Source organism: Peromyscus maniculatus, chromosome 8 (assembly GCF_049852395.1).
Source record: "Peromyscus maniculatus bairdii isolate BWxNUB_F1_BW_parent chromosome 8, HU_Pman_BW_mat_3.1, whole genome shotgun sequence".
Lineage (NCBI taxonomy): Eukaryota > Metazoa > Chordata > Mammalia > Rodentia > Cricetidae > Peromyscus > Peromyscus maniculatus.
The window spans coordinates 109,021,415-109,090,926 of record NC_134859.1 but is presented as its reverse complement, the minus strand read 5'-3'; the positions used below and the strand labels follow the sequence as shown (position 1 = coordinate 109,090,926).

At 47.9% G+C, this 69,512-nt stretch overlaps 2 protein-coding genes and 2 long non-coding RNA genes across 11 annotated transcripts in view; 2 read left to right on the top strand and 2 right to left on the bottom strand.

Annotated features, from left to right (window-relative positions):
* The window catches only part of LOC121831548 (uncharacterized), a 13,258-nt gene extending 5,811 nt beyond the window's left edge, over nt 1–7,447 (top strand). The window contains exons 3-5 of one of the 2 annotated variants that reach the window (XR_006075075.2): nt 2,795–2,943; nt 5,518–5,670; nt 5,948–7,447. This is a non-coding gene — a long non-coding RNA (uncharacterized LOC121831548). The remainder of the gene's footprint in view (nt 1–2,794; nt 2,944–5,517; nt 5,671–5,947) is intronic. The other variant, XR_006075074.2, reaches the window with a different exon arrangement.
* Nucleotides 7,448–18,017: 10,570 nt separating this feature from the next.
* Nucleotides 18,018–21,884, bottom strand: LOC107402538 (uncharacterized). Its single transcript, XR_013042012.1, has 2 exons — nt 21,510–21,884; nt 18,018–18,252 (listed from the first exon to the last, which is right to left on the bottom strand). It is a non-coding gene; the product is annotated as an uncharacterized LOC107402538 (long non-coding RNA).
* Nucleotides 21,885–22,674: 790 nt separating this feature from the next.
* Csnk1d (casein kinase 1 delta) lies at nt 22,675–59,627 on the top strand. Of its 5 annotated transcripts, none has more exons than XM_076543949.1 (10): nt 22,691–23,090; nt 31,631–31,741; nt 42,950–43,098; nt 43,811–44,039; nt 44,472–44,642; nt 45,310–45,458; nt 47,173–47,344; nt 48,669–48,808; nt 52,602–52,664; nt 53,761–55,807. In XM_076543949.1, the coding sequence occupies exons 1-9, from the start codon at nt 23,015–23,017 to the stop codon at nt 52,632–52,634; spliced, it is 1,230 nt and encodes a 409-aa protein (XP_076400064.1). In that variant the 5' UTR covers nt 22,691–23,014; the 3' UTR covers nt 52,635–52,664; nt 53,761–55,807. The 5 variants fall into 5 exon arrangements, 3 of the variants coding, with proteins under 3 accessions (XP_076400062.1, XP_076400063.1, XP_076400064.1); XR_013042010.1 differs by lacking the exons at nt 52,602–52,664; nt 53,761–55,807 and adding exons at nt 58,541–58,693; nt 59,488–59,627 and having other exon boundaries at nt 22,693–23,090; XR_013042011.1 differs by lacking the exons at nt 52,602–52,664; nt 53,761–55,807 and adding exons at nt 58,541–58,693; nt 59,014–59,627 and having other exon boundaries at nt 22,705–23,090.
* Nucleotides 59,073–68,899, bottom strand: Slc16a3 (solute carrier family 16 member 3). Of its 3 annotated transcripts, none has more exons than XM_006987644.4 (6): nt 68,799–68,899; nt 63,453–63,536; nt 62,234–62,483; nt 61,719–61,862; nt 60,588–61,355; nt 59,073–59,941 (listed from the first exon to the last, which is right to left on the bottom strand). In XM_006987644.4, exons 3-6 carry the CDS (start codon nt 62,454–62,456, stop codon nt 59,670–59,672), a joined length of 1,407 nt encoding a protein of 468 aa, XP_006987706.1. In that variant the 5' UTR covers nt 62,457–62,483; nt 63,453–63,536; nt 68,799–68,899; the 3' UTR covers nt 59,073–59,669. The 3 variants fall into 3 exon arrangements, with proteins under 3 accessions (XP_006987706.1, XP_015861657.1, XP_006987707.1); XM_016006171.3 differs by having other exon boundaries at nt 63,488–63,536; nt 68,799–68,877; XM_006987645.4 differs by lacking the exon at nt 63,453–63,536 and having other exon boundaries at nt 68,799–68,890.
* Between the last annotated feature and the right edge of the window lie 613 nt (nt 68,900–69,512).

Below are 69,512 nucleotides of genomic sequence, written 5' to 3'. Positions count from 1 at the left end.
AAATCACAGAGATCTTCAGCCTCTGCCTCCAGAACGCTGGGATTAAAGGTGTGCGTAACCATGTGCAGCATACAAGCAAATATTCTATAATGGTGTACATGCTCAAGTATTCAGGGTAAAGCTGTAGGCATCCGTATTTTTTTTTTTTTTTTTTTTTTTTGGTTTTTCGAGACAGGGTTTCTCTGTGTAGTTTTGCGCCTTTCCTGGAACTCACTTGGTAGCCCAGGCTGGCCTCGAACTCACAGAGATCCGCCTGCCTCTGCCTCCCGAGTGCTGGGATTAAAGGCGTGCGCCACCACCGCCCGGCGGCATCCGTATTTTAATGCTGTAACAATCTACCCTAAATGTATCACAGACAGCAGGTGGTTTGGAGTCTGCCACTGTCTGGGCAGGTAAAGGTTTGACAGATGAGGGTCTCCGTAGGCCCAGCCCTTCCTCTCCTCTTCGGGGGCAGCATCGGTCTGCAAGACTGCAAAGATTCAGGGTCCTTAGGCCTTCTCAGCAGCACTCAGCAAAGCCTTCTGCATGGTGCCTATGGTGCCTATCCTTTTCTCCAAGAACAGGAGTGAACATGAGTGTCCTGAGGAAATACTAGGAGCCTAGAAACTTCCATCCAGTCAAAGATCCCTGTCACATGAGGCCTGGTCAAAAATTGTGAATGATGTCAGCTCTGATATCCGCACTGATTTCCAGTTCCCAAAATTTCTCCAGGCTTGTGGGCCTGAATCCTGACTTGGAGGAACCCAAGCAATGGGTGACTCCAGTTGCCAGTCACAGAAAGTTGAAGTGTGTGGCCCTGGACAACCAACTGAGGGTACTCTAACCACTAGACCCCAGAGACACAGGATCTCAGCCCAGAGACAACCCCGGTGGACTGCTGGAACCCTTATAGACACAGGAATCAGAAGGCAGGTGAATATGACCAGAAAGAACACAGGTTGCCGGGGGCACATCAGACAGATCTGTTATGCCGCAATGCACGACCACAAAGCATGCATGTTTACCATGAGTCTCAGGGCTGTGCAGCTCACGCTCCTGCCAAATTGTGTTTTCATGCCTCAGGGGAAAACCCTATTATTAGCAGTCACTCCATCCTTCTCTGGTCCTAGAATCCACTACAGGTTCATCTATATCACAGAGACTATACTAAGCATATATTGCTTATTTGAAGCACAAATTCATCTAGACTTCCATGTTTTTATTTATTAAAGCTGGCCACCTCTATGTAAGTGTCCAGGGACCTCATTTGGGAAGGTGACCTGAGCCTGGGACTATCTGCCCATGAAATGTCTTCTCTTATAGTGTCACCTCTCACTTACAAATTTCCAAGAAAACAGCCTCAAGAAAGCAGGCAGCACCTGAGTCCATCCTAGGCTGTATGACTGCTCTGAACGTCCTAGATATAGCTCTCCACAGAAAGTCCAGGTCCAGACACAGTGCTAGATAGGCAGTCAGTGAGTGTGATTTTCAGGTTTAGTAGGACCTAAAGATTTTTTATGAATATATCATTGCCTGAACTTCTGTTCCTCTACTTCTAGTTCTTTTTATATATTTAAGAGTAAAGTTCAATGTGGTGGTGCATGCTTAAATCTCAGCACTCTAGAAGTGGAGGCAAGGAGAACCAAGAGTTGAAAGTCGTCTTTGGCTACTTAGTGAGCTTAAAGCCAGCCTGGGCTACATGAGACTCTATCTCAATGTTCCCTTGTTCACACACATACACACACACACACACACACACACACACACACACACACACACACACACACGCAGAGCAGTTCTATTTTTATTTCTTTTGTTGTTTGAGACAGGCATGGTGCCACAGCGGGCCCACTAGCTTCTGGCAGCACAGCCACCTTCCTTCCTTCTGCTGATGGAACAACTTCAACAATCCCAGTAACATAATCCAGGTCCTAAGCACCAGGACTAGCTTCCTGTACTCACACCCACACAGCCACTCCTTGCCCTCATCCTCTGACCTGCGGGCAGCTTCCCTGTGTTTTAGTTGCCCGTGTCTTTATCATCTCAAGAGATACCAAATGGAAATATCTATCCTTGCTGAAACCATTGGAGCCAGATGCAGTATGGTAACCACGTATTCCCAGCATTCTGAGGCTGAGGCAGGAAGAACATTTTGAAACTAGCCTGGGCAGCAAAACAGACCCTCACTTCACAAAATACAATATATTACCATTCTGGAACCTAAAATAATTTTAAAAATTTTCTGTATCAGTATTTATTTTAGACTAGTAGAATTCCCACATAGTCCATGTTTCCCACTGTGAACACCCTCGGTAACGTGGTGCTTTGTGGGCTTGTTCTGTTTCATTGCTGTACATTAACCGTGGGTTTCATGATGCCATTTTCACAGCGTGGTGCATCCGTTATCCCTGTGAGGCCAGTATTGGGACATGGAAGTCCCACTTCAGGCACTGGTGCTGCAGTTCAATGTTACAGTACTTTCCTGGAGTGTTCAATACCCTAGGTTCAGTTCCCAGCACTGTATAAAAACCAGTATGGAGGCACCCTTATAATCTAGTACTTAAGAGGTGAAGGCAAGAGCATCAAAATTTTAAGGTCACCCTTGGCTACATAGCAAGCTGGAGGCCAGCCTGGGGAACATGAGATTGTCTCAAAAAAAAAAAAAAGAAATCACACCTCAATCCCTTCTTATTTCCTCAAAGTTACTCAGGCTGTCTCTTCTGTCCGGGATCCCATGCATCATTTACAGTCTGTCTCCTTAGGCTTCTCCTTGCTGAGAGTAACTCAGATTTTTTTCTTTTCCTTCGTATACCAGGCTGGCTGGGAACTCACGATGTAGCCCAGGTTGGCCTGCAGCTATCCTCCTGCCTCAGGCTCTCAAATGCTGAGAAGACAGGTCAGCATGCCTGACTAGAGACTTCTTTTCTCTGTGACAGTCTCTGGGTGGTTAGGAGCACGGGACAGGTAAGTTGCAAACTGTTGCTCTGCCAGCATTTGTCACATGTTTTTCCTTATGATGACAAGACAGGGGCTTGGGGACAGGAAACTCAACCAGATGAAGGGCCTGTGATGGCTTAAATAGAAACTGCCCCCCATAGTCTGTGGCATTTGGATGGTTGGTCCCCAGCACTGTTTGAGAAGGTTAGCAGCCGTGGCCTTGTCACTGGAGGTGGGCTTTGAGGTTTCAAAGCCTCTCAGCATTCCCAGTTAGCGCTCTCTACTTCCTGCTTGCAGTTTAAGATGTGAACCCTTAGCTTGCTGCCCAGTCACCATGCCTGCCTGCTACTGTGCTTCCTGCCATGACGGTGATGGACGCTTCATTGTTGTTTTTATTTGTTTTCTGTTGTTTTGTTTTTGTTTTTTGCTGTTTTTTTTGTTTTGTTTTGTTTTCTGGGTAACCCTGGCTGTCCTGGAACTCACTCTGTAGACCAGGCTGGCCTCAAACTCACAGAAATTGCCTGCCTCTGCCTCTCGAGTTCTGGGATTAAAAGCATGGGCCACCACTTTGCAGCTTGGTGATAGACTCTTATCCCTCTGATATCTTAAGCCCAAATAAAGCCTTTCTTCTATCAATTGCCATAGCAGGACGTTCTATTCTATCATAGCAGTAGAAGAGTAATATAATGCCCCTCTTGTCATGTTGTCTCAGGGCCTTGTTATCACCGTATCTCACCATTACACTACTCGGTTGTTATCCTCTCTTTTCACGCTGTGTCCTGTGGAAAAGGGTCACTGTATTTGGATGGGAGTGTGCTACTTTGCTTTCCATTGCTATGATATAACACTCTGACCAAAAGCAATTTGGGGAGGAAAGGGTTTATTTGGTTTACATTTCTAGGTCACAGCCCATCATTTAGGGAAATCAGGGCAGGAACATAGAGCAACACTGTTTGCTGGTTCAATCACTCCCAGGCTTATGCTAGTTTCTTTCTTTCTTTCTCTCTCTGTTTTTTTACCTCCTTCCCCACCTCCCCGGAGCTGAGGACCAAACCCAGGCCTTGAGCTTGCTAGGCAAGCGCTCTACCACTGAGCTAAATCCCCAAGCCCTCTTTTTTTTTTTTTTTTTTTTTTTTTTAAGATTTACTTATTTATTATGTATACAGTGTTCTGTCTGCACACCAGAAGAGGGCACCAGAGCTCATTATAAATGGTGTGTTTGCTGGGAATTGAACTCAAGACCTCTGGAGGTGCTCTTAACCTCTGAGCCATCTCTCCAGCCCCCTTATACAGATGGTTTCTTATACAGCCCAGGACTACCTGCCTAAGGATGGTGCCGCCCACAATGGACTAGGTCCTCCTGCAATAACAATCAAGACAATCCTCCACAGACATGCCCACAGGCCAATGTGAACTATGGAATTCCTCATAGAGATTTTCCTCCCAGATAACTCTAGGCTGTGTCAAGTAGACAAAGCTGACTAGGACAGGGGAGTGAGGCTCCTCTTCCTGAATCTACTATACGGAATGTTCTACTTGGGACATTCTTTCCCCCAGTTACGTATTCAGTCATTCTTCATTTACATGTGTGAGAACCCACGTGGACTTGCTTATATTTGGCCCATAGCCCAGCATTATGTCACTGATTTTACTGTTTAGAATCTAGATCACTCCAGCGTCAGCCATTAGGAACACCTTCCGCTGTGTCTCTGGTCTAATCCCACGGTGGAGGGTCGCTTGTTTTGCTGATGCTTTTTTCACTTCCTGAGTGTATTAATCTGCTTGAGTTGCCATAACTAAGCACCACAAAGTAGTTTAAAGAACAGACACTCCTTTCTTCAGTTCTGGAGCTGGACATCTGCAGTCAGGATGCCTGCAGGGCTGGTTCACCTGAGGCTTCTCTCTTAAGCCTGCAGATGTTCCCTTCTCCCCATGACTTCACCTGGCTTTCTCTGTGTGCTCCAGGAGTCTCTTCCTCTTACATGGGAACCATCCATGAGACGAGGGACCCATCCCCCATGATCCCATTTAACTGTAATTACCTCATTAAAGAATTTGGCTCCAAACACAATCACATTGGAGCTTCAGTATATGATTGGAGGGGAACACAATTTGGTCCATAACAGTAGCTCTAAAAGATACTCCAGGAACATGGATGTTTCCTGAGGCTAGTCCATCATCCTCTGTGTCTCCAGGTGCTGTGGGTTCTTTATTAAAAAATGATGTTAGAAGCCAGGATCTGGGTGATATCTGTGTTCCCTGCAGTGTCTTTGCTGCTTCTACCAAAAGTAGAAACATACGTGTGCTGCACTCTGCACATACATATGTGTAATGTATGTATCCACGACCAGCCATATTAGGAAGGAGCTCAACTGATGTCTCCAATCCTAATTTACCTGGATTATTCAAGCCCAGTCTCTGGTTGTTCTGTGATAGAACTCTCACCGCACACTGAGACACCTAGCCTTGCTACCTGGCCTCCGTCTACCTTGCTCTGTGGTTCCAAGAGCTTGGACAGACGCTTCAGAATCCTTTGCCAATCAACTTTACCAAACAGAGATAAGCATCTATGTGCAGTTCTTTCTGCCTTTCGTCTTTCAGAGTTCACTCGCTTCTAAAATTACCGAGGTCAGCGCCAAGCCCTCTCCAGCAATGCCATCTGCTGTATTTGTGATACAGTCACAGTCCTCCTCACATCTGAATTCCATCCTGGGACTCCCCACCTCCTAAATGACTAAATTCACATACATTAAGGTAGAGTTTCAGGTGTCTACAATTACAAAATAGTTCAACTGTCTTGAAAATCCCTTGTGCTCTACCTATCATCCCTTCTTCCTCCCCTCCCAGCCCAACTCCTTGATTTTCCCAGAGTATCTGCCTAGCCTTTTTGAATGGCTTCTTCCACTTAGTCTGAGCACTGTGACTCATCCCTGTTTCCACATGCCTGGGCAACATATTCCTTCTTTCTGTAATTGAATGTATGTAATGGTTTATTTATTGCTATCATTTGAATATGACTCCTCTTTCACAGGCATGCACTGGGGCATATGGTAGCCAGCTGAGGACTTTGGAACTGTGACTGGACCCTGAGAGCTCTGACCTCATTGTGAATTAATCCCTCGATGGAGTCATAATATGATGACATTATTGAGGTGGTAAAAAGTAGAAGATGGGGCCTGGTCTAAGGAAGTAAGTCATCCTGGAAAGACAGTCTTGTGCCCTGCTTCCTCTCCTATCTGTGTCTGCTTCAGTCCACCATGAGGTAAAGCTACTTGGTTCTACTACGCCCCACCCTCGTGAAGGTCTGCCTTACCTCAGGCCCAGACAACAGGTGGCTAAGGGACTGTGCGCTAAAACCTTTGAGACTGTGAACCAAAGTGAATCACCCCTTAATTCGGTTTTCCTTGGCTATCGCACTTACCTATTCACCTACTGAAGGAAGTCTTGCTTGTTCAGTTTGGGACAAGTATGAGGAAAGATGCTACAAATCTTTCCCTCTTACTCCCACCAAGATGTGCAGAGGCAGAAGCTTGCGCTCATTCAAGATCCGGCTTCTCGCATAACCCACAGCACAACCTTTGCAGAGGAAGCATTGCCGCTGAAGGTGTAGTAGATGCTTACCACTTTACAAGAGGTGCTGAAGGCTACCCTCATCCATGATGGACTAGTCTGTGGAAGCTGGAGTGACTGCCAAAACCTCCGATGAGAGCCAAGGCCCTCTCTGTGTGCTGGTATCCAATTGTGAGGAGCCTCTGTACGTCAAGGGCCTCAAGGTGGAGGCCCTTTGAGCCGAGCACCAAGCAACCTAATTAAGGTTGATAACAATAAGAAACTAGGGGAGATTCATTAGCCTCCGTAAAACTGATCGTGAGGGGAACCACACCAAGTGGTTGATGGCAGTTGTGCAGTAGTTAAGGACTGTGGCCTCAGGCCAGCATGTCACCAAAGAATACTTCAAATAAAAGAAATAAACAAAATTTGGCTCATTTTAAAAAATGCTACAAATATTCATATGAACTTTTTTTTAAATTAAATATCTATTTATTTATTATGTATACAGTGTTCTGTCTGCATACATTCCCGCAGCCAGAAGAGGGCACCAGATCTCATATAGATGGCTGTGAGCCACTAGGTGGTGGCTGGAAATTGAACCTCTGGAAGAATAGCCAGTACTCTTAACCTCTGAGCCATCTTTTCAGCCCCTTACATGAACTTTTTTTTTTTTTTTTTTTTTCTTCGAGACAGGGTTTCTCTATGTAGCTTTGCGCCTTTCCTGGAACTCACTTGGTAGCCCAGGCTGGCCTCGAACTCACAGAGATCCACCTGCCTCTGCCTCCCGAGAGCTGGGATTAAAGGCGTGTGCCACCTTTTTTATGAGAAACAAAAGTGAAAGCCACACCTATAATCCCAGTACTTTGGAAAATGAAGTTGTAAATTCAAAGCCAGCACTTCATAGTGAGTTCAAGGCTTGAACTATATAGCGAGACCTTTTCTCAAACACAAAAAAGAAAATAAAGAGCAAAAGGTTTGTGTTGAGGCTAGTTTTCTTTTTTTTTTTTTTTTTTTTTTTTTTTGGTTTTTTGAGACAGGGTTTCTCTGTGTAGCTTTGCGCCTTTCCTTTGCGCCTTTCCTGGAACTCACTTGGTAGCCCAGGCTGGCCTCGAACTCACAAAGATCCGCCTGGCTCTGCCTCCCGAGTGCTGGGATTAAAGGCGTGCGCCACCACCGCCCGGCTAGTTTTCTTTTTTTAAATAAATTTTAATATTATTATGTGTATGTGTGTGTGTGATTTATGTGAGTACACATGCCCATGACCCATGCAGGAGACCACCTTACATAGGTTCCAGGGATGGAACTCAAGTTGCCAGGCTTACACAGCAAACATCTTTGCTAGCTGAGTCATTGTTTAGCTGAACACAAGTTTTCAATTCAGTTGGGCATCCGGAAGGTTGACTGCTGGATTGTTTTGTCTCAGAGGCTGTGTGCAGGAGGACCCTCCTTGGGCCTCTTGGTGTGTCCATGGTCTTGACCACTGACATTTTTCTATTACACATACTCCACTACTGTAATATATATATTTGTTATTGTATATTTTACTATTATATGTACATATTGATTGCAGTAGACATGGGAATGTCTCATTTCTATTGCACTAAGAGCTCTTTAATTATGAACAAAGGAGACAAAGTCTACCTTATCCCATCAAATAATTTCTGTGTCTGTTGAGTTAATGACAGGAATTGTCTCATTCATCTCCTTAAGGGTGGGTTGTGTTGACATTGTCTGATAACTAAGCCAGAGAAACCTAGACCATACAGTCCATTTGTCATGTACAATTGGATACAGTTCCTAATACTGTATTACACTATATTTTTATTTTATTTTATTTATTTATTTATTTATTTTGGTTTTTTGAGACAGGGTTTCTTTGTGTAGCTTTGGTGCCAGTCCTGGAGCTCGTTCTGTAGACCAGGCTGGCCTTGAACTCACAGAGATCCACCTCCCAAGTGCTGGGATTAAAGGCATGCGCCACCACCGCCCAGCTGCATTTTATTTTTTTAAGTAATTTTATTTATTTAATTCTTATGTGTGTTGGCATTTGGCCTGTGTGCATGTCTGTGTGAGGGTGTCAGATTCACCAGAACATGAGTTACAGGCAGTTGTGAGCTGCCATGTAGGTGCTGGGAATTAAACCCAGGTCCTTTGGAAGAGCAGCCAGTACTCTTAACCGCTGATCCATCTCTCCAGACCCTGTATTTTATTTTTAAATTTGTATGTGTTATATTTGTTTTTTTATTTTTACTTGGGGGGAGTGCCTTGCTACAGCGTGTGTGTGGAGGCCAGAGGACAAAAAGCAGGAGCATATTGTCTTCTTTCACCATGTGGGTCCCAGGGACTGACTCGGGTCGTCAGGCTCGGTGTACCCACTGAGCCATCTTGACAGAACCCCGCTGCTATTTATTTGTTGGTTGGTTGGTTTGCACTTAAAACTCCTAGTGGAGTGGACACTCACACCATCCTTTTTTAAAAGTAACTTATTGTCATGTGTGTTGGTTTTTGCCTGCATATATGTCTGTGTGAGAGTGCTGGACCCGGGAGTTACAGATAGTTGTGAGCTGCCATATAGATGCTGGGAATTGAACCCGGGTCCTCTGAAAAAGCAGTCAGTGCTCTTAACTGCTGAGCCATCTCTCCAGCTCCTCACCCGATCCTTTGTTTGTCCTTTCTGGTTTGGTTTCCAAACAGTCCTGACCTTGTAAAATGAGCTGCTGCCTCCCTCTTTCACCTCTGGAACATCTTATCCAAAGCAAGAATTTGCTGGTCCCTGGAAGCGGGGTGGAGCGGCCCCCTCTGAGCTGTAGACAGGAAGGCTCCACTTTGAAGTCTTTCTGGTGGTGGTTTCTTCTTTTGTGTTTTGTTGTTGTTTTGTTTGTTTGTAGTGTTTTGTTTTTGTTGTTCTGTTTTTGTTGTTGTTGTTTACAGTTCTGGGACATTTGTCTTCATTTAGACTTTCATCTTTATTGGGTATTGGCGTTCCTAACCCTGGTCTTCTAATCTTTGCCTCTGTGTGTCCGTTCGCTAACATGCTTTCCTGGCATCGTTCCTGTGGGGAGCTTGCCTGCTGGTGTTCTTCCAAGAATTAGCTTTCAGTTTTTTGATCCTTGTTCTACCTTTTCCTGCTGACTTCTTTCTTTTTCCTGGTTTCTTTAGTTTGTTCTCAATTGATTGATTATAGTTCTAGAACTGAAGCTTAGCTGGGGAAGAGCTGGTCTTGTATCCACTATCTCTGGTACCCACCCCTTCCCTAGTGATTATTCATTCTCTTGTGCATGTGTGTGTGGGAGCACCTATGTGGTGGTGTGCGTTCCCATGTATGCACATGTGGGGGGGAGCAGAGGTTAACCTTGGGTATCATTCCTCAGACACCATTTACCTTTTGTTTTTAACTTTATTTTTATGAATGTTTTGCCTGCATGTGCATTATGTGTGTGTCTAGTGCCCAAGGAAACCAGAAGAAGGTGTCAGATCTCCTGGAACTGGAGTTATAGATGGTTGTGAGCCACTATATGGGTGCTGGGAATGGAACCTGGGTCCTTGGCAAGAGCAGCAAGTGCTCTTAATAGCTGAGCTATTTCTCCATCCCTGACACCTTGTTTTTTGTGGTTTTTTTTATTTTTTATTAATATTTATTTATTATGTATACAGTGTTGTGTTTGCATGTGTCCCTGAAGGCCAGAAGAGGGTACCAGATATCATTACAGATGGTTGTGAGCCACCATGTGGTTGCTGGGAATTGAACTCAGGACCTTTGGAAGAACAGTCTGTGCTCTTAACCACTGAGCCATCTCTCCAGCCCCGACACCTTGTTTTTTTGAGAAAAGGTATCTCACTGAGTAGGCTACGTTGATGTTGCTAAATTTCCTTCCCAGAGGGATACATAGGCAATATCTACCCACCTCTCCTAAATCCTAGTGGCAAACCCAGGCATGATTTTGCCAAAGCTCACTCTGGAAAACCAGCAAGTTTCCTTACAGAGCATTGGTGAGGGCTTACTTAGAGGGGTGTGGGTGCTATTCCCCACAAGCCAAACCCGGAAAACTTTTACCCAGGAGGAATGAGGGCTTTCCAACATCTCCATAGATTGAGTCTCCTCTTCTAGTCCCCATCCTCCTATATACTCTAGCCCAGTGGTTCCTCAACCTGTGGGTCTCAACCCCTTTGAGGGTCAAATGACCCTTTCACAGGGGTCACCTAAGACCATAGGAAAACACAGATATTTACATTCCAATTCATAACAGTAACAAAATTACAGTTATAGAGTAGCAATGAAAATAATTTTATGGTTGGGATCACTACAATATAGGAATTGTAATAAAGGTCATGGCATTAGAAAGGTTGAGAACCACTTCTCTATTCCCTACCCTAGGCCATTTGCAATTAAGGCTGAGTTGTACGCATATAACAGGTGGTCAGGAGCTGATACTCAAGTGAGGGTCTCATGACCCTTCCTAACCCTCCATGAAGGAATGTAAACAGCCAACAATCCCAGACGGGACAATCCTTTTGCAAGAGGGTACAGCTAAACTCAAGATGGCAGTTGCTTAATTCAGAGGACAATAACAACAGCTGGCTAATCACTGTCTCTATCTTTTGAGAACCAAGATTGGATGCAGGCTACCATAACTGTTATTTTGTTATTTGTTTGCTTGTTTTTGACAGTATCTCTAAGTAGCCCTGGATGTCCTGGAACTCTACATATACTAGGCCAGCCTCTGCCTACTGAGTGTTGGGATTGAAGGCGTGTGCTACTGTGCCTGGCATGTCTGTTTTTGTTTTGTTTTGTTTTAAACTTGGGCTCTTGGGATCAAATTCAGGTCCTTATGCTTGTACAGCAAGCGCCTTGCTTATTAAACCATCTCCCCAATGTTGTTTTGTTTGTTTGTTTGTTTGTTTGTTAGTTTTGAGACAGGATCTGATGTACTCTACTCTTTCCTCAAATAATTCACTATGTAGTCAAGGATGACCTTGAGTACCTGATCCTCTTTCCTCTATCTTCTGAATGCTGGGATTACAGGCTTGTGCCACCTTGCCTGGTCCCAGCAATTATTTCATGACAGTTATACCTTCACCAGCACCTGTGTGTGGCCCTCTTCCCAGTCCCATATGTCCCCTCTGTCCTCCCAATCAGGGCTCTCGAGCCCCCTTTGAGAGTTTACTAATCTTACTCAGACTTCACTCAAACTCCCTCAGCATTAGGGCACACTTCCTTTGGCCTCCAATGAGCATGCTCAGGGTTAGACAGGGCCACACTTGGTCATCTGGCCTAAAGAGCTTTGCCAGCTGAGCTGGCTGTGATGTTGTGCCTGGAGGATGGGCGCTGGAGGAGGATGGAGGATCAGAGGCTGCAGTGCCCACCCCTTCAGTGCTCCACTGGGACCCAAGCCTGCTGGGGTGGGTAGGCCTCAGGGAGGAGGTGCTGAGGATGTTCCCATGACTGGCAGCTCATTGGGTGCTCACCTTAAGGAACCGAGAGAAACTAGGCTGGTGACTCACTGCCCAGTCAGTGCCCTGCAAGATTGAGATGCAGATAAGCAGCGATAATGGGGGCGTCTGAACTCACAAGTCAGTGTCTGGGCATCAGCTCTCATGCTGGTCTGGCTGGTGCCCCGACACACTGGGATACCAGATGCGCCTCTCAGCTGCCTCCATGCCCACAAGAAGGGAGCCAGACCCCAGGCCAGAGGCAGGCATGACCTTCCTAGCCTTGCAGCTATGGCCCCAGGAAGAGGGACTGAGGCACAGCCTGAGTAGGGAGGGAGCATGTGGAGACTGTGATTTCCTTCAGACCAGGCCAGTGTTCCCCATCGCTGCTCTGCCCAATGGTGTCAGGAGCTCGGGTCACCTACCAAGGCTGTGAAAGGGGTTTACTGAGGGGCAGGAAAGCCTAGGAATCAGGGTAGGAGAGGATGTAAGGAAGGGTGGTTAAGAGGAGCCCAAAGCTACACAGGTAGCTCTAGAAGGGTAGGCCCAGAGCTGCTGCAATACACCACACACACACACACACACACACACACACACACACACACACATACACACACACATACACACATACACACACATATACACACACACATACACACACATATACACACACATATATATACACACATATACACACACATATATACACACACATACATACACACACACACACACACACACACCCCTGTGTCTGAGTGATATTGGACAGGAACTAGAAGATTAAGAGGCTCAGCCTGAGTCCTGGCTTGCTTAGAACAGTGTTACTCAACCCTGAGCTTTGACTCCTAAGTGTGGAACTCAGTGGTACCGATTGCAAAGCTCTGCTGTGAGGATTGACCGCAGTGCCTATGCCCAGCCAGGAGTGCACTCAGGGTCCAACTTGTCTCCCAAGTCCCAGGAAGGTGACCATCACCAAACTTCCATGAATCATGTACCTAGCAGCTGTTTTTCTACATTTATTCAGTCTACTTAAGTAGCCACATGTGTCTGATGCCTTCCACATGGAACCCCTGGGGCTGACTCTCCATGGTCCTGGCTTCTGTCAGGCCTTGCCCCTTGGGGCTGAGTTGAGGGAGCTGGAGGCACAAACTCACTTCCATTCTCTCTGGTGTGGGTCAGGGATTTCCACCTCTGCCTGATTGGTCATCAGGACGGGCGCAGACCTTCTGAGGACCTGAAGGGCTGCTTTCCTCTCAGCTCTATGGGTGCCCGTATCTCACCTGAGTGCAACAAGCCTAGCTTGGTCCAACACACGTACACCTGTGTGTGCGTGCACACTGCTGGCCACTCATGCAGTAACCCCCATGGTCCACTATGGATCCTCTACAGGGCTGTTCTTCTTCAAGTCAAGGTTACTTCCCATCCTTCAGACCTAAGGGCCCACCAATGGTCAATGTGATGGCTATTCATGGTTGTCAACTTGACTACATCTGGAATTAACTATAACCCAAGTGGCTGGGTACACCTGTGGGATTTTTTTCTTAATTAAATCACTTGAAGTGGGAAGAGCCACTTTTTTTCTTTATTTATTCATGTATTTATTTTACATTCGAGCTATAGTCCACACCCACACCCCCATCTTCCCTCCCAGTCCCTCTCCTCCACTTCCCCTCCCACTCCTTCAATCCCCTCCTCTGGGCAGACCCACTTTTAATTCAGTTGTTTTGAGGTTAGGAAGATAAACCTTTAATCTGAGCCACATTTTCTGTTGGCAGCCTATATAAAGGACATGGAAAAGGGAAGCTTTTGCTTTTTGCCTGCTTGTTCTCATTCTTGCTGGCAAATCCATTCCTTCACTGGCATTGGAGCCTACTCTTTCGGGATTCCAGCATATACTGAAGACCAGCTGAGCGATCCAGCCTTGTAGACTGAACAACTACTGGACCTTCTGCTGGTAGACAGCCATTGTTGGACTAGCTGGACCACAGCCTGTAAGCCATTCTAATAAATACCGTGCGTGCGTGCGTGCGTGCGTGCGTGCGTGCGTGCGTGTGTGTGTGTGTGTGTGTTCATTCTATCAGTTCTGTTCCTCCAGAGAGCACTGATTAACATAATCATCCACCCCAGGCACTGCCAGGGCTGCACACTGCAGCCAGGGAAGCCCTGTGTTGCAGGATGCTTTCATGAGATCTTACAACTTTCGTTAACTTGGCAACTTCTGTTCATTTGTGATTTGGTTTATCAGTCTTTCGGCACCCCACCAGCAACGACAGGCTTGTACTACCTTGGGCAAAGTGCATCAACATCCCTGTGGCTCTGCAGGGATAGTAGGAGCTGCAAAAAGGGGACCCCTGACCTTGGACCTTTGCTAATCATCAGGGAGCCGGGTGGTGTGACCTGAACTGATGGCCTTCTCTCCAAGTACAAAGCCTTTTCAGTGACCCCAAGAGCCGCATGGACTAGCACAGTGGAAACCAGAAGTGGCCAGTTTGTGTGAATGGTCCAGTACCTCCTAACTGCCTTCAAGGTGACAGTATGGGGTTAGCCAGAGATCTGTGACCTATGACCTGATGCAAAAAGGAAATGGCTAAATGCCAGGTATCATCTCTTAACAAGCAGAATGGATTGGCTGTTGGGACCAGAAAAGCTGTTATGAGCAGAAACCTCTAGAAGTCAGAGCAGTCCACTGACAAATGAAGAAAAAGAGTCAAGTGGCCAGGGAGTATTGTGGAATATTAGTTTAAGATGTGTTACATTTGTTTGTGTGGAATTTGTTATGTGGAATATATGTTTAATGATGCAAAGACTCTTTGATGCTGCATTTCTTTAACTCTGTAAAGTTGTGTTACTTTGCCTGTCTAAAACACCTGATTGGTTTAATAAAGAGCTGAACAGCTAATAGCTAGGCAGGAGAGAGGGCCCCAAAAGAGTAAATAAAATAAAATAAACCCAACAACATTCTGGCATTCTAACATGAGGCTGGAATTTCCATAGGGCCTAAGAAAGCTTAAAAAACAAACAACAAAAATGGACACGGCTCCTTTAGGAAATTCTGCCGTACAGCAAAGGACTTAAACAGCCTTTTTCACACTAAGTAGAAGCAAAAAACTGAGTAAAAAATGTCTACCACGGTGCAGGCACTGGCATTCCAGATCTGGGGGGTGGGGGAGGGTTTTGAATGCAGTTATTGGTCACCTACCTCCAACTGGGCTAGGAGGTTTAGGCTTGACTTTCATGGACCCAAGAAGCAGAGTGGCACTAGCCGCCAAAGCTGTGGCAGAGGTCTTAGCCATGCCACTTAGCAGTTTAAAGGCTCATGCAATCAGCAAAGGATAGAGATATGCAGTAAGGACAGATCCAGAAGAAAGAAACCTTTAAACAGGTTCCAATGTGTTTAAAAATATGTAGTGGGTACCTGTTCCACCCATGACCTTGAGGTACCAGCCCCTAGGGCGTAGCCTCTGAGCTAGCTTAAGCCCTGAGGGGTATATACACAGCTCCTTCTCTTTCCCTCATGGGTGGATGGTGGGGACTGACTCAGGCAGCAGAAGTAGCCTGGGACTGGCCATCAGCCTTCCAGGACTCTGTGACAGATTTGCCTTATCCTGATTAGTGAGTTTTCTCCTTAATATATATATTTTTTCCGAGACTGTGTAGTTTTGGTGCCTGTTCTGGAACTCACTCTGTAGACCAGGCTGGCCTCAAACTCACAGAGATCTGCCTGCCTCTGTCTCCCAGATGCTCAGATGAAGGCATGCACCACCACTGACCGGCTATAATTTTTTAATAAGTAGGGTTTTTTTTTAAAATAAATAGTTTCTTTATCAGTAATCTGTGGATTATTTGCAATATGCATAGGCTTAAGAAAGAAAAGAGGGGGCTGGAGAGATGGCTCAATGATTAAGAGCATTGGCTGCTCTTCCAAAGGACCCAGGTTCAATTCCCAGCTCCCATGTGGTAGCTCACAATTGTTTGTAACTCCAGTTCTAGTGGATCTGATTCCCTCACACAGATATTCACACTGGCCAAATACTAATACACATAAACATTAAATAAATAAATGTGAATAAATTAATAATTATTATTCTAATTAAAAAAGAAAGAAAAGAGAAAGGATATAGAGTTATAAAAAAGTAAGTAGCTTAAAAATAGTAAAGTCTTTAAAGAGAGAAGTAATATTTTAAAAAAAGAATAAGCCATGTAGAGTAGAGAAATACACAGGGAGTCTGGATCCTATATAGTATTGTGTTGATTTTTAATTTTTTGATTGCTGATAAGCAAACAACAGCTGCTAAGAGACATGGGATTGTGAACAAGACTACTAAATTGAACCAACCTAGATATTTTATGAATGCCTTAACTTTAAAATGGAATTCAAAAAAATGCATTGCTTTGGAGAAGGATTTTGTTTTTATTTCCACAGGAAATGAGAAGCTGTAGATTCCTTTAGAGTTGATATGGATCAGGTTTGATTGTGGGAGACCTCCTGAATCTTGACAGGTGATATATATCAACAAAGGCTACTGCTGGTCTTTGCAGGACTTGGCCATTATCTCAATTTTTTCAGGAACCCCTAAAGATGCCTTCACCCACAGACAATAGGAAGCAGTCTGGAGAGCATGATGCCCATATTCCCAAGAGATGGGGTGGGTGATTGTTTGTTATTTGGTGGGTTATAGGTATTTGTTATCATTTAGGGGAATATAAGAATATAGGATAAAAAGGCAACTATTAATCTCACATATTTTGCATTGACATGGATTTTGGTATACTGATACAAATTTAAAGTTATTTTTGTTAAATTGTGTATATGTTTCTATTCTTGTTTGGAGTATTATTTGTGCTTATGCAGCTCATTTAAAAAGTACAATGTATAATTGAGAAGTGAGGCTTGTAGTCTGTTGATGTAACCAACCGTCTTATTAAATAAGAAACACAGAAACAATGTAAAAGAGAAAGCCAAGAGGTCAGAGGTCAGATCTAAAATCTCACCCTTCCTCCTGAGGTGTCCCAGCTTCCCGAAAGAGAGCTGTTTTCCTGTGTGTAAGTCGTTTCATAGTCATTCTGCCTTCTCATTGGTTGTAAACCCAAACACATGACTGCCTCGTCACTGCCTGTATGTACAGCCCCCTAGGTCTTAAAGGCATATGTCTCCAATGCTGGCTGTATCCCTGAACATACAGAGATCTATGGGATTAAAGGCGTGCACCACCACCACCACCACCACCACCACCACCACCTCCTCCTAGCCAACAGTGATTTTCAAATACTTCAAAGACCTATAGTGCAGTGAGCAGCAAGAATATATTATAGAGATTCAGCTGTATATAATAAGCTATACCTTGATTGACCAAAGTGTCCTTCAAGAGGAAGCCATTTAGTGTTATTTAGCTTTTTATATATCAGCTGTCTTCTGCTATGAAATTCTTGTGCACCCATATACTACTAGGCCATATTGGCAAACAGCTAAGCTTCTCAGACCTACTGGTGATCCACTAGGTAACTAACACCCCTGCAGGGCCTAGGAGACAGGCAGGCTGTAGATGCATAGCTTTGTTTCTTGTGCAAATGAAGCTCAGACCATCCCTTGGCTTCAGGCCTAGTAGCACTGCAGAGCTATTGACTCAGGACAATAGGGCTTTTTGCATAACCAGGTGCAGTAAGGATTGGAGCAGAATTCCTAGGACAAGCAGAGTTGTGTGGCCAGAGAGAAGAGAACAAGGAGAATTTCTGCAGATGGTGAACAGAGCTGTGTGGCTGGAGAGAAGAGAAGAAGAGCCAGGGGTAAGGAGCTAGGAAGGAAAGATGGAAGATGAAGGAACAGAGGATGAAGATGAGGTTGCAAGCACAGGAGCTTACTAAAACTATGAGGAACTGAGTGTCATGATGGAACTGAAGCTGTGTAGATAAAAGTTTGTTAGAGAAATAAACGAATGTAAGAGCATGGTGTACATAGATTCTTTTCCCTCAGATAACCCCACGCCTGACATAGAGTCTTCCTCAGGACTCTGAGAGGAATCTTCTCAGGGCAGGCCCCTGGGAAAATTCCGTTACTATAGAATATGGCGTTTAAGATGTTTAATACTCCAAGGTTTTTCATGACAACAAGACAGATCTGCTCCTGATAGCACCAATTTACTTTATAAAAGGATGTTGGGCACTGAAGAAACTCCATTTGGAGTTTGTTTTCACTGTGGCAAGGATAGCCATTTGGGCAAGAAACCGCTCTTGCTTTGACTGCTGATTGTGCTGTACAGACAGGACAAGTGGGGCACAGGAGAACAACTGTGGAACTCTGTCAAGGCAGGGGGGTCCTTCGGCATTCCCACTTCACAGAAGAGTCTGCCAGATATTCTGTAGGACACAGAGAAAAGTAACTGACAAACTTTGCCAATACAAGGTGGAAAAGTTTTTCAAATTTCCTGCTTCACTGAAAAGTCCGCCAGATATTCTAGGCTGAAGATGGGTGCCCCAGTGTTGCAGAGGAACCTTGGGTGACTCTCCAGGCAACCAGATGTCTCTGTTGCTAGGTAATATTACATCTTTCTGTGGCCTCTGATGGAGCTAAAGACTAAATAGTTATAGTTTTCTTTAGTTATGATAGAAAGTAAATGAAGTATAAAACTTTGGAATCACAAGATGGAGAAAATGGAGTATTTTCTCTGAATTTACTAAATACAAATGGACTGCATATTGTAAATGTAATTCTTACTTGATAACTGGTTGTTTATAGTTTTACTATGTTAAAGTTAAAATCTTTCATTTTATTTAGACAAAAAGGGGGAATGTGGAATATTAGTTTAAAATGTGTTACATTTGTTTATGCTGTGGAATATTTAATGATGCAAAGATGTGTTGCATTTTTTTTTTTTTTTTTTTTTTGATTTTTCAAGACAGGGTTTCTCTGTGTAGTTTTGGTGCCTGTCCTAGATCTATGTAGACCAGCCTGGCCTCGAACTCACAGAGATCTGCCTGCCTCTGCCTCCCAAGTGCTGAGATTAAAGGCGTGCACCACCACTGTCTGGCATGTTGGATTTGTTTAACTCTGTACTTTGCCTGTCTAAAACACCTGATTGGTCTTTTAGTAGCCAGTAGCTAGGCAGGAGAGGGGGGGTAGGCAGGGCTGCCAGGCAGAGAGAATAAATAAAGAGAGAAAAGAAGAGGAGGGAATAGTGAAAAATCGAGGAGAGAGGATGCCAGGGGCCAGCCACAGAGTAAGAAGGACAGAAGTGTATGTAGAATAAAGAAAGGTAAAAGCCCAGAGGCAAAAGGTAAATGGAATAATTTAAGAAAAGCTGGCTAGAAACAAGCCAAGCTAAATCCTGGCATTCATAAGAAATAATGTCTCCCTGTATTTATTGGGGAGCTGGCCCCTCAAAGAGCAATGAGTAAAAAAAAAAACCAACTACAAGGAAGAGTGGGGCCACTGTGAGAGAGACCTGTAGGGGAACCCCCAGAGCGGCTCTCATTCTGTGTCCAGCCCAGGTCAGGTCTTCACCGTCTTTCCTAGGACACGTGCACACAGCACATACAGCACCCTCCTTGATTCTGGAAATAGGGTTATGTGTCTACCACTTGCCTGACACTGGCACCATGAGATTGGGTGGAGAATGGAAGTATGTGCTCTTTGGGTCATCATTTTGAGTTCTGATGGCTACACAGGAAATATAAACTCTGAACCCCCAGAGCCCAAGCCCTGTCTCTGTTTACTCCTGAGGCGTGGGTGATACTGTGACTTTTGGCTTCTTTGTGGGGAGTATAAAGAGGTGAAATCTGGGGGCTGGAGATATGATAGCTCAGTGGTTCTATTGCAGAGGAGCAGATTTGATTCCCATTACCCACATGGTGGTCCACAACCATCTGTAACTACAGTTCTAGGGGATCTGATGCCTTCTTCTGACCTTCAAGGGCACTAAACATAGACATGGTACACAGACATACATGCAGTCAAAACACTCACACATAAAATAAATCCAAAAAAATTTGAATAAAAAGTGGCAAAATCTGTGGAGGCCTGGTGGTGTACCTCTGAGGATATGGATGGGAAGTCCTCTGTTGAGGACTTGCATAATTTAAATGCGTGAGCTGCATGGAAGGTGAACTCTGTTTAAATAAGGTTATACACACTCATACAGGCTGCTCAACAGGAGACATCCTCCATACTACCAGGAGGAAGAACATGGTCATTCTGTTCTCTCATTTTCTTTTCTGATGGCACAGGATGAAGGTCAGGCTGGATTTCTACTCACCTCAGAACTTGGGATTGGAAAAGGGAACCTCACCCTGTGCCTGCAAGAAATTTGGACTGAAGACAAGTGATCTTGTGTGTATCTGGAAGCTCACAGCTGGGAGTGGGGGATCTGCAGACACATACGACCTTCACAGTGAAGCCGGTTGGATGGAGGTAAGGCTGTGCTCAGCAAGGCCACGATGGAAGCTATGCTCCAAGTTCTGTGGGGCAGCCAGGAAGTTCTCTAGCTCCCCAACCCCAACAGGGGCCACACAAACCTTCCTGAGGAAATTAAGCTTCTGTTGAGGTTTGGGGTTAAAATAGATTTTGTCTGGGCAGGGGTGTCCAGTCTAGAACATACCTAGGAAATCCAGGTATGAGTTTTGAAGGAGGAGAGAGCCCAGATCAGCACCCTTGTTGGTAAGTGAGGCTAAGAGGGGGGTAGCCCAGTACCCCACAGAGGCTACTCCAGGTCCTCAAGGTAGTTTCTGTACCTTGCTGTCTTGCTTTGAGCTGACCTGACCTTACACCCCACACTGAGCTGAGCATCTATTCAGGGGTCATTCATGAAGCTGAATAGTGAATGCTTAGTGTGGTGTATCACTTAGGGTCACTGTGAGCCAAGAAGCGAACAAAGCCATTTCCAAACAAACCCAGCATGTTTGCTAAGGACCTACGTGGGCCTTTGTGTAGGCACCGTCATTGTATGAGAGGGGTCTGTAGGTCTGATACTTGGCCCCTTCTCAAGAGTATACGCATTAATAGCAGAGTAGGAGAGGGTGGTGCATGAAAGGTACAGAAAGGACTTGCGCTTCAGAGGAGCAGGTGGTGGACACTTGTCATGAGCTCAGCCTTTGCAATCCCTGGAAAGCCCAGGATTTGGCATCATGGTAATGTGATGGGAAACCAAGAATCCCAGCACAGGCCACTTGTAAATGACCTTGATCCCACCTGAGGCCCTTTCCATGCTTTGCCTCCTTTTGACCATCAAGTAAAATATAGCAAGAACTTTGATCACTTTACCACTGACTGTCCTGACTTAAGACAGGAGAGTCAGGCAGAACCCTAGGCATACAGCAGCTCACACCCTCAGTTTCCTACCAGACAGAACAGGTGCCTCAAGAGGGAGGGTTACTAGCCTAAGATCAGGCCAGGATCAGCCCAAGGCTGTTAAGAGAGAGGTTGGTCCAGCTACCAGGTCTGTTCTGTTTCCAGTTCAACATATGGGTTTCTCTGATGGGGAAGCTAGGTGTTGTTTATATGTTTCTAATTTTTCATTAGAAAAATCATAAGTGAATTCTGTCAGTGAGATTATTACTAGTTTGGGCAAGTCTGGCTCTGACTCCTGGACTGAGAAGCTGGACAGTTCCCAACTACCTACCACTCAGTAGCTGTTGTGTTTGTCTTCTGGTGTCTTCGGTCTCCAGCCATGCTGTATAATACTCCCCAACCTGACTGCCAGCTATGTGCAGGCAGGCGCGGCCGCACCACCTTCCGAAAGGAAGGTGGTGGAGCCAGGAGACTAGAAGAGAAGAGATATGAGCTCCACGTGCTCCTGCAGGGCAATTGCGGGACTGCTTTTCTTGCCCACGAGTCAGGAGTTGCTCTGAGGTGTCACGCAGCTCTATACCCTGTGCACAGAGTGGTATGGGTGCTAGCTGTCCAAATAAAAGCATTAGACTGATCTATGGCTCTGTTTCTAGCTGGGTGGGGTGGGCGTAGAGAAGCATCTACGTGAAAGGCTGTAATCTAGTTAGGGTGCACCTCTTTGTGTGGTGGCTCCTCCGAAGGTCCTCCCTAGTGGTTAGATGGACAGCCAAGTCATGGAAGCTGACCATCAGCTGGACTTCAGAATTCATGTTTGTATTTTCCAGGAAGAACATTCAGATCCAATACAGACCAGAAAACAAAACAAAGCAAAACATTGACTTGGTCTCCAGGCAGATGGCGCTGGAGAGAGACCCGGGTTTGGGATATCCCTCTACACCATCAGTGAATTCAACATTTACCTTCCTGCCCACTGTGGGTCCCAGGAAGACCACTCTTCTTCCATCCTTTATGTGCAACAAGGTGGCAGGCGGCAGCAGGCCACAGCTACACGTTTTGCAGCATTCAAAGCCCAGGACTGGTGATTCCTACAAAACAAACTGTCTACCTGTGACCCCAGAGCCGGGACTGGAGCCTCCTCTCTGCCCCGTTCCCCCATCTGCAAAGGGCAGAACTTTAGGGCCTTTCCCAGGCTTTGCAAAAGGAACTGCTCTTTGGCTTCTCCAACATGTTATTTTGGTATATGTGGTGTGTTTAGAGGCAGGGTCTCTGTAGCCCAGGCTGGTCTCGAACTCATGATCCTCCTAAGAGCCAGTGGGACCACCACTCACGTCTTAGTTTCCTCAGATTTCTGCTGGAGACAAGTGGAAAGCCCAAAGTGACCAGCTGTCGCCCTGCGGGAGCGGTGGATAGTGGGACGGAGGAGAAACAGGTCCGGTTGCGACTGCGCAATCCATCAAGTAGCCAAACCCCGCCCCCGAGCGCCGTGGCCCCGCCCCTCTGAGTTGCTAGGGGAAGTGACGTCACAGCGCGATGGCGGCGGCTCCTTTAGGCAGCTGAAGGGGGATTTAGGCCCGGAAGATCCGAGTCCATCCGCGGCGGGGAGAGGGTGAGCGGGGCCGGCAGGGGCCGGAGCAGCGGCGGCGGCGCTCGGACTGTCCCATCCGCCCCGTATTGAGGCGCTGAGAGCGACGGGGCAACCAGAAAGCGATGGTGAAAGCGGGGCCGTGAGGGGGGCGGAGCCGGACCGGACCCGCAGTAGCGGCAGCAGCGGCGCCGCCTCCCGGAGCGCAGACCCAGGAAGCGGCCGGGCGGGCAGTAGCGAGCCGCACCGCCGCCATGGAGCTGAGGGTCGGGAACAGGTACCGGCTGGGCCGCAAGATCGGCAGCGGCTCCTTCGGAGACATCTATCTCGGTGAGGCCCGGCGCCATCGAGCACCCAGGAGCCGTGCGGGCCGGCGGGCGGGGTCCCCGGCAGGCCGAGGCCTGCGCCGGGCCCCAGTGGACACTCGGCCGCCCGGCATCCCCGCAGTCCGAGGACCCGGGCCACCGGCCAACGCCAACGGCCGCCGTGCGAGCGCGGCCGGGGGGCTGGGCGCGGCGGGCTGGAGGGGGGGCGGGGAAGGGCTGGGGGCCGAGTGAAGGGGACAGCTGGGCTTGGACTGCGGGGCCGTGGGGGTAGAGCTCGGAGAGAGCCCGGGGAGTGGTCGGGGGCCCGAGGGACGGGGGCAGCGGGCCTCGGAGAGACGTGGGGGGGCGTCGGAGGGCGTGGGAAAAGGACGGCGGGCCTGGGCGGGGGGCTGTGTTGGCGCCCAGCCAGGGGGCAGCGGGGCGGGGGAGGGGAAAGCGGGGCGGGGAGGGCAGCGGGCGGGGGGTGGGGCCCCAAGGGGGCAGGGCCTGGGCTGCAGGGCCGGCGTCGGCATCCTCCCCCACCTAAGGTCACCGCAGTAAACAAAGGCCATGCCCTACTCCTCAGAGGGTCTGGTGCTGCCCCCCACCCCTTGAGGGTAAGCCTGGATGTTTTGATGTGTGGGGAGAAATGTCAAAACAATCTGAATGTAGTGTGGAGGTGGGGAGTGTCCCAGCCAGAAACGGGGAAATGACGGGCTGATTTCTAAGGGTTCTTGTGGCTGTCTGGGCCTGCCCTTTTCCACAGTGATGTCTCCGGTTAGCTGACCTGCTGAAGGCATCATCCACACTCTCGTGGCTGTCACCTTACTCCCAAACAGGACAGAAAATGTTCCTTTTGAGCTAGGTCCCTTCCTGGCCCTTTGGCCTCGGGTTGGTTGGGGTCTTAAGTATATGCTGAACATCTTAAGTTGACTACTGGACACCCGGAAATCAACAGGAATGACATTTGGATTAGTGCAGGCACAATCGGTGTGAAAAGGTTGGCCGACTAGAGGGGAGGGAAACAGTGTGCAAGTTCTCAGGACTTGACTCTGAGAATTCTCAGGGTAGACTTGAGAATCCTAGACTTAGGATTAGACTGTCCTGGGTTATGTCAGACTTAACAGTGAGAGAATATGCACATATATACATGTAATTACAGGTTTTCCTTAACCCCGCTTGTTGGGAATTTTAAAATGAAGATTTCCCCCTGCATTTCTTAGTGGAATTGTAAACCATTCCAAAACCCTTGAACTTGAGATCTTCCAGCCTTCTGGTGATGAGCATCCTGAAGATGGTTGCCTGTTAGAGGCAAACATGCTCTGTTGAGTAGCCCATCTTCTGCAGTTGTTTGTCTGTTGTACCTGTAATGAAGAGTCAGGAAGAAGCAGTGCTTTAGGCCTTGCCTTTCAGGCCGCTCAAGTTCAAGAACTTCCTACTCTAGACTGCTAGGACCTTGACTGCTGTCAGTGTCGGGTGAACAACTGGCCTATGTGGGTATTGATAGGTATTTATGGTGCCTGGTTAGCATACAAGATAACCCTGCTATGTGCCTCACCGGTGCTTTGAACCAGTACTTCTTGCCATAGTGGCCTGATTAGTAAAATATGCTTTAGAGGTACTTGGGGTTTGCTTATTTAAATATTTATAACCAAGTAGTCAGCCAGATGCCTTCTCGGCAGTGTTTGAGAGTCAGAGTGCTGGGTAAATGGGAGATGTTTGACTTATTTATAGAACAATAGATTTTGGCAGAAGTTTAACCTCAGGATAAAGGAGCTATACTGAAAAGCCAATCCATTAGCCACCCTTTCATGGGCATAGAAAATAAGTATTTTGAAACTTTTTGTTCCCTGAGATTTTTGCCAAGCAGTTTTGTACTTTCTGAAAATTGATTCTAACAACCAAACTGTGATGTAGTGTCACATGCCATTCAGAGATGTGAACTCTTAGAGAGGGCAGGCTCTGTCTGGGAATGCAGCTTAGTCAGTCATGTCCCTTCAGCCCCCACCTGGTTCCCGCAGCCTCAAAAAAAAAAAAATTGACCTCCATCCAGAGCAGTGGGACATCAAGGGAAGGAAAGAGGGTTGAGAGACTGTTTTGAACCACCATGTACACATCCTGCCCAGGGTCTTCTGCAGGCATATGGGTGGTGGCACTTTGACATCTACTAGCTTAGGCAGAGCCGGGCACACAGCATTTGATCATGTGGGCTAACCTTTTCCAGGGAGTTCTATTTTGATGACCCCTCTGATGTGTTCTAAGGTGGATCACTGGGATCCTAGGGTTAGAGTCCCTGGCTTGCCTGTCTGTTATGGTGTGTGGGGTTTTTTGTTGCTGCTTTTTGTTTTAAGACAGGATCTCACCATGTAGCCCTTGCTGGCCTTAAACTCAGAGATCTGCCTGTCTCTCTGCCTTCCGAGTGCTGTGTGCTGCCATGTTGGGCCCAGAGTGTGCCTCTTGCGTGGGATTAAATACTGCCAGGCTTTTTCTGTCACCCTTGGCTCTCAGCCCTCATTACTGTCCTTTCAAGCAACACCCTCGGGGAACTGAAACATGAAATGGGTGATTTGGAATAAGATGGGCTAGAAAGGCAGATCTAAAGGAAAGTTTCAAGAAAGATAACCTGAAGACCATGGGATGGATTGACTCCATCCATACTATAGTTTTCTACCATTAGTTTGAGGAGCCAGTTGAGCATGAGTAGAGTTGGATCGTCATCTTGAAGTCTGTGTGACCTGCACTCTAGTGCAAGTGTAATTGAAAACACTCCTAACTGTCCCGCTTTGCTGTTCCTCATAAAGCACTTCGTTCCTCCAGTGGGGTCCCCCTGTTGTAAGCCTGGCACTTGGGGCTTTGGATTTCTTCCTGAGGTTTCTGTGATTTAAAATGTGTAAGACTGTGGTCATTAGACCTGTTCCCATGCCTTCCCTTGTGGCCTGTGCCAAGAGGCGGCAGGAAAGTCTGTAGTGGCAGTAGTGCCCTGCCAGCTTATTATTCACGTCTTCTGTAACACCACCTCTTCAGAGGGAAGCAGCATCATGAGTCCGTTTGATTGTCCAAGTTTTAGAAAGTCCAATCTCAGTCTTCCACTGTCTAAGCCAGCCAGATATGGAGTGTGCCACTGCCCACATACCTGTAGATGACCCCTGGGCAGGATTTATTTGCTGGTTTAAGCAGCCTCTCTGCCCTGTCTTCTCCTGGCATATGTTGCTCTGGAGCTGATATTTTTGAGGCGTTGGAAAACAGTAGAAAGCCCTTTGGCTTTTGCTTGGACTGTGCCTCTTGATAACTTTAGTTTCTTTTTTAATTATATGTGAATGAGTGTTTTGTCTACATACTGTTACTTTGTGAATGCAGTGCTCGTGGAGGCCAGAAGAGGGCGTTGGATCCCCTAGGGCTGGAGTTAGAGACTGTTCTGTGCAGCCAAGTGCTCTTAACTGCTGAGCCATCTCTCTAACCCCTTCTTGATAACATTTTTAAACAGAGCCCATACTCTGATGTTGACTTTGTTCTCCACCCCAAAGAAGCCAGAGTATCTTAAGGAGGAGCTTGTAGAGTGGGCTAGGCTGGGGTCCAGGTTGTCCAGTGGTGTGTAGTAAGCCAAGGTCTGTTCAGTTGCACAGTATAGGCCCAGCCTACAAAGTGCCAGGTGCGGGAGAGGCAGGGCAAGCATAAGCTACTGGTTTGGCCCCTGCTTTTCATCCTTATTTCATCTCTGGAAGCAAGGAGGAAAGTCTGAGGATGTGATTTGTAGAATGGAGGTTTCTTGCCCACTGTATAAATTGGTTCCTCACCCTTCGTTCCAGTTTCTCTGTGCCTCAGCTGCCCATCTTTTGATGGTGGTCAGATTTTATGACGTGCTTAAGCATCCTTTAGGAGCTAAAACTTGGTAACATTTTCATCTTTTTACCTTACAACATTGAAGGGCTTCTGAACAGTGGTGGGCCATGAGAATGGTCCAATCTCACTATGACTTTCAACAGGAAAGATGCCTTTAAAAGAAATTGTGTGTATGTGGTGTGCTTGTATGCATGTATGCTTATGTGTGTCTTCTTCAGTCCCTTTCCACTTTATATATTGAGGCAAGCTCTCTTACTTGAAACCAGAACTCTACAGTTTGGCTCACCGAGTTAACCAGCTTGCTCCAGAAATCCAGTCTGTGCTTCCTGAATGGGGATAACAAAAGGGATGCCACACCTAACTTGCATAGGTGCTGAGGATCCAGACTCTGGTCCTCATGCTTGGGTAGTCAGTGTGTTATCTACTGAGCCAGACATCAAAGAACTAAATTTACCCATGTTGGAGGAAAGTCAAGGCTGAAGTCCTTGTGCTACCCAAAAAAGAACTTGATATTCAGAAAGATTTCACATAGTTCTGACAGCATACACACACACACACACACACACACACACACACACACACACACACACACACACACACACATATACAACCTTGCAGGGCAGATCTGGACTGAGACAGTAATGGTGGGACCATACCTTGACCAGGTCTGCTTAATTATACCTACTTTTCCCCTATGTTTGAAGTTCTAGGAGGGTCCATCCTGGGCTTAGCATGCTTACTGGGTGTAGCAGCCCAACATGTTTGTAGATGTCATGTAATCAAAAACTAGTACACCTTTGGACCTCAAGTCAATACTCTAGTGATAGCCTGGCGGGGTGATCACTGGATCCCTTTTTGTTGTTCTTCCCATTGTGATTACATTGAATAAACCCCCTTTTCTATGTTTTATTATTTGTCTTTTTAACTGGTGTGTTGGAGATGGGTGGCTGAACCTAGATATTTGGGGATACTATTATCTAGGCTTAGTCCCTAAAAATTGTGGTAGCATCATTGTAGCTTTCAGAGCCCCCATCCTGCAGTGCCTTTGGGCCATGGCTTGCTTCTGCTTTGGAATGATGTTATTCTGATAAGTAGCAATGATACCCTGTGCCACTCTGCTGTCATTGCCCTGTGAGATGACCTTTGCCTTGCTGTTAGATGGCTCCCCACTTCCTTGTTAACGTGATTATTTTTTGGTTTTTATTTTTAGGTTTTGGGTTTTGGGTTGTTGTGTTTTTCTCTTTATTTTTCAACAGAGTTTCACTGGCTGTCCTGGAACTCAAACTGTAGACTAGGCTGACCTTAAACTCACATAGATGCCTGCCTCTGCCTCCCAAGTGCTAGGATTAAAGGTGTGCACCACCACTATCACCCAGCTGGGTTTTTTGTTGTTTTTGGTTTTGTTTTGTTTTCGAGACAGGGTTTCTCTGTGTAGCTTTGGAGCCTGTCCTGGAACTCACTCTGTAGCCCAGGCAGGCCTCGAACTCACAGAGATCCACCTGGCTCTGCCTCCCAAGTGCTGGGATTAAAGGTGTGCACCACTACTGCTTGCCTGGCAAGATGTATTTTTATGCTGCGTGTTTTGCCTGCTTACATGTCTGCACCACATGCATACAGTTCCTGAGGAGGCCTGAAGAGGATATTGAATCCCCTGTAACTAGAGTTACAGTACGGTTGTTAGCTGCCATATGGATACTGGGAAATAAACCAAGGGCCCTCTGGAAGAACAGCCAGTGCTCTTTTAACTGCTGGAGTGACCAGCATCTGGGCTTGTCATTCAGTGTTCTTTTCCTGTCCCTAGACAGAGTGATGTTCTGGGTTAGGTTCATGTGATCCATCAACCTTTATGGACTGTTCAACTTGAGGGACATAACTTTGTTTTTTCTTTCTTTCTCTCTTAATTTTTGTGTCATGTCCTCTGTAAGTGGAGTTACAGGTAGCTGTGAGCCATCAACTAACATTGTATATCTAAACACAGTCCAGCCTCTGCCTTAGCAAGAGAGTTCTATCTTCAACCATCCAGGATTGTTAACTGCATGTAGATATTGCTGCTGTTAAGATAACACAAACGATAAATGTTTTTGGGGGGTGGTTTTGGTTTTTTAAAATTTTTTATTTGATTTGTATGTGAGTATGGAGTGTGAGTGTTCATGTAGAAGTCAAGAGGACAATTTGTGGAGGTCCTGTCCCCTTCACCATGTGGATTCTAGGAGTTGAAATCACTTTGTGAAGCTTGGCACAAACACCCTTAAAACTAACGAACTGTCTTGTTGCTGGCCCCTAAATAAATGTTTTTGCCTGTTCTGTTTCTGAACCCCTGATTCCAGTGGCATCTTTTAGGTACTGGTGTCTTCCTGGTAGCATTTATCAGACTTACGTATGGTAGAGAACCAGGTAGTGTAAATTCAATCTTTGTAATAGTACTAAATCGCTGCCAGAATTCCTAGGTCCTCCTTTCTCCTGTGTTGGGCCCAGTAGCAATGTAAGGTCTGTACTGAACAAGCATGCTAATGGGGCTCAAGAGGTGCAGCCTGCTGGGATGGTGGGACAGAACTACAAGACTGCAAACTAGTGAGTCTACATTGCCACCCACCCATAACATAGACACAAGTTGGAGTTGCTTAGTCCTTCTACCCAGAAGTCCGTGGAGGAGGCCTTTTGCTGTCCTCATATGTATGCATGTCCTGTGTCCAGCTGCTCCTCTCCTGCTAATTATCGGACTCAGTGCAGCCCTCTTCATAGGTTCTACAGGCTCTTGACACAGTATGTGGCATTGGCTCCATGAAAAAGTGTAATTCACAGTTGTCAGTGGTCATTTGTTCCCAAAACAGAGTATTCCAGGGGTGATTGTCAAGGCATGAAACTATAGTAGCCACAGAAGAGTAAAGCTAGCGGTATATTCCACCTTTCTTGAAGGTCCTGATCCAATAGGCTCTTGGCCTCAGGCTGTCCTGTCCCTGTGGACCTGGCAGCTGGCAAGGGTGGTATGCTGTCCCCAGAGAATACTGCTTTGGGTGCAACGAGTCACTGACGTAACTGGTGAAGTGAGTCACCATTCCTCTTGGCGGGCAAGTTCAGCTCAGAGTCCAGGTCCTTAAAAGAACTCAGAGGTCATTTTTCATCTACAAGTACATTGTAGATGAAGTCACTTTTTGGGTAAATGGATAGGCTGCCCTGCCTGTAGGCAAGAAGAATAAGATCTATTGCTTATTACTAGTGTTCCAAAGAGTTTTTGTGGAATAGTAAGTGGAGTTCTTAAACCTAGAATGGTTACTGGCAACTATTAGATCCAGTTATTCTTACAAATCTGCAGCATTGGAGATAAGCTTTAGGCCCACGTGTTCTGGAAACAGCCATCTGACAAACCAAAATGACTTGTGTCTATGGTTCTTGGGTGGACACCCAGACAGAGTTGTTAACATTAGGGTGTCCCTATGCCTTACCCCACCTTCAATCTGAGTGACTCATTAACCATTTGTTTCTTCAGCTCCCTGTGAAACTCTTGCTGACCCCTCCCATCTCAGTTGACAAGAGAAAGTGAGTCACCAAGAAGTAGCCAGGCTGCTCAGTCCACAACTTATCTACCCAGGGTAGACCCGGGTCATGTGTGGTTGTATCAGGCTCTGGGGAAGGCCATGTTACCTTTTCCTGGAAGTGCTTTCTACTAGAAGCAACCTGTCAGGCAGAAAGGCCAATGTGGTACAGTAGGCTGTTTTCATCCAGAGCTCCTGGATGTACCATGTGGAGGCAGAGGAAAATCCCAAGCAGCTTGGGCCAGGTAGACTGAGGAACACTTAGGTGGAAACCTGAAGGAAACATGAGAGGGACACACTTATAAATAAAACCATCTTCTTGTCTCCAAACTCCTAGGCTCTAGTCACCATAGCGTTTGTCACAAACTATAACAAAAACTATGTGCCATGCTTCTATTGCAAAGGCGGAACTGACCAGGGTTTAGGAAGAGAGTCCATTCTGGTCTCTTGTCCCTAAGAATGGCACATGCCTTTAATCCCAGCATTTGTTTGAAAGACAGAGATAGGCAGATCTCTTGAGTTCAAGGCCAGCCTGGTCTACAAACAAAGCTGGGGGAAGGGAGGCATACCCCTTGGTTTAGTTGAGGATCTTTGCCAAGCCTGTGATAGTTTGGTTAGAGATGACTCCTGGAGTCATGAGGGGATTGAGACTATTTGAGAACTGATGAGAAACTGTTAAGATGTGTGGGTAGATGTCAAGCCTGTCTGGCCTGAGGCTTGAAGGAGAGAATAGAGTAAAACCCATCTCTGCTCTCTTTGGGAGACTCAAGCACATTCCAAAAGGCCTTTCAAAGCAGCACAGAAGCATCCTATTACTTTGGTGCGCTGGGTGAGTCGAAAGATTGGTGCCAGCAACTCTGGTGACTGACTTATAAGTGCAGTGGGTATAGGGTAGAAATGGAAGGTGGGATACCAAATAGATTTTCCTATGTATTTTTTTGAGTAAAGATAGCTTTCTGTGTTGGTCAGCCAGCAGTACAATCTCTTAATTGGAAGTAAAGAGCATCTGTCATTTGGTCCATCTCAGGAAACTCAGTGCAGTAAGACCTAGGGTGTGGTTCACAGGCAGGGTTTTGGCCTAGCCATGTGCAAGGCTTCTGGATTCCATCCCCAGCACTTGTTTTTTCTGCAGCAAGCATTGGGTTATGTGGTAGACACGAAATGATGTATATAATTTTCTTTCTTTGCCAAGGTACGGACATTGCTGCAGGAGAAGAAGTTGCCATCAAGCTTGAATGTGTCAAAACCAAACATCCTCAGCTCCACATTGAGAGCAAGATCTACAAAATGATGCAGGGAGGAGGTAAGGTTCATTGGGGTTAAATGTCTGCCCGTAGCCTGGCTTACAGGTACAGAAGACCTTACCCAAGAAAAAGAAGCATAGTCTTGCTTATTTTGCTTAAAAAACTAACTTTCTTAGCTTCCCATTAGATGATAATGTCTGAAATGTGGGTTTTGTGAAAGGTTCAAAATAAACATACCAGTAGTGCTGCCTGTCACATCACAGTGCTTCCTGCTAGTTGGCCTCTTCTGGGCCACATGCTTTCCTTAGAACTAGAGAGTAGTCCCATCAAACTCTCTGAAGCTCGTTTCCTCTTGGATAGGAATTTTGAGCGTGACTTCTCTGACTCTCCCAGCTAAGTAAAACATCACCCCAAGACCTTGGAGTACTGGAGCCAGTGGTGGGCCAGTCTCACTTCTAGAATTCTGGGAACTTGTAAATAAATAGTATGACCAATAGAGCAGGTGCTCTTATTTGAGGCTTTCAAGACCGTGAAGTCTCCTATCCTAGATGATGGGGCTGAACCTTCAGAAGAACTCACCAGCAGGGTTAGGATCAGGGTTCTTCTGAAGGCATAGCCCCATGTCCTCTGATAGGAGCCTGCTTTTGGCAGGCTTTATACCTGAAAAGTGGCCATACTTCGTGGTCCTTTTTAGCAGAAGCCTCCATAGTGCCATGGTAGTTGGAACAGGAAGGAGAGAGAGTGTGCGTGCGCACGCACACTACCACCCCTTGTGACAGCCACCCTCTTTCTTTTTTGCTTTTCCTTTCAGATCTTTTGCATATGTGTTAATGGTTTCTATGTGTGTCTCTGCATCTGTATGTTTCATGTGTTCTTTCTTTGACTCTCTTTCTTCTGTTAGTTTGTTTCATCCTACTCAATTTTACTGGTTTCATTTTTATCTTATTGTCTCAAAGGGAGGTCAGCAGAGGCCCAATCCTATACACCTGCCCTTTGGCATCATCCTCCGTACGACAGCCTTCTTGGGGTGTTAGGGACTGGCTGCATAGCTTTTGTAACAAGGAGAGTAGAACAGTATGACATAGGTTTGGTCTTTTCTAGGAGCTCAAAGGATTGTAGTTCTGAGACTGCTAACCTAGAGTGCCTAAGGCGGGGAGAGGCAGCCTGATAGTGATCAGAAAGGAGTATAATGTACTCCAAACAGGTCTCCAGCTTCAACATCACTGCCATTTGCTGTGGAGCATCCTAGGTGTCAGTTGCTCTCCCTGGTTATGATGATTGGATGTCCTGGATGGTGCCAGGTACCTGCTGGTAGATAGCATTACTTCCTGTGTTGGGTCCTCAGTCATTTGCCCACATCCCTTCTCCAGACTGTTAGAACTCAGACAAGATTCAGAAATGGGTATTATCCTTTCTTGGTGTTTGAATGCTGTTCCTCAGGCTTTGGTCAGGTTTACTCTTGTTGCCTACTTACTTGATGCCCTGCAGATCTCTGTTTTAGGAAACATGATATGCCCAGGGAAAGAATGTTTTGGCAGTGTTTACTATCTGAGACTAAATGGAGGTTGACAGATGCAAGATGGGGGGTTACACTTTGCTCAGAAACCACAAGGTTTTGCCAGAGAGCAAAACCTTGTCATGTCATGTTCTCTGTATGTGGGTAAATATGGATTGCTGTGCTACCTTCTGAAAGGAACAAGCACCTCTTTCATTGTCCTGATCTTGTTTACATTGGCTCTGGCTGTGCCAAAAAGAAAGCATAGAATTAAGTGACTGACTCCAGCATGAGGTTTATCTGGAAGACTTGTAGGTGCTAGTAGTGTCACAGTGTCTGGTGAAGCTGCTGTGCTGAGTGGGAAGCAGCTTTCCATAGGATACAGACTGGAACCTGAGCACTCAGCCTGAGGATGTGCTCTTGCTCTTGCAAGCTTTCTCATCTGCTTTTCTTGGACTACCAGCCCACAGATAACTACACAGAAACTTCATATCAATTATAAAAGCTTGGCCATTAGCTTATGCTGGTCCCACCAGCTTTTATAACTCAAATTAACCTGTTTCTATTCATCTATGTCCTACCACGTGACTCAGTTACCTCTGCTCTGAATCATATGTCTGACTTCTTCAGAGTCTCCTTGGTGTGTCTCTGGCCTAATCTGCAGGCACCTAGATTCCTCCTGCTCTTCCTGTCTTTCCCCAGAAATCCTCTCTCTCCTGCTTAACTATTGGCCATTCAGCTCTTTATGAAACCAATCACAATGACACATCTTCACACAGTGTAAACAAATATTTTGAAACGATGTGCCCCTAGCACTTCCACCAGTCCAAAATCTAGTCAGTACAATAGTTTAAAGGTGAAATACTAGGAAGAAACTAGAATTCAGTGTCAGTAAAAGTCTTGAATAGTTGGTGAGTTTTTGTCAACACCTGGTGCTGCCAGATAAGACCTAGCAGCTTTATTAACTGTTTATTCCATTTCTGATATATCCCAAAGTACATTGAGACTACACCCTCCTTCAGTAACTCCTCAGCAGAAAACATTGAAGAGTTTACAGATGCTTTTGGTAAATGTTAACAGGGCATTTTGTGGGGTGGGAGAACGGCTCTTTGTGATAGGATCTGGGTAGGAAAATACTGCAATTTTTCTCTTTTGGCCTTTTTTTTTTTTTTTTTTTTTTTAAAGAAAATGGCCCCCAAAGGGATTGGTACTATTAGGAGGTGTGGCCTTGTTAGATGAAGCATGTCACTGTGGGGGCGGACTTTGAGGTCTCTTTTGCTCAAGCTTCCCTCAGTGTGACAGTCAGTCAAGTACCTGTTGCCTGCATGATGTAGGACTCTCAGCTCCAGCACCACATCTGCCTGCATGCCACCATGCTCCCCACCATGATGATAATGGACTGAACCTCTGAACTATAAGGTAGCTGCCCCAATTAAATGTTTTCCTTCTAAGAGTTGCCTTGGTCATGGTGTCTCTTCACAGCATTAAAAAAACAAACTAAGACTGTCTGTTGCCCTGGCTGGACTGGAACTCATTTCGTAGACCAGACTGGTGATCTTCCTTCCTCTGCCTTCCAAGTGCTCAGATAAACTTGGCAGTGTTTATCTTCTGTCTTTGGCTTTTTGTCAAGGTCTCAAATTCACAGTCTTTCTGCTCTGCCCCTTGAGTGTTAGAGTTAATGTTCTGGACCACCATGCCTGGCACATAATTAGTCTTGAACCATTGAATATCACTAGAGACCGTGCAGCATGTAGGTGAATTCGATGTTGGAGTAAAAGATGCCTGTGATCCCTCACTGCCTTGTGAAAGTTCCCAAAGTCCCACTGTGAAGCCACGTGTCTGCCTAGTCTCTCCAGCATATCTCCACTGGCCTTGCTTACACATTCTGTTTGCCGTGATTGGGGTGTGTTGGGGTTGTTTGGGAGTGCTAGGATGAAGCCAGGACTGTGCCTGTGCTAGATAAGCGCTGGACAACTGATCTGCAGCCTCAGCCCTGCTGTTTTTCTTTCTTGTCCTCCCATAAGAAATTTGGTTTTCAAAATCTAAATAACATTACTTAGAAATATTTGACAGGTTTAATAATTTTAAAACTGAATTGCTAAAAATGTAATGAATTTTTCTATATGAATTAATTCTAAGTGCCCACATTTACATTGAAATACTTTTCAAATCACAGTGGAAAGCACTTGCCAATGCCTATGTTTTCTAGTGTCTGGCCCCAGTTACTTATTTTGGCATCTTAGACCCCCGTAAGGTTAAAGCATCCGTGTTCATAACTGTCAGCAGAGTGGGGGTAGCTCATCCCCAAGTCATGGCACAGACAGCACTTAGGTTTTTTCTTTAAATGGCTGATTTCATTTGTTCCCGAGCAACAAAACAAAACAAAAAAAAAGCAGTAGGTAGCAGCACTTTCCAGGCATGGATCTACTTTGGGTTCTGGATTTTGCTAGCATGAATGACTGGCTTCAGAGTAGCCATGAGCCTGTAGCTGGAAGGTTCTTCACCATGCTTTATCAGGAACCTTCTCCTAATTGGTTTTATAGTCACTTGCTTCCTAGGCTTCACCACTAGTTAGTTTGTGGCAGTTTGCTGAAGGTAAAGTGCACCACAAAAGACATTCTCGATCTTTTCCAGCCAGGGATCTGTGAGCTCAGGAATCCTTTGCAGTGACTGTATTTTATCCAGTCTCCAAATGCCATGGATTAACAAAAACACTATTATTCCCCATTGAAAAGGAAAGTGCTGGGCTGGAGAGATGGCTCAGTGATTGAGCACTCACTGGCTTCTTCCAGAGGTCCTGAGTTCAATTCCCAGCAACCACATGGTGGCTCACAACCATCTGTAATGAGATCTGGTACCCTCTTCTGTCCTGCAAGGATACATGCAGACATTACATTGTATATATAATAAATTTAAAAGAAAGAAAGAAAAGGAAAGTGCTGCCATCTATCACATATCCCCCCAGCTGTTAAGTACATCAAGACACCATGGCATGCATCCCTCCTAAATAGCAATTTGCTGTTAATGTAATGCAGTCATGCTACCTGCATCTTTTGTAGCCTTTTGACAATATATTCCTAGAACTTGTTTGCATGTGGTAGAAGTCCCTAGAATAAACATAGAAGAAATTAGGGGTTTTGTTAGCTTAAGATCAAAATAGCATCAGTTAGGCTAGAGAGATAGCTCAGTAGCCTAAAGTGCAAGCAGGATGTGGTAGTATGTCTCTGCAGTCCCAGCACTCCTATATGGAAAGTGGAAACAGGAGAATCACCCAGAAGCTCACAAGCCAGATAGATGCCCTAGAGTGCACAGACCAACACCAGAGACAGAGAGGCTGTACCTCAAACAAATTCCCAAAAAAGATGTCTTCTGACCTTCATGTACACAATGTGGTAAAAAACAACAACAACAAAAAACACATATGCACACATACAGATTAAACATGTAAAATATGGTCAGTTTACTAGTTTACTTCACCAACAATGGTTATAAAATGTAATTTAAAAATACCATTTATGGTAGTGTACACCTTAAATATTGTCAACAATGTAATTTTTTAACTTTTATTTTTAAGATTTATTTATTTAATGTATATAAGTGCTCTCTCTGCATGTATGACATTATGCCAGAAGAGGGTATCAGATCCCACTGTAGATGGTTGTGAGCCACCATGTGGGTGCTGGGAATTGAACTCAGGAACTCTGGAAGAACAGCCAATGCTCTTAACCACTGAGCCATCTCTCCAGCCCCCACAATGTAATTTTTAAAAATACCATTTATAGTAGCAAACTAGGAAGTATTACATAGGGTATTTAGGAATAAATTTTGAGATAGGCTGATGCTCTGCGGAAAGTTAAAAGACTATTAGAGGACATAAAGGAAAGCTTGATGTTAGTTCTCTCATAATGTTTTTAATGTTAAATGAAATTCCACTCAGAACATAACAACCCTCCTTTTCTTTTCTCTCTCTTTCTTTCCATTTTTGAGACAGGGTCTGTCTATGTAACTCTGGCTGTCCTTGAACTCAGAGAGATCCACTGCCTGTCTTCTGACAACTGGGATTAAAACTGTGTACCACCATTCACATCTTTTTTTTTCCCCCTTAATCTGTATGTATGGGTGTTTGCCTGTATGTGTGTGTGTGTACATCACATGTGTTGGTGGTGCTTGCAGAAGTCAGAAGAGGGTGTTGGATCCCCTAGAACTAGAGTTATGCATGGTTGTGAACCACTCTATGGGTGTTGGGAATCAAACCTCAATCTTCTTCAGAAGCAACCAAGTGCTCTTACCTGCTGAGCCATATCTCCAGCTTCCTCCATACCATCGGCAGCTTTTTTCAATTTTTTTTCATACAATATATGTTGATCATATTGTTTTCCTTTCCCCATCTCCTCCCAAATCTTTCTCACCTCCCAACCCAATTTCATGTCTTTTTTGTCTTTCAAAGAACAAAAACTTAAACAGTTAACAAAACAGAAACACAGGGGGAAAAAAGTGTGGAGTGTGTTTTGTGTTGGCCAGTTATTCTGGGCACGTGGCTGCCCTTGGAGAGAGTGGTTGATACACCCAGTAGTAACACTACTTTGGAGAAAACTGGTTTTGCCTTTCCCAGCAGGTGTCCCAGGGAAGAGCTTCTTGGTAAGGATGGATGGGAATGTTTGTCAACTTCCCCTTCTCAGTGCTGGGATCTCGTCTCATTTGAACCTGTTTAGATCTAGTCCAAAGGCTCTTAGAGAACAGGATGACTAGAATTCAGAGAGGAAAGTGAAAGGGCCAAGATTAACAACAGTATTCATGAAGAAGAGGAGCAGTTGCCTGAAAATGTCACTGCTTGCCCTAGAGCTGTGGTGATTAAAGCTGTTCTGGACACGGGCAGGGCCTGGTCCCAAGCTTTTTCAAGTGTTCTTCCCATTGAGGAGGGCCTATACTACTTGCTGTGGCTGGTTCCAGGACTAGGGCAAGAACTTGGAACATGTGGAACAAAAGAAAGTACCCTTCCTCCCTTAGTGACAGAACCACGCTGGGAGGATGTGGGAGGACACAAAAAGGCATGCCTCCTGGCCAACTCTGAAACAGGACTTCAAAACAAATGATGACAGGAATGGGTTAATTGGAGAGGGAATGAAAACTGTTGAGTGTTTTGGGATATTTGTTTGCACTGACATTCCAAGATTTCCAATAAAGTTAAACCTTGAACCATAGGGGCGCGGGGTCAATGATTGGCTGACCGGAATTAGCCAAGATAATGTTGGAGGGCCAAGGTAGTCAGATAGAAAGGTACAAGAAAAAGATTGGAGAGGTTTTGAGGGCTTTTTCCAATGTGGAAGTGTGGAGAGGCAGGGTCATCTGCTCATTCGTCCATTGCTCTTTGGATTGACCAGGTTTTTACCCCAGTATCTGACTCCCGAGTTTTATTTAATAATGGGACAACATATAAGTAATTGCTTTATCTGGTGCCTGATGTTGGATGCCATATGTAGTCAGATTTTTTTTTTTCAGCTACCAATCCCAAATAATGGCATGGAGACTTACTAATTATGAAAGCTTTGCCTTAGCTTAGGATTGCCTCACTAGTTCTTATAACTTAAATTAACCTGTTTCTGCCATGTTAGCTCGGTTACCTCCCCTCTGTGCCTTATGTCCAACTTCTTCAGTGTCTCACTGGCTTCTCCTATCACCCCTAGATTCATCCTAAGTTCCCCTCTCTGCCCAGAAGTCCCACCTATTATTCTCCCCTGCCTAGCTATTGGCCATTTAGCTTTTTATTAAACCAGTCACAATGACACGTCCTCACACTGTGTAAAGAAATATTCCACAACAGTTGAGTCCACTGCTATGAATATAGCCATGTTTCTCTCCAAAGAAAATTACAGCTAAGAAGGGCTTTACTCCCAAGTAATTGTGGTTGCTTTGTGTAGCTATGGATCTCACTTGGTACTCTTGAGTTCTTCAGGAAGGAGCTTTTATGCAGGACTACTGGGGATAGAACACCATTTGTGTGGGCAGTTTGTTGTACACTAATGTAATTATCTTCATGATTCTTGCACCTGAACTGAATCTGGATTTCAGATACCTGCCTGCTTCATTTTCCCATTTCCACTGATGGCTTGAGCTGAGCCTGCAGCACAGTACACTAAGGCTCCTGTTTACTTTTGCTCTGCTTCCATATTTTCTATTGCTGTCTTGAGTTTATTGGTCTTTGCAATGTTTAATCTGCTTGGTGTTTTTTCAATCTTAGACATTACAGTTTTCAACCTTTGGTATGAGAGAGAGTTTTTCTTTCCTTTAACTTTGTTTTTTTTTTTCCCGAGACAGGGTTTCTCTGTGTAGTTTTGGTGCCTGTCCTGAATCTCACTCTGTAGACCAGGCTGGCCTCGAACTTACAGAGATCTGCTTGCCTTTGCCTCCCAAGTGCTGGGATTAAAGGCATGTGCCACCACTGCCTGGCCTCCTTTAACGTTCTTGACCTGGAATTTATTTATATTTAATTACAACTTTTTTTTTTCCTTCTGCAATACTGGGTTTTGATCTCAAGAGTCCCTCACATGCCAAGCAGGCATTCCACTACTGTGCTACATCCCCATCACTTTTTTGTTTGTTTTTATTTTGACACAGGGTTTCAATAAGTTACCCAGGCTGGCCAGGAACTCACTCTGTAGCCCTGACAAGCCTTGAACTTGTTATTGTGATCTTCTTGCCAAAGTTTCCTAAATAGCTGGAATTACAGTCCCTTGGCATACTTTAACTTTTAATGCTCATCTCTACCAGTTCTAATTTGTGGGCTCACATGCCTTACTATGTCTCATAACCTTTGGATGCCAGACATTGAGAATCTTATCCCCTTTGTGTTCAGTATTTCTGTCTTGCCCATTCTTCCTCCTGTTGTTTCTAGACTGAAGTCAAGTTACATTGGTCTGTTTTGTTTTGTTTTGAGGACAAGGCTTCTCTGTGTAGCCTTGGCTGTCCTGGAACTCTGCTCTGTAGACCAGGCTGGCCTCAAACTCGCAGAGATCTACCTGCCTCTGCCTCCCAAGTGCTGAGATTAAAAGCATGGATCACTGCCGCTCAGCTTGATTCTGTCTTTTATGGTGACACTTGGGCATGTGGTGGTTGTCTTTCAAACATCAGCATCATCTTCCTGAGGTTCATGTTTTATCTTACCTCTCTTGAGTTATTTCAGTACAGGGGTCAGTTGGGTCTCTTAACTTCATCACTGTTAGAAGCAAAAATGATTTCTGCATTTCAACATTTATTATTATTAAGACAAGGTCTCAATATGTAGCATTGCACTTTGACACTTTTACAAGGTAATAATAGGATCTCTTTATGACTCAAGGGTCGGGAATAGTTTCATAGAGAAAAATACTGAGAACAAGCTGGGCAGGAATGATGACATGTCCCTGTAATCCTGGCACTTGAGGTAGCAGAAAAGACTGGAACTCAAGTCCAGACTGGGGCCACAGTGAGACCCTATCAAAAAAAAAAAACCCGAAAGCATTACTCACCACAAGAAGATACTTGCCTCACATAAAACCATTAAACTTTTTTTTTTTGGGGTCACAAAATATGCTTGAGCATTTCAGAAAAGAGAAACAGACATGGTGGTTGTGTTCATAAAAGACACAGTGGTCAGAGAGAATCATTTTTTACACTAGGTACAAGTAGGGAATGGACAAGTAGCAGAATGTCCAACAACAGGGCCCTGTTCATTGCTGTTATCATCTCATATGTCTTGTACAGTTGGATAATTTGTACTTAAACACCACAGCAAATGTGCTTATAGGTGTATGTTCAGAGATTAAGAAGGAATTCCATGTGTTACAGTGGACATATATAAGAACATACTTCACAGTGCCATTTATAATAGGAAAAGCAAACCTAAACCATCTGTCTTAGGGTTTATGTTGCTGTGAAGAGACAACATGGCCATGGCAACTCTGATAAAAGAAAGCATTTCATTGGGGCTGGCTTAGAGTTCAGAAGTTTAGTCCATTGTCATCATGGTGGGGAGCATGGCGGCATACAGGCGGACATGGTTCTAGAGAGGTACTACATCCAGTGCCAAGAGCTCTATATCTGGGATTGGCAGACAGCAGGAAGAGGGTGAGACACTGGGCCTGGGATCGTCTGAGACCTCAAAATCTGCCCCCAGTGACAGATTTCCTCCCAACAGGGCCACACCTCCTAATAGTGTCATTCCCTATGGGCTTATGGAGGCCGTTTTCATTCAAACCACCACACCATCCAAATGACAGGTAGGTAGTGAGAGATTGTGGAATACTGGTTATGAGAAATGTAACAGGGCTGGAGAGGTGGCTCAGAGATTAAGAGCACTGACTGCTCTTCCAGAGGTCCTGAGTTCAATTCCCAGCAACCACATGGTGGCTCACAACCATCTATCTATAATAGGATCTGATGCCCTCTTCTAGCATGCAGGTATACATGCAGAACATACATAAAATATGAATAAAATAAAATTTTTTTAAGAAGAAATGTTACATAGCACACACGAGGGAGGTCTGAATGGCAAGCACGGGTGACAGAAGGTGGCTGGGATATAGAAGCTCCTGTTAGGAATATACTAGGTATCCTGTTAGGTCCCCAGTCTCGATTACTTTAATATTTAGATATTTGTTGTATGGGTTCTCAAGTAAGATGTAAAAAATACTTTGAGATAATGAAGCTTTTTTTTTTTTTTTTCCTAAATGGTAGGATCTCACTGCAAACATCTAAACTCATAATGAAGCTCCACTAAATGCTTCACATGGAAGGAAAGAGAGGCCCTGGGCTCATGACAGAGCCAAAAGTGGAGCATGTATGATAAGAGCCAGTGACAGTGTCTGGAGCTCACTAGACCACATGCTCTGGTAGGCAGAGGAGAACACGGGGCATCTTGTAAAGCTTGTCTCTCTGCAATGCTTGCTCTTTGACCTGAACAAAGCTTCTGTGTGCATTCTTGTTCCTGGCAGTCTTCATGAGCAAGTGCTCTTCGCTTTTTCCTGAGCATCTTTGTGTGACTGTTGTTAGTCATCCATGTTCTTAGATGAAATATTTTTCTAGGTTGGCTTTTTTCAGATCTGGCATCTTGAAAGCATCCTTGAGCTCCTTCCCTTATTGGGAGTTCTGGGTTGTTTGGTTTACAGTTGTTGTTTTCTTTTAAACAGGGTCTCATTACATAGTCGAAGGTGCAGAACTCTGGATTCTACAGCTCCATCTCACAAGCACATCTCCTCACCCAGTTGGTTTCTTTATGTTGGGTTTGTCCTGTTCTCCATACTCTGTTCTACTGGTTGGTGTGTTTAAAGTCCGTATGAATCTCTAAGAAATTTTCATTGTATTTGCTTTTCCCTCATCAGTATCAGGGAAAAAAAGGAAATACTTTTTTCTCTCTTCTACAACCCATGGTAGATGTTTTTCTCTTCTGTTTTCTCAACATTAGGTTCCAGTCTCACTGGTGGAGCTATGACTTCCAGCTGGCTTCTCTGGACCTGTCTTACCTCATGTGCTTTTTCTTTCCATGGATGCTGATGTTATGAAATTATCTCATTTGCTGTTACTGCTTGCTTGACTCTTGCCAGAGTTTGCTCTGTGTCAGGTGTTACTGTATGTGGCTTAATCACGAGTGGACATATTTGAGGCAAGACATTGCCAGGATCATCTGAACCCCTTGAACACCCATACCCCCAAACTCAATTCACTAAACATCTGTGTCGTGTCGAATAGAGATGATCTGATGCCTGGGCTGAAGTCCTCTGTTTGGTTTCTCTTTCAGTGGGCATCCCTACCATCAGATGGTGTGGGGCTGAGGGGGACTACAATGTCATGGTGATGGAGCTACTAGGACCGAGCCTAGAAGACCTCTTCAACTTCTGTTCAAGGAAGTTTAGTCTCAAAACTGTCCTGTTGCTTGCTGACCAAATGGTAAGCACCCCTGTTACTGAAGTGCACAGGTAGTATAGGTACTTGGCATGTGCTTGCTGGCTTGATAGAATAAATTACTGGGTTACATTTGGCATGGTGGTATGTCCTTTTAATCCCAGTACTCAGGAGGCAGAGACAGGCAGATCTTGGTGAGTTCATGGCCAGCCTTGTCTACACAGCAAGTTCCAGATCAGCAGGGTGCTACATAGTAAAACCCTGTCTCAAATAAAGAAGTTACTGGGTTGCCAATTCTCCATTATTATACCCATTTTTGCATAGAAAGGGGAATTTGTTTAATGTTGGCCTCAAGATTAGAGGCCAATTTTTAGCTTCTCAAGTGTGTCCATATTGAATGGACTTCCCATTTCTCTCAGGGAGCTCACATTTGAGTGGTAGCAACTCTTGAGTGGTTTCCATGAAAATCTTGTTTATGGCTCATGCAGAGTTTAGCTGATAACAGACCATTGTCTGGTAGTGAGTTGCCACTTTAGCCTGCTCTCTTTTCTACTCCCATGGGAACCAAGGAGAAGAAATGTCTGGGCCTGTGGGGGGATAGAGGGCTAATGATACCTTGAGAGATGACCACCCTAACTGAAATCTCTGTGCTTTCCAGAAAGCAGAGAATGTGTAATGTGAGCCTCACTGCCAAGCAGCCTCCTTTTGCAGCACAAACCACTATGGGATTCAGTCTCACCGTTGTTTCTGTTTGTAGATAAGTCGTATTGAATACATTCATTCGAAGAATTTTATCCACCGAGATGTGAAGCCAGATAACTTCCTCATGGGGCTGGGAAAGAAAGGCAACCTGGTCTACATCATTGACTTTGGTCTGGCCAAGAAGTACCGGGATGCCCGCACTCACCAGCATATCCCCTATCGAGAGAACAAGAACCTCACAGGGACGGCACGCTATGCCTCCATCAACACGCACCTTGGCATTGGTGAGCCCTGACATAGGGTGCAACACTTGACCTAGTGTATCTTTAATATGTCCATCCTTATAAGGCTTAGGGGAAGGTCCAACTTACTTAGCACTAGCCTGGGGTTATGAGCCAGTTTGGTGATGGAGGCTGTCAGCCAGCCTTTATAGCAGACAAGCAGATTTGCACAGCTGCTGGAGTCTTTATGAAGTTTTATTTCCATTTTCTTTTTTTTAAAATTTTTTTTTTTTTGGTTTTTCGAGACAGGGTTTCTCTGTGTAGCTTTGCGCCTTTCCTGGAGCTCACTTGGTAGCCCAGGCTGGCCTCGAACTCACAGAGATCCGCCTGCCTCCGCCTCCCGAGTTTATTTCCATTTTCTTGTTTGCCAGGTGTTGCTTTTATACATACACAGACATACATGCCTTCCTTGACATAGTTCCCTTTTCTTTCCAGAACAATCTCGAAGGGATGACTTGGAGTCTCTGGGGTACGTGCTGATGTACTTCAACCTGGGCTCTCTCCCCTGGCAGGGGCTGAAGGCTGCCACCAAGAGGCAGAAGTATGAGAGGATCAGTGAGAAGAAGATGTCCACTCCCATTGAAGTGCTGTGCAAGGGCTATCCTTGTGAGTCCACCCTCCCCCGTATTAACTAGACACTTGTGTGGAAAGCCTCTGGCTGTGCTGTCAGACCTGCTTCCTTCTGTTAGAAGAGTTGTATGAAAGAGGCACTTTTCATATATGAAGGTGGCAGTTGGACCTGGGTTTGTTTTTCTTTTCCGTCCCTGAGCGCTTTTGTTTAAAAGGTGTTCTGTGAGGCTCCAGTGAGACTGGAATGAAGCAAGACTGAGCCTTGAGAGGTGATTTACATGGATAGGGAAGGAGGAAAATAGTGGGAGACCTAACTGCTCCTTAAACTGACTACCCTTTACCACTATTCCACCTCCCAGAGCCATTTCCCAGGGAACTTTCCTATTTGGTAAGATTGCTCCTGGGATAAAAATGCCCTGGATAACTGAATTTTGCTCTCTAGTGTTGACCTTCTGGGAAGTGTGGAGGGTGCTAGATATGGAACCCAGGGCCTCACACATGGTATGCAAGCTGTGTGAGCTTCTACCACTGAACTATATACCTCCAGGTTCTAGATGTTGAAGTAATATGACTAGTTTTCAGATTTCATCTTTGATATCTTTGTTATATGGTGCTGTGGGAGGTGAACTGGGTAAATGGATACCAGTCTGGGCCACTTAGCTAGCATTGAGTTTCTTGGTTTTGTTTTGTTTTGTTTTTTCAGCTGAATTTGCCACATACCTGAATTTCTGCCGTTCCTTACGTTTTGATGACAAACCTGACTACTCCTACCTGAGACAGCTCTTCAGAAATTTGTTCCATCGCCAGGGCTTCTCTTACGACTATGTGTTCGACTGGAACATGCTCAAATTTGTAAGTGATATTTTGCTAGAGCATTGGATGACAGCATCCTGGTCCTCAGAAGGCTGGGATGGGTTTTTTATGTAAAGGTATGCTGTCTGTGCAAGGTACAATGGTAGAATTGTAAGGCACAGTAGCAATTGTTGAAAGCTAAGCACACCTGGTGGAACTTGGGCCTAGAGACGAATTTGCCTCTGGGTTCAGAGTACTGAGAGGGAAGATGGTGAGTGAGCCAAAAACCTCTCTAGCATTTGGGGCTGGAGAGATAGCACAGAAGTGAAGAGTTCTCGCTGCTTTTGCAGAAGACCTGGGCTCAGTTTTTAGGGTCATCTGTAACTCCAGTTCTAGGGAATCCAATTCCCCTTTATGCCCTCTTCTGGCCTCTGTGGGTACTGCATGCACATGGCTCATTTACTTACATGCAGACAAAACACACAAAATACTAAAGACCTCTGGCATTTGTGGATGTGTATAATAAGAAGCCCGGTAAGCTGTAGTGAAGGTCTGCATGGAGTCAGCTCCTGATGGGTTGGTAAGTCTTCCTTAGCTGAAAGACCTGCCTGCTGTCCTCCCTTCTTACTACCCTCCCCTCTCCTCTCCTCTTCTCTTTTTCCTGAATTTTTAGGGAGTAAAGCTACTTCTGAGAGAATTTGTATATACATAGTGTGCCTGATGCTCTGAGGGTCGGAAAAGGAAGTCAGATCCCCTGAAACTGGAGTTAGAAGCTACTGTAAGATTCAGTGTGGGTTCTGGGAACCAAACCCAGGTCCTCCTCAAGAGCAGCAAGTGCTCTTAATCACTGAACCATTGCTCCAACCTTGAGTTTTATTTTTTGAAGTTTGTTGTTGCCTGGGCTAGTCTTGAACTCCTAGGCTTAAGCTATCATCATGCTTTGGCTTTCCAGGTGCTGGAGGTACTGCTGCCCCCATGCCCACCTTAGAAGATTATTCTGTTATAATTTCCGTTACCAGTTTTAAGAGCTTTGTGGATTCAGCTGCCTGTGGTGGCATGGCATGGTAGTCTGAGCTGGTAGGAAGCCTGGTGGTCTCCTTAAGCCCTGCCTCTCCCTTACTAAGGGTCATCTAGCACCCCTTACCCCATCTCCAATCGAGTGTACATCTCATAGGCCTCAGAAGAGCCTCTGGGGTAAAGTGCCTGGTATTCAGTCTGAATTTGCTCCTGTAATCATTCAGATATTGCTGCTACAATTCAAGGCTTTGTAAAATTTTCATTGAAAATTCATTCTTGGGCTGGGCATGGTAGCTCACACCTTTAAGCATTCAGAGGGAAACGGCAGGCAGGTCTCTTGAGTGTGAGGCTTGTCTAGAATACATAGTTCCAAGCCAGCCAGGGCCTCAAAGTGAGACAGCATAGAGTAAACAGACAAACAAGAATGAAATAAAAACAATCTTATTCTTTGAGCCAAGCGTGGTTGTGCACGTCTGTAATTAATTCCAGTGCTAGGGAGGCTGGTTATTAGCTTTAGGCCAGCCTTGGGGTACAAAGCAAGGCTTTGTCTCAAACAATCAAGAAATTTTGTAATTTGAACTTGAAATTGGAACCTTTATAGGTAATGTGTCTAGTCGAAGCAGTGACAAGAACTGCTTCTTTGGGGTGCATGCCAAGAACGTTGTCAGCCGCACAATGTCCCACCTCATGGGTGGGGGGCACTGCACTTTGAACTGGTGCCGGAGGGAAGACTTTTATCCTAATCTTCCCTCCTCAGGGTGCCAGCCGAGCTGCAGATGATGCTGAGCGGGAACGCCGGGACCGAGAGGAGCGATTAAGACACTCCCGGAATCCAGCCACCCGTGGCCTCCCTTCTACAGCTTCCGGCCGTCTGCGGGGAACCCAGGAAGTGGCTCCCCCAACGCCCCTTACCCCTACCTCACACACGGGTGAGCATACCTCTTAGCATGTTCCACCAGACTGGGGCCTCTTGTTTTATGTTTGATGATTTGCTAACCACCCCAGTTTGTGGCTTCACAAGGATTCTGGGCCAATCACTTGAGAGTTGTGTCCCCATTTCAGTCATTCCTCTTTCTGAAGAGTAATAGAGCTGGGGCACAGCCCATGATATCACCTTTAGAAATGTAGTGGTGACACATATCTTTAACCCCAAAACTTGGGGGGAAGAAGAAGCAAGATGGCTTTCTGTGAATTTAAAGCCAGCTTAGTCTGCATAGTGAGGTCTTGTCTCAAAGAAAAGAATGTTCCTCTCACAAGACTTGGTCTAAAGATTGAGTTCTCTGAAATTTGTTGCTAGTGTTGTCCTATATCAAGTTTTGCTCTCAAGGAGCTATAGAGATGGCTCAGTGGTTAAGAGCATTGTCTGGTCTTCTATGGGACTTGGGTTCGTTTCCCAGCACTCACATGACAGCTTTTACACTGTCTGTAATTCTAGTTCCAGGAGAACCAACACCATCTTCTGGTCTCCTTGGGCACTGCATGCACATGGTACACAGACATGGGTAGGCAAAATACACACACATGTAAAATAAGTTTTTAAAAAGTTTTGCTGTGCTGGGTGTGGTGGAGCACACCTTTAATCCCAGTACTTGCGAGGCAGAGGCAGGCGGGTCTCTGAGTTCGAGGCCAGCCTGATCTACAAAGCAAGTTCCTGGACAGCCAGGACTGTTACACAGAGAAACCCTGTCTCAAAAAAAAAAAAAAAAAAAAAAAATTTTTTTTTTTCCCCCTCTCAGAGGTTTTCTCAAACCTTTGACTGCTCAGGTCTGACGTGTATTGCTAAATGTTGAGGTCTTAGAATGCATTCCTGCTACCAGCGGGGGTCTTGGGGTTGCTGAGCATTTGAGTTGTGTGTGTAGCCCTGAGCCAGTTAGTTAGTTAATAAGTTCAGGTTCTGCTGTGAAAAGGTCTACCTAGAGGCTGTGTATTTGGCTAGGGCCATCAGCCTCTGCTGTGCCGGTAGGCTCATCAGAGTTTATTTAGATTATTATGTGTGTGGGGGGGGGGGGGCTGCCTGCATTTGTGTCTGTGCACTGCATGTGTACCTAGTGCCCAAGAAGGTTAGAAGAAGGCATCAGATCTGGAACTGGGGTTGTGGGTGGTTGTAAGCTGCCATGTGGGTACTGGAAACCAAACTGCGTCCTCTGTAAGAGCAAGTACCTTGACCACTGAGCTATCTCTCCAGCTTCAGCTAGTGAGATGTTCAAGAGCCAAGGGTACTCAGTAATGGTGGTTTCTCTTCATCTCCTCTAGCCAACACCTCTCCTAGGCCCGTCTCTGGCATGGAACGAGAACGGAAAGTGAGCATGCGGCTGCACCGTGGGGCACCAGTCAACGTCTCCTCATCTGATCTCACGGGCCGACAAGATACCTCTCGCATGTCCACCTCACAGGTATGCATGTGGAACTCACTGAGGCCTGGATGTGCCATACCCCAGTGTGGGGATGCATGTCCTTGTCACTGTATACAGACACTGGTTCTCTCCCTTACCTTGCCTTAAGGATTGACTTTACAGGTTCATAGTCAGGAGTGGGATAACACTTGTGAAGATTGTATTTCCTTCCTTCCCCTACTTTTCCCCTCATTTTTGAGGATGTTTAACTAGCTAGGCTTCTAATTCTTGGTTGGAGCTTGTGACTAGCTGGGTTTCTCTCTCTTTCTTCCCTCCTTTCTTTCTTTCTTCCCTCCTTTCTTTCTTTCTTCCCTCCTTTCTTTCTTTCTTTCTTTCTTTCTTTCTTTCTTTCTTTCTTTCTTTCTTTCTTTCTTTCTTTCTTTCTTTCTTTCTTTCTTTCTTATTTTAGGATTTATTCATTTAATGTACTTTGGAGTTTTGCCTGCATGTATATCTATATGAGGGTCAGAACCCCTGGAACTGGAGTTACAGACAGTTGTGAATTGCCGTGTGGGTGCTGGGAATTGAACCCAGGTCCTTTGGAAGAGCAGCCAGTGCTCTCAACAGCTTAAGCCATCTCTACAGCCCCGACTAACTGGGTTTCTAGAGGGTTTATTTCCTGATTAGGACTGTAATGGGCTGTGAACTATGTGTAAAGCTTTTTCATTTCTGCTCAGTTTCAAAGGGACAACCCTATCCCTGCCCCGCCGTCCTCCCCACTAGGCGAGACACCGTATGCCTGCTTGCTCACACCTTTTGTGGTGTCTGTTGTAGACACACCCAGCTTTTTACAACTCCACTTGTGTTTGCTAGTGAGGATCTCCTAAGGACAACACCATGGAAGGCAGTGGCTGCAAAAGGAGGGTCCCTGTGAGGGATCCTGAGCGGTAGCATCCTTGGAGGTGTCATCTTCTGTTGCCCTGTCTGTCTCTAATGAGGGAGGTGCTCAGGGAAGGCAGGGTAGTTTGGACTAGTTCCAGGCCCTCTCTCATAGCTACTCCCTCACCCGCACCCAAGTTCTCCTCCTTGCTGTGCCTTTGCTGCTGTGTGCATTTAAAACTCTTCATTCAACAGACTAGAATCACTTCTTGTCTACATTAGGTTCCTTTTTCTGAAGTAAGTATTTTAGAGTCTCCCACTTACAAGGAGTAGGGTCAAAGTTGAATTTGAGGAGGCTCTTACCAGCCAGTGCCACTGTTGTCCAAGGGCTTGTTTTTTTTTTTTTTTGTTTGTTTGTTTGTTTGTTTTGTTTTTCAAGACAGGGTTTCTCTGTGTAGAGACAGGGTTTCTCTGTGTAGCTTTGCGCCTTTCCTGGATCTCGCTCTGTAGACCAGGCTGGCCTCGAACTCACAAAGATCCGCCTGCCTCTGCCTCCTGAGTGCTGGGATTAAAGGCGTGCACCACCACCACCACCACCACCACCACCACCACCACCACCACCACCACCACCTGGCTAAGAGCTTGTTTTTTTTTTTTTTTTTTGGTTTTTTCGAGTCAGGGTTTCTCTGCGTAGCTTTGCGCCTTTCCTGGAGCTCACTTGGTAGCCCAGGCTGGCCTCGAACTCACAGAGATCCGCCTGGCTCTGCCTCCCAAGTGCTGGGATTAAAGGCGTGCGCCACCACGCCCGGCAAGAGCTTGTTTTTAAAGCATACTTGTACCCAGCTCTGGGACTTGGTTGTATGGCAATATCTCTCTGGCTTACTGTGGGATCTAGTATGGTGTTTGAGTGGGTAAGGACTGAACATGTGTTGAGTCAGTGTGAGATCCCTGGGGCTTCCTGGGCTCAGGCCACACCTAGGACTGGTCAGACAGAAATCAAGACTGTTGAAATGTGTTCCTGTGCATACTGATATGCCAGAAATGGCTGGTTTTGTATAATTTTCTCCTGAAAAGACAACAAATGTAGGGAGTTTGACAAGGGATAACTTAAGTTGTGAACCTTGAGTTTTGACATCATGAGGAGATTGAGTCCCTTGATGTATACACTCTTAAGCTCAGCTCCCTCATGGAAGACTTGACAGTTTTTTGTTTTTGTTTTTTTCCACACAAACCATTGTGATCACATTAGGAAGTGGTCCAGTTTTGCCTGTTCATCTACACCCCATGATGTGGTGGGCCCTGGCTGGGTTTGGACATTTTCGTGCCAGTGGCTGGGCAGAGGCTAAAGAAGGGATGGCAAGGGTGGTCTTTTTTGTCTTGTTTTGTTTTGTTTTATTTCAATACAAAAAAGAAGCATCTGGTAGTTAGGGATGCAGGAGGGAAATGGAAAAGTCAGGAAGTTCTATGGATACCAAGAAGAAACAGTACAGCCCAGCTGCTGCTGCTTCTTGCCAAGGCTGTGGCTGCCTTGGCCTTAAGGTGACAAGAGAATAGCATTTTCCTCCACATGGTTAACTTGGGCCTCTGAATCAGTCTCTGGTTGCTTGGTCTTTCTTTGTGCATGGAGAACTCTTAGCAGGCTTGAACATAGCTGGGAGACTCCCTTCCTAGAGTTCCTTAGTTTTTCCTTTGGCTACCTTGGGGGTTTTCTAGAGATTGCCTATATTATGGTTGTCTCCAAATGCTCATTTGTCTTGACAGCTGCACCTTTGGGGGAGTTTTGCTGACTCTAAGAGGCAGCTGTCCTTCAGAGCATCCCTTTCATTGCAGAGTACCACCAGCATCAGTGTGTTGTGCTTTGTAAGATGTGCATCCCTCTCCAAACAGTTCATCCCTCTCCACTCTTTCTAGGCCCTCAGCCAAGCACCGCTCTGGAGGTTTGAAAATTAAAGACTAGTGGGGTTCCTCCAGGCTTGGCAGGCCAGTAGTAACTTCCCCCTTGAGAGTTGGGGTTCAGGTAGGAGTGGTGACATCTACTTACTTAGTACACCGAGCTAGAGAATACCATGCATGTATAAGCCCTTGTTGCAACAGCACATATCTTTTGCTGAGCTTCCTTTATTTACAGCTGCTGGTTTTCTAATAGCTGTGCATCCTGTGAGTTATAATGTGATACCCACAAGTCCTTACACCCAGTTAAAGCCAGTCCTTAGAAGCATCCGCTGCCCTTGTCCACTTCTGATGATGTGGTACAGGTCACTGGGATGGCCTCTTTTCTGCAGGACCTCAGCCTCACTCAGGCTTTGACCACAAGCAGCTGCTTCTTCCTTGGCATCTTCCCTTCTCTGAAGGGCACTTGCATTAGGCATGTCTTACAGGGAGACCATGTTCTCATGTTTCCTGATATCTGTGAGTTTGCTCTCATTAGCCAAAAGAACATAGGCTTTGCAGGGCATCTAATCATTGAGTCTCTATTACTTGTTTTTCCTTCGTTGAAAAGAAAGGTCTCCTGTCTAGCACAGTTCAAAATGTGCCACTTACTGCTTTTGATACCTTACTTAATCCACACCTGCCCTAAAATAAATCATCCTGGTGCTTTCATTAGGAGGGAGTGTCCCATGGGTGTATCCTGGGAGGTGCTATCCCTTCCACCTGCTGCGTAGTGCTGTCAAACCATTTGTAGGGCTTCCTCAGCCCCGCCGTTTCTCTAGAGCACAAAGTTAGGAGGGTTCTGCTGGAATAGCAATGGCCGCTTTTATCAAGGGTCATGAGAGACTGATGAGTTCATGCACTATGTGGAGAGACTTGCCATTAGCTGGAGTCCCCAAAGTGTCTGTTGCTCTCTTGACCTGGTGAAGGCAGGGGCCACATCAAGACTCAGTCAGGCTCAACACAGGCAGCCAGGGGACCAGGATCTCATGTGCTGGTCTGGCCAGCAGGACACTTACCAACAGCTGTCTTTTCCCCACCTCAGAATAGCATTCCTTTCGAACACCACGGCAAGTAGCTGCTCGTCTCCATCGGAAGGCAGCACTGGGTGAGTGTGCTCATGGTGGGGCTCTGCAGGTAGCAGGTGCCAGGCAAGGTGGGAACAACTCCCCACCCATCGTCTGGGCTCACTGGTGGGCTGGGCTTGCATGCCAAGTGCTGGAGGTAGAGTGAGGCTTCTTCTGCTTGTTTTTCTTCATGTGTGGGATATGGAGTAGCTGTGGTGAGCTGCCCAATCTGGGGGGTTAGTGGCATCCTTAGAATCTCTGGACCAAGTGACCTCAGGGAACCATCCTGCTGTGCCTTTGTCCTCTCGCCTCCCTGTGATTGCATTCGGTATGCTGGAACTGCCCTCAGGCCTGGCTGGCTCTGGGCAGATGTGCTGGCACATGTGTCTGTTGTACTCGGCTGAGTGGTGCCATGCTTGGTGTTGGGCTTTCTTGAGCTCTTGCTACATGCAGACTCCCGGTGGTCTATGCCCATCCTGGCTTTTTCAGTCATTCCTCTTCCACTCTCTCATTTATCTCTGTCCTCATTTTGTGTTTCTTTCCAAACTCGGTACCTGCCCAGCCATCTTGTCCATGCAGCTGTTGTCTGTATTAATCCAGCCACAGCCACCTGCTACCCTGCCATCAGTGCATGGCTGGGTGTCCACGCTGAGCTCCTTTCTTGTTGGCCACATGGCACTTGGTAGTTCCTTCCATCAGAGGCTTGAGCTTTGGTGGGGTTGTGCTGCTGGGCGATCTGCTCTATTTAATACATATGCACCTTGGAAATGTGCTGATAAGAATTGCTTTTCCTATCTTCCCTAAGGATATGCCTGTTTGAAAGCTCTAAGTTCTTTCCAGGAAGGGAGGCTGGGAGCAAGTGTCACTGCTCCACTCAGATCTACAGGAGCACAGCTCTGCAGTTTCCTTGCTTGCATGCCTCCTCTTCCCCATCTTCCTGTCCTGTGTTCTGCTCGACCCCTGTCCTGGCTACAGAGGCCTTTTTGTGCAGCCAGGGGTGAAGGTGTTGATATTGAAGCCAGGTGGCAGTGTGTCCCTTCCCTCCCAGGCTCGATTGTGTTAATGTGTGCCCAAACGCCTGGTTGGCCTGTTCCTCTGGCCTCATGCTGACCTTGTCCTGTGCTTTGGCTCCGACAGATTCCCGGTCGGGTGGCTTCCAGTGGTCTTCAGTCTGTCGTGCACCGATGAGAACTCTCCTTTTTGCTGTGAAGGGCAGACAATGCATGGCTGATCTACTCTGTTACCAATGGCTTTACTAGTGACACGCCCCCCGGTCTAAACCCGAAATGTTAACGCCGGGAGCTCTCCAGGCCACTCACCCAGCGATGCTCATGGGGAATCAAAACACAAACTAAATGGACAGGCTCCAAGAGCTGCCATCGCCAGGGGCTGCCACCGTGGCCCCATGTGAGTTCAGTTATCATGGGGCTGGAATGAAGAGCAGAGGCTGGGAGACCATTGCAGAGAGAACCCGACTCCCTCTGAAGAGCCTCTCAGCTCCCACCAGTGGTGGCGGACCTGCACTCCCTGACGATCCCACCGCAGCTACCAGTCTTCTACTTGGTTAAGACAGTTTTGTATCATTTTGCTAAAAATTACTGGCTTAAATCTGTGTAAAGAATTCTGTCTTTTTATTGTTTCTTTCTTGTCTGTTTTTGCGGTCTTAAACAAAAAAGATGTTGACCTTAAAGAATCCTGAGACATGCTGGCTTGGAGCTTCTGTGTAAAATGGAGGCAGGCAAGAGAGGGGCACATGTGAGTGTCAAGGATGTGTGTTTTGTTTGTTTTGTTTTCTTGTGTTGTGCTGTTCACTTTGGAAAGGAAATACTCATCAGTTGTGTGTGCGTGTGTGTCTTGTGGGCTCCCATCAGCCTAATTTGGGCATCTTGCTTACCCTTCCCCACTATAAACTGATATGCCTGTAATCATCAGAGCAGGTAGTTCAACTGCCATGGAGCGAGGGTGTGCCAGGTATATTCTCAGCAAGGCTCTATGGAATGATGTTCTTCCCAAAGGAGGCAAGAAGGAAGTCAAAACTCTGAAGAACTCACATGCGGAGGCCTTGAGATCCCTATAGGCTACTTGGAGCATTCCAAGATTCAAAGCTGACCTTGTGTTTCTGGTTTCTGGGGAGAGGATTGCTGTTTTGGTAGTGTTGGTTGCCTCTATGCCTTTGAACTTGGGAAGTTGCTGAACAGACTGAGTACTCCCATGCAGATGCCACTTAGGTCTATCACCTCCTCTCTGCTCAGAGCCCCGGGAGCAGGCTGTCCTAGACACCATGGTTTGCCCAGAGGGACCAGTGGCCAAAGGGAATCAACCCTGAAGTGCCAAGAAGCAGGTGACGCCTACCACACGCTGCTTCGTGATCTTCAACTGGACACATCAGCGGGCTGGGCTGCTCTGCTGCTGGCGGTTAGGATGCCAACATGCTCTTCCCACCATGTGCACCGGATATGAAGACAGCAGGACCTGAGCTCCCATCTGAGAAATGGGATGTAGTACATGTATGGGGTCCATCTCTCATTTCTTCCTGTCAGCCTGTGGAGAGTTATGCTGGGTACTATACTGGCCACCATGGCTTCTCCTTTCTTCCCAGAGTTCCCTGGTACTTGAGTACTGGCCTGGGGTAGGGGGCGGGTCACACATCCCAGAATGTGGCTATTAGTTGTGCCAGCCAGCCATCTGAGCCTGTGGGTGCTTTCTGAGTCCTGAGCTGGTTCCTCTGCAAGCATTTTAGGGTGCAGGGACTTGACTAGGTGGGACTGTGTGTCTGGGAGTGCAGAGGGAGGTTGGGAGGGTTGGGCAAGGTTGAGATTTTTGTTGCAAATTCTTTATCATCAGAGTTGGGCCTCCTCTCTTCATTGGCTGGCCTGCCTGGCAAGTGTTCTTTGTAGATACCTGTGGTGCCGGAGGGGTGTCAGGGTGGCCTTGAGACTGGTCCGGGTTCGGCCTGGCCCTGTTGGGTTGCGCTGAGATTAGGTCCGTCGGAGGTCCTCCAGGGTGTGACTCTGACGGTTCTTGCCTAACATTTAATCCCATCATCACTCGCAGGAAGCGTAGTTAGAATGTGTGTATCAACCTGTGTCTTGGTGACCAGTCTGAGCTGTGCGTTTGTACTCCCACTGTATTTGTGTACTTTAACAATTGTGTAAATAATAAATTCATAATGACTTCTACCTTTCCTCCCTCCCCCTTGTGTGGTCTTTCTTTCAGCAGCTGAGTTTTCAGTATGTAAGCCATATGGAAGTTAACTTGGTGTGGGTGCTGGCTCTGAGATTAAGACAGTCTCTTTCTGTAGCCCAGGCTGTCCTGGAACTGAGTGATTCTTCTGCCTCAACCTTCTGACTGTTGGTATTAAAGACCCAGTAAAACAACTTGTTCAGGATGATAGTCCTGCTTGTCCTTTCTCAGCCTATAAGTATTGGAAAGCTAGTTGGAGTAGGAGCCAAAAAGATGGCTCCCACTTGGACTCTGGGGTGTATGGGTGGATATTCTTATGAGTTTACTTAGGGATGTTGTGATGGTTCTGTCAGCCCTTCTCCACTCACCTTATAAGCACCTTTTGAGATAGAAGCCCCTAACCTACATAACCCTCTGTGCTAGTGCCTTAGATTTTCACCTTGCTAGGGAGGGGAGCTGAGGTGGGTGTGTCCCACTGTTCCTGGCATGCACATGAGTTTTCTACAGCAGCACCCTTTTGAGGCACAGGGAAAAGCTATCAGGTTGCTGGAACTAGGTCTGTTCATGTTGTGGAGACCTGTCCTCTTGGGAATTCTTTTTTATTGTTTTTTTTAAGACAGGGCTTCTCTGTGTAGCTTTTGGAGCCTGTCCTGGAACTCACTCTGTAGACGAGGTTGGCCTTGAATTCAGAGATCCGCCTGCCTCTGCCTCCTGAGTGCTGAGATTACAGGTGCCGCCGCCACCTGGCCTCTTGGGAATTCTTATCTGTCCCACATCCTAATGGGCTTGGCCAGTAGAACTTGGAGGCTCAGTTGTAGCAGTCAAGTGCTGGCAGGATTTATGGCCAAAACCCACTTAGTTCCCTGTGTGTGGCAGGTGTGGACGTGCTAGAGAGGGAAACTCCCAGAACCATGCCTGAGTTCTTGCCCCTCTAACCCCACCCTCAGCTTGCCAGTCTCTTCCAAGTTAGTTACTCTTCAGCCATTCTGCCTGTACTTTGAGCATCCCAAGTTGGCTTCTGGCCTGCTTGGTGAATTCCAGAAGGGACTGTTGTTCCACTGTCCCTCATTAGCTAGGACAATGGTTTTCAACCTATGTATGGGTCATGACCCCTTTGACAACCCTCTTATCTCCAAAAATATTTGCATTGCAATTCATAATAGCAAAATTACAGTTATGAAGTAGGAATGAAAATTAATTTTATGGTTGGGGATCACTGCAAAATAGGAACTGTATTAAAGGGCCATGGCCTTATGAAGGTTGAGAACCACTGAAATAGGAGATGAAATTAGTGCCAGCTTTGCCTATATTGGCACTTCCCTGAGTCTAGAGCTCCCTTCTGTTGCAGCCAGGCAAAGAACAGGTCCTATAAGCAATCCACTGTTAGGTACTACTTTTCACTCTCCTGTAAAGGTGCTTGTGCTAGAGGTGAAAGGAGCTGGTCTTGGAACCAGAGTCTGGATGAACTGCACATCCAAGAGGCCATTGTCTACTCTGGAGACTGGGTGGTCCCACAAACAGCCGTGCGTCTGGGCAGCTGCCTTCAGAAGCCCACCCTGAATTTTTCAGATGGTGTAGAATCACTAGCCAGTAGGCTGTTACTTGTCATTCACATACTTAGCTCTGTGTGTTCTCTGCCAAGAGTACAGGGTTTGGGGAGACAGACCCAGTAGGTTGGGCAGTAGTAGCCCATAAGCCTAGCTCATTTGCTCAGACTGATTTGGGGATGATGAGATATCTCTTTCCCTGGACCTTTGCAGGCCCAGTAACAGGTGAGTCTGGTTGGACAGGCCTTTCCATTGTCACTCAGGCTTGGGTCTTCAGAGGATACTGAATATCCTTGGTACTCCATTCAGCCCCTACAGGGCAGTCTGTTCAGCACATCCTCTGATGTGTCCCCAGCTGCTGCCCAAGCATTCAGTCCCTCCTTAGGTCTTTTTGGCTTCAGAATCATCTCTTTGGGATGGTTACCACTCCAGGTGTTCCAGCAGCCATACTTGAGGACAGGGAGTTTGCTTTTGTCCAATTGGAAAGTATCTCTGCAGAAATGCAGACAGATGAAACCACCTGCTCATTACAGGGCATAGAGGCTGCCACCATGGGGTGCAAGTGAGGTCCCACCAGCACATACAGGCTTGAGAGGGGAAGAGCTGGTTTAGGGTGTAAGAGGTTGGGAAATCATAGTCTGATCAGTGCAGGTGGTGGTTCTAGGAAAAGGCCCTTCCTGTACCCTCCCCACCAAGAGCTGCTCTCAGGCAATGATTCCATCAGTACAATTGCTGCTGCTAGGCCTAGGAGCAGAGGAAGGAGGCCTGAGGCTCTTGCGAGTCCTGAGGAGTGAGGCTAGCTGAGAGGTGGGCAGAGCAGGCTATGTCCACCGAGGCCCAGTGTCTCTGCATCAGAGTGCTACTCACTCCCTACCACTTTGTCTCTTTTCCCTCTAGTTTCTAGGGGCAGCTAGCGCGACAGTTGGGGCTTGGCCTGTCTAAGTCTGAGGTCCTTGCCATTCCCACTTGCTCTGGTGAGGTTGGCAGATGAGACTCCAGGATGTGTGTGACCACAGCTGCCACCAGCACTGCCCAGCAGCTGACTTACTAGAGAGGCACCCCAGAATCTTGAGACTGGGTCAGAGCTGCAAACCCTTGGCCTCCTCATGGAGCTGAGCAGAGCCAGACCCACCAGGGCGTGTGGGAGGCTGGTACCAGGTATGAGCACTGCCTCCTTTTCCTTGCAGAGGAGCAGGGACGTGTCGTCTCTCCGGCTGCACGCGGCCCGCCAAGGTGCCCGCTGCCGTCCCCAGCGCCCACGACGCACCACCTACTGAGGCGGCCCCAGCGGCCTCTGACCGGGCTTCCAGCCACGCAGGCCGCCACTGGCCACAGGGCAGGTGGGTGCGAGGTGCCCAGGGCAAACCCGAGTGCTGAGCATGGGCTGGACAGAGGACGGGGAACAGGATCAGCAGGTGCTGACTACATAGAGAAATTTACCAGCCCTCCAGAGGGGTGAATAAACGGAAGGCAGGAAACTTACGCTGGAAGCCCACAGACAGTGAACAGAGCTTATGCTGTATCTGAGCTCAGTCTCCTCACCCCTGGGGGCTCCCATGGCCTCCGAGTGCCACCCTGGGGCCCCTCTCCCTCCCTTGATATTCCCCTCTCCCCTTTTCTTCCTGCTATATGAACGCTGTGGCTGCTGAACAAACCCTAGGGGCAGCAGAGAAGGTTACAGCAGGCAGAACTGGGAGAGCTAATGAAGATCAGAACCACTTTTTAAGAATCAGCAGTTTGTTATTTAACAAAGGTGGGACTCAGGGTGAACAGACCACTGCCCAGAACCAGACAGCTGGAGACAGGCCCTCTGGTGCTCCTCTACACACAGGACTGTTTTACCTTCTCAGGCAGAAGGAGCGCTTTGTCCCCTAGACGAGGGGTGACTGGCAATGTAGGAGACCAGGGCAGAGGTGGGGGTGGATGGTGGGGCCAGGGAGGACCCTGCAGGCAGCACCCACCTGCCAGCCCGTCCCAGCCCTGCCCTCTGATTAAAGTCGTGTTGTCTCCTAAGTGTGGGTTTCTAGGTCCTTGGCCACAGTGGGGGCGGGGAGGCACAGGCTGCTCGGGCTCAGCAGGCTGGGGCCCTGGTCTGCCGGCTGGTAACTGTGCGGCTTCCTTGGCTTCACCGCAGATCCACTTTGGAACGACACGGTTCCCACCCCGCCACCTCTCCCCGCAAAACACTGACCCGCTGACCAGGCAGCCAGAGCTGAGCAGATGGCCCCGCCTCAGCTGGTCCTGTTTGTGAAATAAATATGAGCGTTGCCAGTCTCTGGACCTCTTCCCTGCTCCCTGCCCGCCCGGCCAGGCCGCTCACACGCTGGTTTCCGGGGTATGAACCACCTCCCCATTTTTCTCAGGCTGTCCCTTCAGGAAGTGCTCCACCTCCCTCGAGTCCACCCTCGAGTCCACCGGGGGCTTGTGGAGCTTCTCCTCTGAGGCCACCTCCTCAGGCTGGGTCACCTCGGGCCTCTTCCTGATGCAGAAGAAGTTGCCCAACAGCAGCACAAGGGAGGAGGTGAGCACCTCGGCCCCCGCCAGGATGAACACATACTTGTAAACTTTCGTGGCATCCAGCAGCTTGCCTGCAAAGAAGACCCGGGTCACTAGAAGCTCCTGGGAGTACCCTGCTTCCACCCTGGGCCAGGGCTCCATCTCCTGGCATTGAGGAAATGCCTCATGCATGCAGTCACCCTGTCTGCCTTGAACTCCATCCCCAGCAGCATCTGCCCAGCCCTCCCCAGCCCATGAGAGCAAAGGCTGAATCAAAAAGGATGGATAGAAGTGGCCTTGAAGGTTTGCACTCATGGGGCATATATCTCCCTTCCCAGTCACAGACCCCTAGAAAGAAACATGGCTTAGCAAGGCCCTGAATACTTAGTAACTGAGGACCCCAAGACCATTCTTGGATAAAGAAGGAGCCAGAGGCTTTAAGGGGATCAGAAAGGGCTGTGGAGTAAGAGACAGTCCAGGATAGCTAGGCCACCCTCTCCAGCTAAAGCCATTCTCCATTTCAATGGAGTGTTTTTGGCTGGCCTTCAGAGAATAAAAGGACCAAAGTTTATGCCTGTCTTGGCTCAGAGCCAGCACTTACTGCTGACATCTGCTGGCCCCAGATCCTATCTATTTCCAGTCTCCTAAAGCAGGTGTGAAAGGAAGGGGGGTAGGTAGCCCCTCCTCAGGGAGGCCAGGCCTTGCCCTGTTCTGGTGTCCCCTGCCAGCAGCACTCACCTCCTGATGGGGGTCCGATGAGCACAGCCACAGCCTCTAACAGCAACACGAGACCGATGGCGCTGGAGAACTTCTGAGTGCCTACGATAGCCATGAGCACCTCAAACTGTAGAGCCCCTACCATGCCATATGAGATGCCAAAGAAGATGCAGAAGACCACCAGGCCACCATAGTCACTGGCTGTGGAGCCTGTCAGGTCGGTGAAGCCATTGAAGAACATGGCAAAGCTGAAGAGGTAGACAGAGTAGGGCCGCACCTTCTTGAGCCCCGTTATGAAACCAGCTGTGGGCCTGGCAAAGATGTCAATGAAGCCCAGGATGGTGAGGAGGAAGGCCGCCTTTGTGTCAGGCACACCCAGATCCTTAGCATAACTCACCACAAACACTGGGGGCACAAAGAGCCCCAGCACCATGATGGAAGCAGCCACTGCATAGATGAGGAAGCCACGGTCTCGGAAGACACTCAAGTCCAAAAGATGCTTTGATGGCCGCTGGGGGACATGGGGCCCGGTCCCTGCACGCGCCTTGGGTGCCGCCAGCGGCCTCATGAGCGCGGCGCACACACAGCAGTTGAGCAGCAGGCCCCCCAGGATGAGGAAGCCACCTCGCCAGCCATAGTGGTCCTGCAGGAGCTGCCCCAGCGGGGACAGCGCGCAGAGGAACACTGGACTGCCCGCTGCCGCCAGCCCATTGGCGATGGGGCGCCTTTTGTTGAAGTATCGGTTGAGCATGATGAGGGAGGGCTGGAAGTTGAGAGCCAGACCCAAGCCTGTAAGAGAGGGCAGTGTAAGACCTCAAACCCAGACTTGCAAAGAAGGCACTATGAAACCCCAGGCCCAGACCTCCAAGGAGAGCAGAGTTGAACCCCATGGCCAGGACTTGCAGGGAAGGCAGCTTAGACCCGTGTCTCCCATACCTTCATCCATACCCCAACTTCCCTGAGCGCAGGTCCATTGCAAATGGTGGCGAGCATCTAATGGGTCTCAGAGTACAGAGCCTCAGACACTGGCCACGTGTCTCGTCAGACTTACGGATGGGAAGGGTACAGCCAAGAAGCCCAACAGTGCTCAACTTTGCCCCCAAACTCAGAACAGATCATGCGCGGGAGGTCTGCAGGTCCCACCCAACTCACCAGTGATGACCCCTGTGGTGAGGTAGATCTGAATGATGCTTCTGCAGAAAGATGCGGCCACCATTCCCAGGGATGCAAAGAGGCCACCCACAAGCATGACAGGCCGGCAGCCAAAACGGTTCACACACACACTGCAGAGTGGCCCTGTGTAGAGAAGGTAGCTGAGGGAGGGGCCAGGCGTCTGGCTTGACTCTGCCCCATCCCTGCCCACCAGAATATGCAAGACCCTCAATTATCAGGTGTGCTGGGCACTGGGGGCTAGGTTCTTAGTGCAAGGTGACTCGTGGACACTGGGCAGAGCCCAGCTCCTCACATGACCTAAGCAGGTCAACAGGCATCAACCTCTTTGAAGGAACCGCTTGTGGAGCCTGACCACTGGGAGGAGCCTACACACTTAGACAGGGACCGAGACACTTTGCCCTTCAGAGAACCAATACCTTTCTGGGCAAGATCACCCGCTGAAGGACTTCCCCATTCCTCTGCGCTCCCTGGGATGCCTGTGGACCCCAGCTCACCTGTGCCGTAGAGCATAGCCAGCAGGATGGAGGAGATCCAAGCTGTGTCGCTGTAGCCAATCCCAAACTCATGCATGAGCTCCTTGAAAAACACGCTGACTGCTTTGGGAAAGGCATAGGAGAAACCCGTGATGATGAAACAGCCGAAGAGGACTGCCCAGCCCCAGCCGCCATCAGGGGCCTTGATTCCGGTGGGACCATCGTCCACCACGGCTCCTCCCATAGCCAGGAGGGCTGGTTTCACCTTGCCCTGAGAGAAAAGAAACAGAGCTGACTCAGGTTGCCAGGGTGATCACCTCAGCTGCAGCCCAGCAGAGGAGGGTGGGGACAGAAACAGGCAAGACACCTGGAGAGTCCCAGAATTGGCACCTGGCCACTCCTACAGCAGCTCAGCCTCGGGCAGCCTGCTGTCACTACCTTAACTGGTACTTTGGGAAGCTGTCTGGACTCTCACTCAGCTGTCTGTTCCCACACAGGTGGCTATAAAGTACAATGACTTTTTCGGGCTTGGCCAGGATTCACATTACCTCCTGGGAAGAACAGACCCAAGAAACCAGCCCTAGCTGGTGTTTTTTGCACTGGGCAGAGGCTGTGCCGCACAACGTAACCCTGGCAGCAGCCTATACTTCCCACCCCTTGGGGGCACATTCTCGAGTCCTCCCCCAGAATGTCTGGGGTGGGTGCCCAGTGCTTTGCCCAGCTCTAAATCTAAATGAGGTGAGCCCTGCCCTGTTCTGCCCCCTGAGGAGCTGGGCTGCACTCTTTGCCCACCCTGGATTCCACTTTCTGACTGACTGGGAGGACATGGGTCTGGAGCAGAGGCAGATGAAGGCGCTTCCTACTTCCCCTGGGTAGAGCTTAGTACTTCTAACTCTGCCTAGAATCACCCATGACAGTGGCTTTTGGAAGAGGCTGAAGATCCTGGTGGATTCTAGGAAGGCCTAGGGGTTAAGGGAAAAAAATCAGTCATGGCTGCAGCTCATAATTAATCTATTGGAACAGGGGCAGATCTTCTGGCCCCTAGCTGCTAAAGTAAGCAGGAAGTGTCCCATACCCCACCCCCACCCAGTGCTAACTTCCCTTTTCATGAATTTCAGGGGCTTAGTTGATGTGAGACAAAGCAAGTCCGAAAGCTAGGACCGGGTTTTTGTCTGGGTATCGACCCCCAGTCAGTGTTCCCCTAATCGCAGAGGTTGCTCAGCCTCATCCCCCATCTCACCAAGAATTGAGCTGCAGCAGGGGGCAGCCTCTGACCTGAGTATTCAGTCCAGTCTCCACAAATGCTGTGCTGCCAAACAGTACTCTGGGGAGAAAATCAAATCATGATGTTGTTTCAGGGCAGCTGGCACTGGGATGTAAACCCCTGACCAGGAGAGCTACCCTGGCTGCTCTCCCTGGAAGGGCTGGGCATGTATCTGCAGGCTCCAGCCCTGCCCCTTTGCTGCCTTCTTCCTGTGAGCAGAGTCCCGTGGCTGGGCACAGACATGCTAAACTAGACTGTGTCCTGGGAAGCCCAAATGTGGTGTGACTCCACCCAGGTTTTCCTAAGGTTCAGAGACAACACACAGCTCTGCTGTGAACGCACACCTACCTTCAAAGGCTTCATTCACCCTGCTTCTGACCATCTGGCCATGGCCCAGCCTGAGACCCTCCCCACTCACACCCAAAGGACAAGTATTTTATGCCAGTGAGGACATGCTCAGTGGGAGCCCCAGATTCCAGGCACCTCTTATCCATTAGCCCTGGGTTTAAAAGACCCTTAAGATTATTTAAAAGGGAAACTAAAAACTGGAGTCGGGGAGTGCATTTTAGGCATATACCATTTAGAGATGAAACCAAAGACAGAAAAATGAGGATGACGCCAGGCCCAAAATTTAAGTCAAGGAGAGAATGGAAGGGGTGGCCAACTGGGGTTCCTGCTTGTTCAGATTGTGGCTTTAGAAAAGTTTGTTACCTCTTTTGTTTCTTTATTTGTGTGTGTGTGTGTGTGTGTGTGTGTGTGTGTGTGTGTGTGTGTGTGTGTGTGGACACTATCTCACTATGTAGCCCTAGTTGGCTTGGAACTCTATATATATCACAGGATGGCCTCAAACTCCCTTGCCTCTAACTCTTGAGTCCTAGGATTACCGGCATGCATCACTATGCCCGGCCTTCTGTTGCACTTTTTAAAATAAAGCCAGAGTGGGCAAGGTGGCTCAGTGGGTAAAGGCACCTGCCCCTGAGGCTGACAGAGTGGGTTCAATCCCCATGACCTACATGATGGAAGAGAACTGACTCCTACAGGTTGTCCTGACCTCCATAAACAATGACACACACACACATAGGCACACAGACGCCTGTGCCCCAACCCCCTATCCCCCCCCCCCCCCCCCCCGGCGTGTGCGCACGCGTTCACAAAATAAAATAAAATCCAATTTCCATGCAAAGCCAAAAGGAGAGCGTGCCCAGAAACAGCCGTGAGCACTAACCTAACTCTGGGCCCCTGAGGTCCCCCACAGAGGATGAGAGCTCCCAGGCCTGAGCATCTGAGCTGTATCAGGTATGTGTAGCACTTAATCAAGGTACTAACAGGTATTCCAGCCTTTTGAAGTTTCTCCACCTTTGCTTGTTTCTTATAAAGGTTGGGCCCTCACTGGAGCTCTCAGAATTCCAGAAGGACAGAAAGGGGGACATAATTACCAGCTGTAGATGATGGGCCCTCTGAACTGGGGTCTTGAAGGGCAGGCAAGGTCTGAAGGGTACATGTTCTGGAGCTTTTCAGGCCCATGGCTGCATGTAAGACTAATAATACAGGGAAGGCCCCCTTCAGTGCCAAGATGATGGCACCAAGACAGGAAGCTCTCCACCAAGGCCCAGCACCAGCGTTGTCCTTACCCAGTGTGATGCTAACTACCCTAACGGAGCCTCGCCAGTGCCCACCCCAGCCTGTCTCCAGAGACCCCAGAGAGGAAGACTTCTCAAGGAGATCAAATTTCCCAACCAGGGGTGGAGTTTAAGCCTGCTGTTTAGGCTGCTTTTTGTCACCCAGGCCTCAACACATCCCAGTAGAGAAAAAGCTAGGATCCCCAGCCTGCCTTGAGAATGAGATCCACAGGGTAACAGCATGGATGGGCCAAAATGCAGGCCAGTGCTCTAACCCTTGGGCTTCCCTGTCTATATCCACAGGGGCCCCCACCTCCAACAGCATATCCATGGGCACACCCTAGCTGTCTGGCCTTTCAGTGACATTTACCCTCCCAGGGAAGCATGTGAAGCAGCCCAGAAATAACTCAGCCTCCAGGTCACAGAAAACTGATCTGGGGGGTGGGGGCTGGGTCAGGAAAGCCTGCAGGGTGCTCCCGAAAGCTGGTCCCTAGAGGCCTTTGAAAGGCCAGTGAGTGTTGCCTATGGCAGAGGTACATGGGAGTCCCTTGTAACATCCTTTTGCATTCAAGGGTCTGGACTATCAGTCCAAGGAAGGTGCCCACAGTGGTCCAAGCCCTGAGTTCTGGTCTCTGGTCTATTCAGGTGCCCCTTAAGTGGCCATCATCAGAGGAGGGACCAGGCTTGGCCCTGCCTTTGTGATCTAAGTAGGTGGCAGGAACTAAGGCAACTACCTTCCTTGGGTTACATTCCAGATCCTCAAAAAACAAGCAACTAGTTGAGGCTAGCCCTCAATACCTTGGTAGCAGGGGCAAGAGGCTGTTGAAAGGTCTCCTTCCAAGTTCCCTCCCTCCCTTCCCCTACCATTGTACAAACAGGTATAACAGCGTGCCTCTCCTTTCTGAGCCCTCAGCCCTGAGCCCACCAGTATGTAAAGGAATGCCAGGGAAAAGGCCCTCGGGGCTTTTTCTGCGGAGGCGTGGTGCAGCAGAGGCTGAGCCACAGGGGTTGCCCGGCCCTCCACCCCGCCGCCGGCCCTCCACCCCGCCGCCGCCCCTCCACCCCATCCCTCCTGGCCTGCCCAGCCTCCAGGGCATGCCTGGCATCACGGCAAGTTGTCCTGTCAGCTCACATCAACCTCTCAGGGACCAGCAGGGTAGAAATACTCGTCTTGTTTGCCAGAATAGACACTGTTGCCCAGAGCCAACCACCACCCCACCTCAAGCCCGAGATCCCTGCAGGGCTGTGGTAGGCTACTTGGGCTCAGAGTCCCACACCTTGTGAGAAACCTTCAACGCTTGACTGTCACAAAAATGGGGCCGTCCTGGGGATCTTCTCCATCTTGCTGTGGGAGCCCCTTCTCTGCAAGGTTAGGGTTAGTGAGTGGGACCCTCTCTGAGCCACTTTCCCACAAAGTTCCACCTAGGCCTGCTGGGCACTGCACTGGCTACTCCCTCACAAGGCCATGCATGGAACCCTCAATTCCCGTGCAGTCTTCCTTCCTAAAGCCAGGATCCAAAGCTAAAGGGAGGCGCAGAAGTCATAAGCGCCCCCCAACTCCCACCACTGTCTGGCAAGGAGGTAGGTCTGGAGATGGCAGATGTATGGGGGGGGGTTGGGTTAGAGGCGGTAACCGACAGGACCGCCTCACTCCATCTGCCGACTGGATGTAAAAGTCCAGCAGACCTGGGCGGGGCTCAGTGGGTCGGGCTAGGGTCGGGAAGGGAAGGAAGCTCCACCCAAGCGGCCTCGGGACGTGGGGGACGTGACCGCGCCAAGGGAGGAGCCGCCGCCCGTATTGCCTGGAGTAGGCGGTCCTTCTACGCTCCTACCGTACTCGCAGAGCGAGGCGCCGCATGCCCTAAGGGGCCCTACAATTCACCCACAGATGGGCTTTCAAGGCGGGCCATTTCCCTCTGCCCTTCGCAGAAGCGAGCCGGGGCGCGCGGCCGAGCCTCTGAGATGCTGACTGATGAACTGCGGGTCTCGCAGCTAGTTCATAAGTGCACCTGCCCCTCATGGCCCTTTCCAGTGATGGAAACTGAGGCAGGAGGCCTACTCATGCCACTAGGGCTGTCTCCATTCCTGCCCTGCCCCTGTGCCAGTGCCCAGTGCCAAGTGGACCAAGGCCTGATCCAGAGGCGTCTCCAATTGCTAAGCACCACCATCCAGAAGGTCCGACTTGGAGCCCCAAGGTGCCCCCTGCACTTGGTCCCTCACCAGCCCCCACTTCCTGGCCAGTTCACTGCAGAACTGGCCCTAGAGTCGGTAATCCCGGCACACTGGCATACTAAGGGACCCACAAACCGACCCCTTCTATATCACTCCTGATGGCTGTAAGTTCAACAATGCTTTCTCCTTGCTCCCCCTCCAAATTTAGGCTTCCAGGCAGTGAGTACTAGATCGTTTATATGGGAAGCAGGCCCTGCCCCAAGGTCACTGGTGGTGTGGGCAAGTCCATCTTGGCACCAAACCAATGGTTGTTCAAGGCTTTGTCGACACCACAAAGTCCTTGTCAAGAAGGATCCACAGATACCCAGGTAGTGTCCCCGGTGCCCCTTGAGGGGTAGACCCGTCATTCGCGCACCATCGTAGCTGTGCATTAGTCACTGCCCATCCTGAGGGAGTCCCAACATTTTCAGCAGACAGACCCAGCACCCACTGGACACCAGCCAACTTTTGGGCCTGTGGAATGAAGCTGAGGGCCCTGGGAGATAACCTCCTGCCACCAACAAAATCCACCCCCGGCTTTGGACAAGCTACTGGGCTGTGTTGTATGGGGGAGCCTTGCCATTTACTGTCTCTCAGATCACCCTGTTGCCCTGATTCTGATCATCACAGAAAGTGTTCCTGTCGGCCTGGACATGCAGCCCTGTGCGACGGGTAAAGAGCAGACTTCGCTGCCCCTTACCTGTCGCCCAGATTCCAAGAACCATCAGTGGCAGAGTTAACGGCTTCCCTTGCAGTTAAAGCTGCCTGTTGACTGGACCAGCATCCAGGTAAACCATTTCTCAGGTAAACAAAAAAACCTAGGCTGTGCACCTGGTTTTCCCACGGAATGAGGATAGGGCAAACCTATCCCATTATGGAGGGAAACCACACTTTCATGTGCCTAGTTTGGGCTAATAGTGGTGGCTGGGAGATGGTTAGGGAGTTTAAGGTGGTTAGTAAGATGTAATGAGGAGATGGGAGGAAGAGACCCGAGGGCATTCCTCCCCCAACCATTCCGAAGCGCACGTGCTCCTCTCTCACTGGGCGGCCTGCTGTGATGCCCGCTGGAGGTTCAGGGTTCCAAGAAGTCTATAGCATTCCCACCAAATATAGCCCAGGTTCTCCAGTCGCCTGGCCACCCTCCAACCCCCTTGGGCCGAGCTATTTATACTCTGGACGTTTGGTCGCCCAGAGCGGCTGCCTCCTAGATGAAGCCCAGCCCCCGAGGGCTGTCGGATGGAGAGGCTTCTGCGAAGGTAGGGAGGCAGGATGCGAGCACGCAACTGGCTGCTCCAGGCCATTTGGTGGAGCCGCAGTGGTGAGAGGGTTTTCCAAGTCAGGAGAGACCCGGGGCTGGGGAACTAGGAGGGGAGATGACCGGGAGCCAGGAGCTCCAGGCCCGGATCCGGCACCTGAGGAACCAAGGCCCAACCCCTGGGCCACTGGAGGGTCCCTGCCTCTCTCCACGCGCCAAGCATCCCGCCGCGCCTACCTGCCACCGCCACCGCCGGCCGCAGCGTCCGCCTCTGTCCGCCTGGGCTGCTCGGCGCCGAGCCGGGGGCGACTTTAAGTGCTCTCATCCCTCGCGCGGCACGTCCCCCGCGCACGTCACCGCTGCCTGGCGCCGCCCCTGCCCTCCCCGCCGGACCCCTCGCTGCTGCCGGAGGGGGCGCCCAGCTGCTGCGCCCCGACGGCTCGGTCACTGCCATTCTCCGCTTACCAGGGAGCCCGGAACTGAACCCGTTCTCATAGGTGGTCCGGGCGCAGACCCTACCCAACACGGACCTTCTCACGCGCCCTCAGACCCAGGCTGACCGCCTCGCCTCCCCTAGGCACCCCTTTCTGCCCCTCCATTTATCCCTTTCCAAGGCTGTGGGGTCCTTCTATGATTCTGGCAAGAGAGCGCCAGCGTCCTCACTACCTTCGAGAATGGAACCTTTTTTGCCCTCCATGCCCTGGCTCGCGCCTTCTGCCGGGTGGCACGCGCCCCCACTGCACCCCATTCACCATGGGCTCCCGCCACCTGCCTCAGCTCTCGGTCTCTAGGCCTCCTTTGGATCTTCGCCCCATCCAAACCTCCACATCCTGCTGGTGTCTACGCCTGAACTGTTGCGTGGCGGTGGCGATGTCTCCCCTAGCTGAGAAGCAAGAACCGCGCAGCACCTTGGACTATAGGGGGATCTTGGGCAAGGCTGCCAACCTCCTT

What these genes read in the sequence shown, in the direction of transcription:
- Csnk1d (XM_076543947.1), top strand. Translation starts at nt 23,015, where the DNA reads ATGGAGCTGAGGGTCGGGAACAGGTACCGGCTGGGCCGCAAGATCGGC. An exon ending in CAAAATGATGCAGGGAGGAG is followed by an intron (nt 31,742 to 42,949) that starts GTAAGGTTCATT and finishes TTTCTCTTTCAG; the next exon opens with TGGGCATCCCTACCATCAGA. An exon ending in CTCGCATGTCCACCTCACAG is followed by an intron (nt 48,809 to 58,540) that starts GTATGCATGTGG and finishes TTTTCCTTGCAG; the next exon opens with AGGAGCAGGGACGTGTCGTC.
- Slc16a3 (XM_006987644.4), bottom strand. Translation starts at nt 62,456, where the DNA reads ATGGGAGGAGCCGTGGTGGACGATGGTCCCACCGGAATCAAGGCCCCT. An exon ending in GGCTATGCTCTACGGCACAG is followed by an intron (nt 61,863 to 62,233) that starts GTGAGCTGGGGT and finishes TTCTCTACACAG; the next exon opens with GGCCACTCTGCAGTGTGTGT. An exon ending in CACCACAGGGGTCATCACTG is followed by an intron (nt 61,356 to 61,718) that starts GTGAGTTGGGTG and finishes CCTCTCTTACAG; the next exon opens with GCTTGGGTCTGGCTCTCAAC.